The 72,089-nt window shown below is 35.4% G+C and overlaps 6 protein-coding genes and 1 long non-coding RNA gene across 17 annotated transcripts in view; 4 read left to right on the top strand and 3 right to left on the bottom strand.

Annotated features, from left to right (window-relative positions):
* The window catches only part of LOC139777266 (venom allergen 3-like), a 10,975-nt gene extending 10,536 nt beyond the window's left edge, over positions 1 to 439 (bottom strand). Inside the window, exon 1 of one of the 2 annotated variants that reach the window (XM_071714584.1) lies at positions 299 to 439. The gene's annotated coding sequence lies outside the window, so the exon portion shown is untranslated. The remainder of the gene's footprint in view (positions 1 to 298) is intronic. The other variant, XM_071714585.1, reaches the window with a different exon arrangement.
* Positions 440 to 2,147: 1,708 nt separating this feature from the next.
* LOC139777276 (uncharacterized) lies at positions 2,148 to 3,169 on the top strand. The gene is made up of 2 exons (XR_011719303.1): positions 2,148 to 2,548; positions 3,023 to 3,169. It is a non-coding gene; the product is annotated as an uncharacterized lncRNA (long non-coding RNA).
* An 11,110-nt stretch (positions 3,170 to 14,279) lies between these two features.
* LOC139777287 (uncharacterized) lies at positions 14,280 to 15,651 on the bottom strand. The gene has a single exon (XM_071714618.1). The coding sequence runs from the start codon at positions 15,483 to 15,485 to the stop codon at positions 14,280 to 14,282; it is 1,206 nt and encodes a 401-aa protein (XP_071570719.1). The 5' UTR covers positions 15,486 to 15,651.
* Positions 15,652 to 24,398: 8,747 nt separating this feature from the next.
* Positions 24,399 to 25,325, top strand: LOC139777274 (uncharacterized). Its single transcript, XM_071714607.1, has 3 exons — positions 24,399 to 24,478; positions 24,632 to 24,886; positions 24,995 to 25,325. The coding sequence occupies exons 1-3, from the start codon at positions 24,399 to 24,401 to the stop codon at positions 25,260 to 25,262; spliced, it is 603 nt and encodes a 200-aa protein (XP_071570708.1). The 3' UTR covers positions 25,263 to 25,325.
* Positions 25,326 to 28,346: 3,021 nt separating this feature from the next.
* On the top strand, positions 28,347 to 36,308 carry LOC139777271 (alpha-tocopherol transfer protein-like). 2 transcript variants are annotated; one of them, XM_071714602.1, is made up of 7 exons: positions 28,347 to 28,494; positions 32,405 to 32,644; positions 33,886 to 34,045; positions 34,182 to 34,362; positions 34,884 to 35,069; positions 35,150 to 35,255; positions 35,477 to 36,308. In XM_071714602.1, the coding sequence occupies exons 2-7, from the start codon at positions 32,506 to 32,508 to the stop codon at positions 35,638 to 35,640; spliced, it is 936 nt and encodes a 311-aa protein (XP_071570703.1). In that variant the 5' UTR covers positions 28,347 to 28,494; positions 32,405 to 32,505; the 3' UTR covers positions 35,641 to 36,308. The 2 variants fall into 2 exon arrangements, with proteins under 2 accessions (XP_071570703.1, XP_071570705.1); XM_071714604.1 differs by lacking the exon at positions 28,347 to 28,494 and adding an exon at positions 29,447 to 30,567.
* A 3,801-nt stretch (positions 36,309 to 40,109) lies between these two features.
* Rhobtb (Rho-related BTB domain containing) lies at positions 40,110 to 66,665 on the top strand. 9 transcript variants are annotated; one of them, XM_071714595.1, is made up of 16 exons: positions 43,843 to 44,764; positions 50,341 to 50,357; positions 52,502 to 52,873; positions 53,245 to 53,348; positions 53,408 to 53,605; positions 54,509 to 54,716; positions 55,323 to 55,565; positions 55,645 to 55,730; positions 56,143 to 56,269; positions 56,361 to 56,495; positions 56,974 to 56,997; positions 57,777 to 57,930; positions 58,010 to 58,140; positions 58,594 to 58,836; positions 58,925 to 59,073; positions 59,314 to 66,665. In XM_071714595.1, the coding sequence occupies exons 3-16, from the start codon at positions 52,694 to 52,696 to the stop codon at positions 59,555 to 59,557; spliced, it is 2,226 nt and encodes a 741-aa protein (XP_071570696.1). In that variant the 5' UTR covers positions 43,843 to 44,764; positions 50,341 to 50,357; positions 52,502 to 52,693; the 3' UTR covers positions 59,558 to 66,665. The 9 variants fall into 9 exon arrangements, with proteins under 9 accessions (XP_071570695.1, XP_071570697.1, XP_071570702.1 ...); XM_071714594.1 differs by lacking the exons at positions 43,843 to 44,764; positions 50,341 to 50,357 and adding an exon at positions 40,110 to 40,328; XM_071714596.1 differs by lacking the exons at positions 43,843 to 44,764; positions 50,341 to 50,357 and adding an exon at positions 43,551 to 43,802.
* A 564-nt stretch (positions 66,666 to 67,229) lies between these two features.
* Positions 67,230 to 68,667, bottom strand: Nhp2 (NHP2 ribonucleoprotein). The gene is made up of 3 exons (XM_071714605.1): positions 68,347 to 68,667; positions 68,063 to 68,135; positions 67,230 to 67,990 (listed from the first exon to the last, which is right to left on the bottom strand). The coding sequence occupies exons 1-3, from the start codon at positions 68,510 to 68,512 to the stop codon at positions 67,759 to 67,761; spliced, it is 471 nt and encodes a 156-aa protein (XP_071570706.1). The 5' UTR covers positions 68,513 to 68,667; the 3' UTR covers positions 67,230 to 67,758.
* Positions 68,668 to 72,089: the final 3,422 nt, after the last annotated feature.

Raw genomic sequence — 72,089 nt, 5'->3', positions numbered from 1 at the left:
AGAGATATTGTCGATTGGCCTAGTGTACATCGATCACTTGATACGCGTATTAAATAGTAAATAACTAGTAAATGACCCAGGTAGTACATATTAGTTTCAATAATCTTTCATTGATTGTTTTGCGACAGATAGTTTTATATTGCAATGATCGTATACAAATTTAGGCGTGAAACATCTCAAGCAAAAAAAATGACAAAAGAAAAATTAAGTTTTGATTTTTATAAAATTGATTATTAATATATCATTATTATATAATTATAATAAAATTATGATAAAATTACTTAAATTAACAACTTACACAGTAAAATCTGGATCAAATTTATCCGGTGTGGATTTTGTGATCGTCATATACTAACAGCCAAATAGTTGTGACAAATTTAAATAAGTTGCTGAGTTTCATAATAAGATTCTTGCGCCAATTGTTCTGTCGTTCTCAGTTGGAAAAACTGATATACGTGCTGCACGAATTTTTATGTACAGCATACGTTTTTTGCGTAAATATTATTCATACGACGTGATAACTTGTGACTCATTTTATTATTACCGATATACCGCTTGAAATATAAAATTGCATGAGCAAGCGTAAAATTAATAAAACGTTAAAGAACGAACAAATAAATAAATATGTATGTACATAATAAAACTTATCTCTGATATGATATTTTAAATAAAATATAACATGAAAAAATGCGGATAAGTAAAGAGGGTTATAAATGACTAATGCAAAATATGCAAATTTTGCATTCATAAATATTTAATTTACTTACTTATCGTTTATCTCTACGGTTTTCTGTTCAGAAAATTCGCAAAAGTCTCGACATTTGCAACTCAACGATAACGGCATACAAACAAAATTCCTTTTTTATAACAATACATTACTGCAGCTAAGTAGTACACCGGAAGTGGAAGAATTATTGTATTTTATTTGTCACATTGGAAGAATTGTATTTTATTTGTCAAATGGAAGAATTGTATTTGTATTTGTTATATTACGGTGCGCTTTTGATTTTATAATTTGATTTTATAAGTCTTCGCTTTTATTCTTGTTTATTTTATTTGATTTATCTACTATCTGAATATATATAATAAAATGTTATACGATGTGTTTTACTTTTCACTGAAATACGTGCGCCTAATTTTGCTTAGAGCTTATCTTCCTTTCCTTTTTGCTCTTAGAGCTAAAAGAAAATAAGAAAAATTTTAATTCTGAGATAATTTTAAGAAAAGCACATAGAAAAATCACAATTTTAGAATTTTCAACGTAACTGAAATAATTAAAAAAAAATTAAAAACAAACATTTTAATTGAAAGTATAAGCGTGCCAGATTCTTTTATTTTTATAAAATTGATAAAAATTGTTAACAAAGTAATTAATAATTTGTTAGTAGATAACATCGGAATAACTTCAGTACTCTGAATTTAATCATGTAAGACGTAGTTTCTTTTACATTATTATGTTTATCATTTGGGCAACAACAATTGTAAAAAGATGGACAATAAAAACTTTAGTAGAAAATACCGACAGTATTTCTAATAATTCTGTCGATGCGAGTAATATTTTTCGTGCTGTTTCATTTTATTAGGTCACGATTTCTATATCGCTATATTTTGTCAACAAAATAATGATATTAAATCATGAAACGTGCTGCACGACATGTATATAAAATTTTTTAAACATTTTTCTTCTGACGCAACAAAATTAGAATCGCTATAAAATAATCTTGCATACTTCCATATCAATGCGCATATAAAGCGTAAAAATCCATATAATCGATATTTTTATATCAATATTTAGCAGTAGAAATGAAACTTTGATAGATTCTCTCTACAACATAGTTAAGAACATATTTTTTAATTATTTAAATGATTTTTTTGTAATATTCATTCATAAATTATATGAAATTTTTATGTAATTCTCTTTCTAAAATACATTAATATTTTTAATGTTTCTAAACACATTCATCTATAAAAATAATTGTTTGAAGATATTGACATCATGAGGATATTACGAAGCGCGATTTTAAGAAAAATACTGACAATGAGTCATTAAAGCACATTACCATTTTATATTTTCGATATATTTTATTATGTCGATAGCAGAGCATTTTTTGTATAAATTGTTAGTCAGCTATGGGAAGACACTAAACGTTATGTAATATAACGCAGTAATTTCAAGCGAAGAAATGAAGACTGTAATTTTCTTATTCGGACTTGCGCTCCTTGTCACAATTATCATCCCGACTAATGGAAGACCTATGGCCGATCCAGCTGCGGAAGCTTCTCCAGACCCTAGTGCTTTTGCTGATGCTAAGGCTGAACCTAAGGCTGAACCTTTTGCCGAAGCTTTTGCTAAGGCTTTTGCCGAGCCTTTGGCCAAGGCTTTTGCCGAGGCTTTCGCCAACCCTAGTGCTGTAGCCGAAGCTTTTGCCGAGGCTTTTGCTGATCCTTTTGCCGAAGCTTTTGCCGAGGCTTTTGCTGAGCCTTTTGCCGAAGCTTTTGCCAAAGCTGCGGCCGCAGCTAGTGAAGCTTTTGCTAAATAAGATTTAAGGTACAGTATTCTAATCTCTTTAACTTGAACTGATTTGACTACATATCTTAAAAATATTGTTTATTACTCATTTATATAGTTGTCTATATTTCACAGTGTAAAGATAAGCAAACAAATTTTTTTATACTTTGTATGACTTAATCAATATTCATCGTTTATTGCCCATTGTTGGGAAAAATAAATAATTAAAATAATTTACAAATTTAATATATAATTGCCAAGATTTGTTTATATTTTTACACAAAAATATAATACTTAATGTGTTTTTAACGCAACTTTATCATCGAGTCATGTTTAATCTTGTAAATTTCTTATTTTGTAATATATTTGAAAAATTATAACAAAAGAAAGTCAGATTTGTAACATGACGATAATTCTTTAAAACTCTTTTGATATTATTTTTATATTAATCTACAATTTACATATCAATAAGTCAATTAATAAATTTATTAAGAAATTATGTTTATATTGTAGGAAAAACTCAAGGTGAATAACGAAAAACTTGGTCTTATCACCAGTAGATTATGTTAAGCACAAAGTGGAAAAACATTTGTTTAATAAAAAATCTAAAAAACAATAAGATTTCACTAATGTCATTGTAATAAATCCAAAAATCCTAAATGGTAGTAGCTTTATTTCTCCCTAACAAAATAATTCACAAAATTGCGTTACCTAACTCAACCCAAGTAATATGTATTTTAAAAAAAGATGTGAAATCTTCAAATTGCGCCAATTGCAAAGAGAATATATATATTGCTTTGAAAAATAATTGTTGCGCAACTACTTTTAAAAAATAAAACTCAAGTGGTACGTATTTTTGTATTCCCATTCAAGGGTCTTCTCATTCCAACCCAAGCTAATTCTTTTTAACAAAATTATAATATTACAAAGAATCATTTTAATCACAAAGAATTAAAGAGATAACAGTACAAAATAAAAATATTTAATTAAAATAAAATAAATAAATTTTTCTGGTAAAAAAACTTGGCGCTGATAAGATACATATCTATAGGAATAAGAAATTATGATAAGAAAATGACATATAAAAAAACCAAATGGTATTGTTCTACAGCCAAAAAATAAGAAGCTTTAAAAGTTAAACAAATACTTTATTATTTATTCTCTTTTATTCTCTTATTAAAATTTTCTTTTGATTAATTATTGCAAATCTTTCTTATTTCTAAATTTATTATAACAAAAGTTATATATGTCGTTATATATATGTTCTATTTTATATTACAATAAGACATTTAACACAATTATAGAAAAATTATTATTAAATAAAAGAGATTAACTTCGATACATTTGAACATAAAACATAAGATATTTTATAAAATGTCATTTTTTATTGTCTTATTTTGAAATTTTGAAGCATGGAATAGTATATAGACTATAGTGTTATAAGATATTTGCTTTAAAGAAATGTGTATAATTGCACGTTGAAACTTATCTAAAGAATTTTAAAAATTTAAATTATTTTATTTATCGCGCGCGCACATTTGTATTTTTAAATACATTCATATTATTTTAATATTACAAATTCATATATTATCTTATTCATTGAGCATTTTTATTTCTAGAACAACAGAAATTGTATTGATTGTTATTTTTTGTCTTGTATTAGAAAGTCATATTGAACAATTACAGGAAAACTTGTTAAACGATATTAATGTGAGAGAGGGGGAAAGGAAGGGAGAAAAATATTCTCTTTCTTTCTATTAATACTATTATAACAATTGAAATTATTTCTAGTAATAAAATCAAGAGACACGGTAGTGTCTCGCGCCAAGTACGCGCTGAGCGAGACGCACCGTGACTCTTTTACGCGAACGCACAAGTTGCGAGTACCCGAGATTTTGAGATCTCAATAACGAGTGAACGGATCAAGTTCTAAGTAGGCTTGATCGATAGCTTGGGTCGATTTACAAATAAGAGTGTTTTTATTTTTACACTTAACAATAAGTATCATATATATTCTTTTACTCAGCCATGTTGTTATGTTTTATATATTACATTTGTAACCTATCGATCGAATTTATTTCTTTTCATATACTTTTGCATCTAAGAAATTTCCCTTTGGACCATAATTGCAAACTAACTAAGTAGTACACATTCCAGTCTTTTGAGTCCTTGTCCTTATACCTTATTCGTCCGCAACCGATTTTCGTTGTATCAGACCAAATTATTTGAGTGTAATGGCCTGTTTTCGAAATACCTCTATAAATAATGTCGCAGATTTATTAGAAAATATGTCATAGATGTATCTTGAGTCAATTTAATTATTTCAATTAATACTGGGATAGACCGAAGCGAATCGGATCAGTATAAGCTTTAAGACAGTTCGTTAGTGTTTTGTTTCAAACGAACTGTTTTATTGTGCCAGTTACCTCCGTGCGTTTTCCCCGCACCGGGAACAATAGACAACAGCTCTGCATTGCGTGTGCACGAAAAAAAGATAAATTGAAACTTATGCAAATTAATGATTTTTACAGTGTATAGTTTGTTAAATCAGTATAATAAGTAGTTTAAATAATATTATTAAGATAGTTTGGAGAAAACGAATGTACTTTATGAAGTCGACATACGGGGCTAATCGGATTTTTTTTTTTTTCGGAGTAATTTGGATCATGAAATTTTTCGATATTTTATAGCTATTACAGCAAATGTGTGTTCTTTTATGATTCCTACATATGGTTTGCCGCGTACAATCGTAAATCAACTAATGAGTCGTAATCTTAAGAAACAATGAACGAGGCTATGCAGAAGGTAGAGTCTAGAAAAATGACTTTGCGTCACGCTGTTGATTGTTATAAGACTTCAAGGACTGGCATTGCATCTATTGCAATGCAATGAAAAATTCGTCCATTCACCTGTCAAAGGCTCGTATTTATGGAGTTATAAAACTTTGAAAGAAAATATGTAAAACAACCTGAATAATTTTCTTGTATTATTTTTAAATATTGATATGTTATTTATAAGTATAAATGATTTAAAAACAGTAACAGATGTTGTCGATATTACATATACCAAATCTTATATATCTTAACCATGACGTGTTTAATAAAACTCGAGAAATAGTTTGTCTTTATTAATATCGTCATATAATTATTATTAAAATCTTTTTTATTACAATCAAACAGGGAAAAACGCCGTAATCGGTCAGGACTGGATCTTGCTTGTCCGAATAATATATTATACTTCTTGGAGTGACTTTTTACGTACAATTCTTTTGCTCTGGCAGACCACGCGCCGTTACTTTCGGACATAACGCAGTCTCAACCAAAGCCAGAACGATACAATCACACAATTAAATTGATATCAATTTAATTATATTAAAATATACACAAGAAATTCAGAAAATTACGGGATATGTATATATATACATTATATATATATATATATAGGATAGGATACGTCAGTTGGGACATTTGTTTATATTGTATATATAGATAATGACATAGTACAACAAATTTAAAAAATTCGGTAATTTCTCAAGTTTTTTGACTGAGGGTGATTCAGCTCAGTCTCCTGAATAACCTGATATACGTGATTTACTTAGGTCATTCTAACTTTTTAAAATTATTCTTGATTAAAGCTTGAAATTTTATGAAGTTAAAAAAAACAAACGAAAAAAAGGAAAATTCTGCTAAAAATATGTTTTATATATTGTTTGAAAGATATTTAAAAGTAGAATTTGAAAAAAATATAAACGCAATTTTTTCAAGGCGATTTTTTAAATTGAATAAAAGGTCTAAATGTTCTCTATAACATATTCAAAATTCTAGACTTAATATTTTGCTTGCCGTTTATATTTATCTTCTTCAGTTTCTCTGAGCAGATTCCAGCAATAATCAGCCAACATACTTGTTACTGACTTCCCCATGAAACGGTTCTCTATGTTTTAGATAACTTTTTGAAAACATTCACCATGTTCATCATTCACAGCTTTATATTCGCATATAATTTAAACAAATTTGAATCGCATATATTTACGTTTATTTATTATTTACATACATATTCAATTCTTAAGAAAAAATACATACTCTCTAAATCTGAATCAGTGAAAAGTCACTGGAGTGGCATACTTTAGACTGATATCGGTGAAAAGTCACTCAGTTAACCTTCCCAATTTCACGCGGTTTAGTGCGGGGTCCTTTAAAGAAAGTATTTAATTATATTGATATATGTAATATAATTTTATTAATAAAAAGTTAAATAACAAAAAATATGTAAATTACCATAATTTCTTTAATCAAGTGTAACTAAAAAAATGAGGGTAATCTAAGTGATTCACGCATTTCAGGCTGCATTCCGATATTCACTGCCAGTACTAAAAATCTATAGTTTACGTCGCATACACTATGGATTTTTAGTACTGGCAGTGAATATCGGAACGCAGCTTTAGACAGAGCTGAATCACCCCCTGCAGTCAAAATACTTTAGAAATTATGGAGTTGGTTAAAGTTTGGAACGTTCCTCTGGAGCGATTTTTTTTTAAATAATTTATTTTATTTCTCCTTTGACACAGAGGAATTTTTGAGTGCAACACAAGAAATAGGAAGAGACCGATCCGATACACCTTGCGGAAGACACCTTTATACTCGAAAAACCTACCCTTGATTTTTTTAGTATAAGGGTGTCTTTCGCAGGGTGTATTGGATCGGTCTCTTATATATTTCTTGTGTTGCTCAAACGTTCCTCTGTGTCAAAGGAAAAACGAAATAAATTACCTATTTTAAAAAAATCACTCCATGGAACGTTTCAAATTTCAACCAGCTAAATATACGCTCTTGATCTTTGCAGGTGCTATATAGTGATACTGATGCTTTATTCGTTATTCTTAAGATTATTATTGTATATATAGCATCAATCTAATTTATTTTAATTTATTTTACAATTTTTCATAAAAATATTCTATGCTTTCGACCGTCCTGATTTATGACTATATCCGACTTAAATCTAAACTCACGTAGTCACATCAAAGCAGCAACTTTACAAACGATATGCGTATAAAGAATCATAAATTTAATTAAGATATTTATTATATATAATATTAGTATTACAGAAATTCAAGATGTAAAACACTCTCCTATCTCTTTCTCTCTCTTCCTCCTTCCATCCCATTCACACAAATCTTTACTTTATTACGGATTATCGTCTATAAGTACACAGTAGCATCAAGTAATGCGTAAAATTGTATATAATAATATTTTGAATAATTACTTTCTGTCCACTATTTTTAATCACACCACATTTCAATACAGACCATGCTTTAAGTAAACTTCAAGTTCAACCGATTATATTATGGATCCCTCTGCAGAAAGTCAAACTCAAGAAGTACCTGATGGTTTGCCCAGTCAACCATTTGAACAAACGACGGAGTCGACGGATGAAACTGGCACACTTGATTCTTTTCCACTCATATTATACAATGTAATGATATTCACAACTAGTTAAATATCGACTTATCTGCACAAATATACTTTAAAACTGTGACATTTTTGGTAATTACTTTTCTATTTCTATTTCTAATCACACCACATTTCAGTGCAGACCAAGCACTTCCAGCTCAATGGGAAATATTACGCATCCCTCTGCAGAACGTCAAAGTCAAGAAGCATCTGATTTGTTCTTTCAATCATTTGGACAAGTGACGGAGGAAACAGGCACACTTGAATCATTTTACTCATGTTATACAATGTAATTATATCCACAACTAGTTAAAATATTGACTTTCTGCAGAAGTATAACTTACAACTGTAACATTTTAAATAATTACTCTTTTATTTCTATTTTTAATTACACTATAATTTAATGCAGACCAAGCACTTCAACGGATTATGAAATGGACCACTTTGCAGAACGTCAAAGTCAAGAATCACCTGATGTACCTGCTCTGTCATCTGAAGAAATGAGAAAAATATTAGACATACTTGATGAGTAATTATTCGTTTCATTTATATCATTTAACGTAATAACATCCCATTTGTTAAATTTTGATTTTTCTGCATGAAAATAATATACAACTGTAATATTTTAAAAAATTATTTCTTTGTTTCTATTTTTAATACATTTTAATACATTTTTTACATTTTAATACAGATCTGTGCATTATTTGTAACAACCATTTTAAAGTCAGTGGATGATGAAATTGTCTCCCTCTGAAAAATGTCGAAGTCAAGAACAACCTGGGTCCATCATTTAAACAAATGAAAAAAAACAGGGCCACTTAATAAGTAATTATTCGTTTTGTTTATATTATAAAATATAATGACTTATTATTTACTATTACTATTTAAATTTTTCTATTTAAATAACTTTTCTGTACACGAATAATTTACAACGGTAATATTTTATATAATTCTGTTTCTAATTATACCACATTTTAATACAGACCAAGCACTTCAAATTCAATGGGTTATGATATGGATCTTTCTGCAGAACTGTCAAAGTAAAAAACGATCTGACTTGTCCAATCAATCATCTGAGAAAAATGAGACAAATGAGAAAAAAGAAAGAGATGCATTTGATGAGTAATTATTTGTTTTGTTTATAGTTTATATTATACAATATTTTATAACTAGAATATTTTCAATAATTACTCTATCTTTTTTGCTTTTTAATGACACCATAAAAATATAATATTCTTGCTCAATAGTTTAGTAATGTACAGTAGTAAAACTATCCTAATTTAAACGTTTATCGCATGTTCTGTTTTTAATTATGCCGCATACAGGAATGTTTCGAGTATCTCAGAATCAACGGTCTCTTATATCCAAACCACAGAGTTGGACATTACCTCCATACGAAGAACTGCAGGTATCACCTAAACAAGCAAAAAGACCAAAAAAAACGTCGTTGATGAGTAATTATTCGATTTGTTTTTAATATTATGCAATTTATTGTGCACAGCATTATGTTTCTTCTCCTCACAATAATAATAAATTTGAGAACTTATCTCGATATATAAAAACCTTAAACAAATTACTCTGATATAAAAATATGATTATGTATTGATCAAAGAGGTCCAGAAAACAGGCTAATTTTGGCCAATTTTTAGGGTTGCTCTTTGATGACCATTTAAATCTAACAATTGTAAGAATGATAATTTGTCTTCATAGTCTTATAGTATACATAACTGCAACCTTTCAAACACCGACTAATCTTTTCTTAATCAACTTCAGTACCCTTCAGTAGGTGCGTGAAAATTTAAGACGTAGGATGTAAATTACACCCCACATTATTTATGTTGTAAATATTAAACTAATTCATATTTTTTGTTTTCTGTTTAATATTGTTCATTATTGCACATATCTTAAAGTATATTAAGGGTGTAGACAACTTAGACAATTAAAAAAATGTATCTTTTTTTAAATTAAATATTTAAGAAATAGAAAACTCTGAGCATTTTTCAGAGGGTCCCGTTTGTTTACATTCCCGATTGCCGGCAGCTTCGTTTGCCGACATTCCCGATTGCCTACAGGCATTATTGCGCACATGTAATAATTAAAAATACGAAAGTGCGTTTGCGTACATGGTCTTATTACGCATAAACACATTTCACACATGACTTTATTACACATGCAGATTGCACACGTGACATTATTGCGCACATACACATATTCTGAGTTTTTTATTTCTTAAATATTTAATTTTAAAAAAGGTCTATTTTTTCGCTTATCAAGATGGTCTACCCCCATAACAGGTTAAAACTTTAATTTTAATTTTTTTTTGAAAATAATCGGTTTTATCTTGAAATATGTCCAGAATACTCATTCAGAAAAAGAAAGCCTACTAGCGCGTAAAATACATCCCACGCGCCCACTGGAAGGTTAACTATTTTATATATGAGTACATTATAACGACTACTTTAATTCCGATAGAATCTTGTCAACGAGCAATCCCAACTCACTTTTTAAAAACGAAAGATGGACGAAACAGACGCTAATGACGAGTAATTATTCATCTTGCATATGTGACACAACACAAAATTTTGACTTTTTATACAAAATTTCCCGTTTATTTTGTGTAAAATTTATGTAACGTTAGTTTATATATTATAAATTTTTTTGGTAAAGGTATATTTCTGCTGTCTTTCTTCATATTTCAAATGTTTATTAAGCAAATTTTTATAATTCTGTGTATATTTTTAGCAAAGAAATAATAATGATTGCTATGTCCAATTTTCTTGTAACATTATATCTTTTCTTACATCTTAGGACAATGAATTTTTTAAAGATTATTATTAATTTTATAGATTATTATCATATTTATATATACCAAGCATAACTAAGCTATAGATATAAAAAATGTTAATAAATCTATTTCATTATTTAAATTTGTGCAGTGTTTATTTATACTTTGTATATAAAGAATATAAAAGAATTCTATAAAATTAATTTATAAATTATTTATATAAATTTATATAAATATTTTTATATTAATATATAATTATTTAAATAATATAAATTTAATAATTTAAATAATATATATTTAAATTTACATTAATGTTAATTAATATTGATTTATTAAAATTTGCTTTTTAATTATGTATAAGATAGCGGAGAATTATACTATGTTAATATTTTTTACACAAGAGAAAGGATTCTCTTTGACAAACACATTAACGACTATTAACGAGACAGCTCGTTGCTGACAGTATGATAATAATTACATAATATAAAAATGTGTGATAAATACAGAATGTTTAAAGGAACTTACCGGTTTGTGATTCGCATAGATGTAGATATTTATACGTATCTGTACATATATATATAAATATCGGTGTATGTACATGTAACATATCTGTAAAGTTTTGTATAATTAATTAAATTTATTTAAAAATAAATGAAACTGGTTATCATATATCGACTTTTTATTTATTATATATTCGATGTGTCTTATAAATTAAATCAGCAAGATAAAAATTTATAATAAACTAAATTATTGTGATTTTTAGTTAGAAGATTGTGACTTTTTATTTCAAACAATAAATCTTTAATACTGCTAATAGGCCTAACAGAAAGCGACTATGATTTATATACTACGCGTTATCGCCGTTATCAGATAATGCAATTAGAATGACATATTAACATTTTAGTATAATATATTAACATTTATTCGCCGCTTTCATGAGTATTGTCTTCTTTCTCTCTCTTGTTCTCGGCTATCGTCATTAAGAAAACATTACCTCATCGTTTTTAAGTTGTACAAATAGTAGAAATATTATCGATGTTGTTTGCTTCATTTAGTATCTAGCAAAAAATAGAAATAACGTTAATGTGCCTCCTGTAATTTGTTTTAGTTATTTTATAGTTATTACGTGTTTTTACATAAAAGAACTCAAAATATAATAGATAATAACAGTATTAATCATATTTATACATATAATATTCTAGAATCATTTTTATCTTTATTCTAAGATTTTATTCTACCTTTCTCGTATAAAATTCGTCTCGAGTATGAGCACAACTGTATTCTCCCACAATGGAGCATACGTAACAATAAAAGGTCTGACTTGCAGTCTTATTTGCACAATTGTGCACGAACCATATTTGACATTGAATTTTATAATTAAAATTATGTAACACGCAGAAAAGAATGCATATATTAATAAAGGACTTTGATATGCAATATGTATATTGTTACACTAGCAATTACATATTAGTAATATGCAATTGCATATTACTATAAAAGTTGTTCAACAAGCGATATAACTCGCGAAAACGATAAACTTTTGTGATAAAGCACTTAAAAGATGTTGAATAAATTATTTCATAGCTTGCATAGTTAAAAAAAAAAGATTTTAAGTTTGAAAAATTTATGTCAGATAAAATAAGTAGGTAATTAAACTCAATATATTGTATGTAATTAATTTATTCTAATGGGTATCTTCTTACTTCGGAATTTGTGATAGTTAAATTAAAAGTGAACTGAAGATTGATAAAAATAACTAAAAATATTTATTGAATTGTAACATGGACAATTTAATTATGATATATTAATTGCTGAAGCTATATATTATTTTTCTGAAAACTGTTTAAATTAAAAAGATTATTTTAATTGAAAAATTTAGTATTTTTCACTTTCTGTTTTTATAGGCAGTTCAGTACTATTATTTTGCCACATCAGGTGATTCGTTGCACTATTAAATCACACAGTGCGTCATGGAAATCCGAGCATTAATAAATCCAGGACCATGAAAAGCTATCAGGTGAATTGAAAAATCACAGTCTGCTCAAATAAGCTTCAGCTTATCATTATACGCGTCAATAGAACTGGACGCTGGAAAACGGCTCGATTTCGGGCCACGCACTTTACTGGTAAATCATCGTTTTTTTTTTCTTTACCCTCCTTTCTATTCTTCCGAGACTGTTGGACGTCAAAAAATGGGGGCCTAGGTGGGCGGGTGGCTATTCGAATCTCCAAGAAAAGATGAATGAAAGCCAGAAGTCCATTCACGCGCGCACCTGACTCCAAGCTTCAAGTCGTGAGAATCGAACCGGAGATTTTTCAAGATCTCTTTCTTTCACCGCGCTCTCTCGCTGTCGTAGATACTATGCCTGAACATCTTCGGGAATACAGAGTGTGATACACGGCAATTTTCTCAGTAGTGACGTTTCTTAGGATGCCCCACGATTACGTCTGCATTGCTCTGTGTTATTAGATTTCACGTGTATAGCACGTATAAAAATATGTAAAAAGATTCGAGAAAACGCAGTAATTGTAGATTCATTATCATCGGATTCAATAATATATATTTCTATTAAATTTTATAGTTATCAATAATTAAATATGAAGAGATGCGGATTGCTTTATAGCAATATAACAATAATTATAAATGCAATTAATCTATTTTAAAATTTCCTTTTTTTTAATGTTATGTTTTGTACATTATTGAGGTAAAATAGATTATAACAATATTATGCACAATGTATATTATTTAAATTTAAAGATAAAAATAAATTTAGTATTAGAAAATTAAATCCAATAATAGATTATATTAATGAATTTAAATATTAGTTGTCCAATAAATATATAAATATATCATTAATAATAAAGAGAAATTGTATTTATTTATAAGAATAATCTGAGAAGCAATGAATAAATTTCTTCAAAAAGAGTAACATTCGGCACCTGTCGCGTCTCTATTATTTTGAAACGATATACCTGATCCGATACAAATTAAGCGCATACAAAGAACTCAGTAGAAGCGCTGACTACCGAATTCTCAGTTTCTCATACGTTCCGGAAATTCAATTCGTTACGCATTAATAATTATCCGCATCAGGCTGATATAGGTTAAGATTGATCTTATGAGAAAATAGTAGATCTTATTGTACTCTTTTTCTTCAAATCCACTATAGAACCCATATAGAAAATAATTATCCAATTGTCAATCTGTTGTTGCATCTTCTAGATATAATAGCAAATTATTTAATACTAATTTAAGAAAGAAAAAAAGGAAAAAAGTTACATTTAAACTTTTGTTTCCTTTTATAATATTTATTTTGCAATATCAATCTCTTTTTTAACGTTTTTTACGTTTGTTTTTGTTTTTTAAAATAAAATTGAAAAAACTTCTTGTTATATGACATTTCAAACAATATTACTTTATACAAAAATATCAGTGATATTTTTACATATATTATTATTGAGATGATGGAAAAAATTAAATCAAGTTAAGAGCAAAAGACATACTTAAAAATATTTTGACATTTTATTGCGAAATTTATATTTTCCATTCGTCATTCTTCTCGTGAGCGTCGATCTTTTCGTCAGTGTCATCTCGCCATGTTTCTTCATGTTTCTCGTCATCTGTATGTTCCTTATCAATCTCATCTTCATGTTCCTTATCAGTGTCACCTTCATGTTCCTTGTGTTCCTTGTCAGCATCTTCATGTTCCTCTAATACCTCAGGTTTAAGGAGATCCTTCTTCTTCTTGGGTAGCCATGGACGCGGTGCCCGGAACTCAAGATCGATTGTTTGTCTCTTATCGCCACTATCGCAGTGCTTCCTAATCCTCAATAAGAATATATTAGGATTTTCCTCAAGATCGATTGGTTTTACCATTTTCGACCTTTTAACTTCTCTGCCTTCCATACGATAAGCTGTAGAAGCGCCCCTGGCATCGTCTTTTACGCTTGGATACAACGTGACCGTGCGACATCCCGCCTCCTCGCAGGTTTTCTTCATCGATGGCGCGGGCGTATCCTCACGAGAAGTACGACAGAGTTCTAGATTTCCGTGAGCCATATCGAACACAACGCCGTCGTCGCACTTTCTTTGGTTCAATGCCGACTCTTTTGAAACTACTTGACCGATGCATTCGCACGGTGGATCGTACTCCTCTTTCACCGGCTCCTTTTGCATCCTGATGATGACGCGATTGTCATTGATGATAGCTTCGATCTCCTTGTACGGCTGTTCCTTTCCAACGATCTTAGATACGACTTTGTCAGTTGGGGCTCGCTCCATGTTGGACATCTCGAGATTCCTCGACTTCGATTCGGTTCTGCTCCTTGAAAACTGCTTGTTCATGCTGTCTTTCGTTGCAGAAATCACCGCAGCGCTTACCGGCCTGCGCGAAGGGGTCGAATACATCCTAAATGCATCCACATCGCAACAATGAGAATATTGTGGAGGAACTGATGATAAGTGTACGGAAGAAATATACTCTGAACATGATGGAACATGAAGAAAACTTTTACGATTGATGCAGCAACAAGCCTTGTCTTCGGATATTGGATAGATGTGCTTTGGTTTCTTTATAGTTATGAACTGTGTACAACGCTGTGCTGTTTGTATTTGCGAATGACGTAGAGTGCTATATGATTGAAAGCAGCAAGGTGAACAAGGTGCTTGCAATCCGAGTGGTTCAGGGATCGGGGAAGACGGTTTCGCTGGACAGCCACAGTTGTAAGTTGCCGCAATCATTCTTGCTGTTCCGTTTTTGTTATGTATGTGAATTATGAGACTTATCGAGTAACATGATGGCAAATTGTTACATAAATTTTGGGTTATCCGAATGGTAACATGATCTGAGTGACGTTATTGATTTATGGGAAATCCATGAATGGGCAAATCTGCGATATGTATTTGTTTCTTAACGCGAAGTGAATTATGCCGGATTGAAAGGTCGATTTTAGCAAATCCCAATATCCCAATCATATCTTTACAGTTTACAAAAATGGGACGTTAAATAAGCATACAATAACCTTACTTTCAATGAACATTATATCACAAACTTTAAATTATCCATAAAAATGCAGTTTTCTAAAGGTAAATATTAAGAAATGCCTGTTTTACTTCAATATTTTATACATAGATCTAAATCAAAATTATTTACTTGAAATTTAATTCAACAGCCAATTCTTATTTTTAAGAATGATTATTTCTTACTATATTTAATTATAAAATAGATTAATAAAAAATAAAATAAGATACTCTTTTACAATATTAAATTAAGAATAAAATAATTATATAACATTTCTTTAACAGACCATAAATATTCATATATATGTTAAGATAACTTATAAATAATCTTATATATATGTATATATATGTATATAGATTGAAATATAATATTTCATACTTTCCGATAAGGTTATATCTCCACGCGGAGGTTGCACGGTCGAATACCTTTCTTGTGTGCGAGTGTAGGTACGTGTGTGATGTGTGCGCGCGAACGAATGTGTGTGTGGATGAATATGTGGATGGATATGTACGTGTATGTGCGTGGGTACGTAAGGTAACAGGACTGTTGGTTATTTTACTGTACAATTATGAGCACACAATTTAATTGTAATACAGTATATAATAAAGTTTAATCGTCCAAAAGTGATACAGAATAAATGTGATACAAAATAAATGAGGTATAAAAGTGTTTCTCAAGAATGAGCTCAAAAGACAAATCAAATTCTTAACGTTCTCGGTCTGACCGCTTGCGCACGTCCGATACAGAAAAATCAGTTCAATTTTGCTTTATAGTCATTGGATGTTTGTTTTCATGTATCTACCTGCTCGCGACCTAGACAACAGATGAGGTAACACTCTTTAGCGCTCGATTTAAATTGAGATTACCTCATCCAACATTAACATACGCGTATAGATCTCGCGGTTCGTCACTTTGGTGGTATTTTAAGATTCCAAACTACCATATACCTTGCTGCGCAAGTAGATAAATGGAAAAATCCAACTTCCGCGTGAAGATAACCATCTTGTGTAATTTAATGCCTGCGGCGGAGCCTCTCCTCCGCATAAAAAAATAATCTAACTCCCAGCTTATCCCTAGAAACTGCTTTAATCAAATAGGGAATAGTGAGAGAGGCAATCGGAGCCACGCGCGGTAATTATTGCGCAATCAAAATATAGTCGATAAGATAAAATATATTAGTCAATACATATTCGGACGTTCCGACATTTTCTTTGTGTCATCTTCAGCGTGTAAACAAAATTAATATACATGAAAATTACAAACGATATAAAATTAAATGTCAAAAGCGATAAAATGATATAGTCGATCGGTCGACAAGCGCAGTCAAATCAATAAAATAATAAAATTTTTATTATTTTAACCTTCCGATTTTCTACCAACTCTTCACTGACTCACGACACGTCAGAGTGACAGGTACATTTTAACACTGCGACTTTCTGTTCTGTAATGCTCCGTAAGTAAGAAATTGGAATTGTAATCCTGTAGATTTTAATATTGATACATTACGTTATTTAATAATATATTGCGACTCCGATTTACGCTTTAGAAAGGACAATCGAATTTGAATCTCTCCTTTCTTCCTGGTCTTCCAACCTGGGAGTTAAAGCGTCGAAGATGCGGAAGATCGATTCGGAGCAATTGCATACTGGCATATCAACAGCCTGACAGTCTACTGAACATTCGTATATTTTTATTATTTCATTGATTTGACTGCGCTTGTCGACCGATCGACTATATCATTTTATCGCTTTTGACATTTAATTTTATATCGTTTGTAATTTTCATGTATATTAATTTTGTTTAAACGCTGAAAATGACACAAAGAAAGTGTCGAAACGTCCGAATATGTATTGACTATTATATTTTATCTTATCGACTATATTTTGATTGCGCAATAATTACCGCGCGTGGCTCCGATTGCCTCTCTCACTATTCCCTATTTGATTTATTCAGGAGAGCCTATACTTACAATTAGTTTATTATGCTTTTATCAAGACGCTTGGACATTCCGCAGGATTGACTAGTCATTCCGCAAAATTGACCAGTCAATCTTAGGAATTAATAAATGGCCAGTTGGGTCGTATTAAACCATCTCCTTTGTTAATTATTATTACTGGCGAAGAAAAAGATTACCACAGGTTTATATACATAGAGGAAAGTGCCCTATTATGAGATAGGATCCTAATATGAGATGGCGGGGTTTTTTCATGGTGGGATCAACAGATAAGGCCTATATAGGGCCTTTTAGCTTAACATATCTCATATTAGGATCCTGTCTCATAATAGGGCACTTTCCTCTATATATATATATATATATATATATATATATATATAAACATATATAAACATATAAATATGTATATATGTATATAAACCTGTGGTAATCTTTTTCTTTGCCAGTAATAATTAACAAAGGAGATGGTTTAATACGACCCAACTGGCCATTTATTAATTCCTAAGATAGTCACTGGTCAATTTTGCGGAATGACTAGTCAATCCTGCGGAATGTCCAAGCGTCTTGATAAAAGCATACATACACATATATATATATATATATATATATATATATATATATATATATATGGGACGATCCACGTCACTTTTACCCCCATCTGTCCAAAATTGGTATGGACGGATTTTAATGACCAAGGTCGGAAAATGTTTGTCTTGAAAAGAGCTTTCGAAAGGCGTGTGGCATATATGCGCAATTCAACATGGCGTCATAGTTATGGCTGCTTAAAGGGATAAATTCAAAATTTCAGATCCAACATGGGCAGATAAAACGGTGAAAAGTAACTAAATTCATGTGAAACTCAGTATTTGGGAAATTTTGGGGTCGCTGATTACAAATCTGAACGTAAAATTGTGAAATTCAAAATGGCGGATCCAATATTGCGGATGCAAATATGAGAAACGGACGAAAATTCCAGTAAATGATCTAAAACTCTTACTGGAAGGTTTTTTGGGTCGCTGATCACGAATTTGTAGCTAATTTGTTAAAAAACAACAGACAAACCGTGTTAATTGAAACTTCTACTTTTAGCGTTACCCAGAGATGACGGCGTGGACGTGGTAGAAATTCATCTCCTTTGGAGTGCTTTATTTTCGTGAGTTCCCTTGGCCTCTCACGCTTCGGGGTGCTTTATTTTCGTGAGTTCACCTGTACTGTAGAATGTTCAGTGGTTGCTCACTAGCAGAGTACTGATAAGAGATTACAGTACATGAAATACTCTGCTAGTGAGCAACCACTGAACATTCTACAGTACAGGTGAACTCACAAAAATAAAGCACCCCGAAGCGTGAGAGGCCAGGGGAACTCACGAAAATAAAGCACCCCGAAGCGTGAGAGGCCAGGGGAACTCACGAAAATAAAGCACTCCAAAGGAGATGAATTTCTACCACGTCCACGCCGTCATCTCTGGGTAACGCTAAAAGTAGAATTTCAATTAACACGGTTTGTCTGTTGTTTTTTAACAAATTAGCTACAAATTCGTGATCAGCGACCCAAAAAACCTTCCAGTAAGAGTTTTCAGATCATTTACTGGAATTTTCGTCCGTTTCTCATATTTGCATCCGCAATATTGGATCCGCCATTTTGAATTTCACAATTTTACGTTCAGATTCGTAATCAGCGACCCCAAAATTTCCCAAATACTGAGATTCACATGAATTTAGTTACTTTTCACCGTTTTATCTGCCCATGTTGGATCTGAAATTTTGAATTTATCCCTTTAAGCAGCCATAACTATGACGCCATGTTGAATTGCGCATATATGCCACACGCCTTTCGAAAGCTCTTTTCAAGACAAACATTTTCCGCCCTTGGTCATTAAAATCCGTCCATACCAATTTTGGACAGATGGGGGGTAAAAGTGACGTGGATCGTCCCATATATATGTATATACAGAGGATAATGTCAAAGTTGTGAAAAAAAATAAAAATTTCGAAAATCTAGACAGCGTTTAAAGATATCTTATTCAAATTCGATATGCATCCATGTAATATTAAAAACCCATTTTCCAGTGCCAATAAAACATTTTTTAATCCACCACGGGCGTGCGTATGGGTAATTCTGTATTTTGAAAACAAAACAGTTTAGGGCATATATTTATACGACTTTTTCTTCCTAAAATAAACCTGCACAGAATATTTCCTTCAATTTTTGTACTTACTAAGGAAACACCCTGTATATATAATGTAAAATCTATATATTAAGGTAATTTAATAATAAAACTGTTAACTATTAACTGTCAATAAACTGTTTTAACAAGATACATGCCTCTGTCCTTCAATATCTCATCCGTCTTGTCCATCATCATCCTCGTCACATTCACTCGTCAAGGATGTCTGTTCAAAATATTACCAAGAGATCGGAGCAGAGATGATTAGCAACCAGCTGATTATCAGATTGGAGAAAGATAAAAACAAGTCAAAAAAAAAACGGGAAGAGTGGGATCCACCTTGCGACTGCATAGAAATTCAAAGGCCGACGAGCAAAACAGGCCCGAAAATAATCAACGCAGATTATGACGATCGCATTGTATTTCGCGTTCACTCGGCATTCCGTCTCCACGGAAAGGAAGATCCTTATAAATCGCAAACTATCGCCTATAAAGTTTGTTCAACCTTATATTTTGAGAAATTGTTGGTTTTTGACTCGCGCCATAATAGTAATAAAATAGATTAATTATTATAAATAAAACAAGATTATATTGCGAGTCAGGAATTGCCATTTCTAATTTTGTAAATATTTTATATATTTTAATAATTTCGTAATTGAGATAAACGTAATTTCATTATAGAGGTTTTTAATCTGTACAATAAAGAGACTTTATTCAGAAGAAAATTATGTATTAGAAATAAATCGGAATAAACAAAAATTTTAAGAAAATGTACAACTTTAACTTTAACTTTGCCGGAAAAAAATAAACTGTTTTAACAAGATTTGTACCTCTGTTCCTTAATATTTTATTTAAAATTTTACTTAATGCCTACAGATCGGATCATGCAAAGATGGACAGGATATTCACCAATGCAAAACCATCACTGTCTATCCTCAATTTAGCTCCGGAACGCAAGAAGTATATAGCGATCATATAACAGAGAGCACTCAGGATATCTTTTTACTTAGAATTAAAAAGAAAGCGGAATACTCTGAGCAGAAAGATAGGAACGTCGAACTTGAACTCAGAACACCTAAACCACCTTCAATACCGCCACCTGCACCTGCACCTGCGTCTGCATTTGCAATTGCACCACCTCAAACCGTCACCGATGTAGATGTAGAAGATGAAAAGAAATCGGACGTGAAAGAGGAAATTCCAAAGCAGCCAACAAGCGCAAAAGAAAGAAAACACAAACGAAAGAAGAAAGGAAAATAATTGTCAGCTTAAAAGTAACATATATATTGGCTTATCATATTTTTATTCAAAATTATATTAAATAATTCAAAATAAAAATTAAGTGTAACTCTGTCAATTACATAAAAAATTTTAAAAATATGCTTTTCTTTATATTTTATATTTTACAAAGTGATAATTTTGTATATACATGTCTCTTTAGTTTGCCTAATTTTTTCATAAAGAATGAATTTATCTTATATAAATGACTGGAGTTTAAAGTAAAAAAAGGATATACTTCCGAATGACTCCTGCTCCCGATCGACATAAAGCTTACATAAGTTGTTTTCGATGTGAAAAATGCGCACTTTATTCCTCACATCTAAAACAGCTTATGTATAAAACTTTAGGCCGATCGGGACAGGGGTCATTCGGAAGTACACCCTAAAAAAAGAAAATATTTGTGACATTAGTAAACAATTAGCGTAAATAGAGGTAATCGGAAACGTTTTTTCGGGCATTCAAGGAACATAAATATCATGAATTTGGATCGGTAGCCATCGATGACAGTCGGAAGAAAAGATTGGTCTCCGTTTACTACTATGCAGATGGAATCTTCAATGAAATACACGTTGTATGCTGAATACGAAACTCAGCTTGCGTCCAGCTTATTCATCGGTTTCAACCGAGTAGCCGTGCAAAATTGCTTCGTTATGGTTGACCAGATGAGCCTCTCGGTCTTGACTCGTTTCCTTTCCTCTTTTCCTTGACTGTCCATACAAAGGGCCTCACACAACAGTCAATAACACAGCATGCCATTGGAGACCGTATTATTAAAGCTTATATTATCATAATTGCTTACTAACTTCTTTATCTTCTTCGCTGACTTGTAAGTGAACGAGCTATATAACTAACGAAGAACAGACAAGGATTATTTATCGTTACATCTCAGATGTCGAAATTTATAACTTTGCAATCTCCGTGTATGTTACTAAATCAATCAAAAATATACGAAAATGACTGAGAATTATTTTCGCGCATTTTTCACACCGATGCGTAAAATCATATGTATATTTTATTTATCCTTACGAGACAAGATATTTGGAGTTCTCTACTTAATTTAACAACTTTCCTTTTTTAAGTGAAAAAAAAGTTCATCTGTCATTGTGCTATTAAATAACAATACAATACGGATATGTCTTTATTGGAGTTTAGTCGTTCTTCTTCTCCTAAAACCAGTTTAGGAGACACTCGAAACATTTTAGACTGTCCTCATATTTTCTCGGCATTGTCACCGATTCTCTCTCCGAGGTCGTCACAGTCGGCGAATCACGAATATCCCCGCGAGCGTCGGCGTCGTCCGCGACCGTGGTGTCTATCCGACATGTAAAAGTTAAACGTACAAAAGAGGAGAATGGATGTCGCGATTATCGGTGTGTAGGGGGAGAGCGAGGGGGTCACAATATACCGCGGTAGACGCGGGGATAAGAAGATGCCGAGGGCGGTTTCGTAATATCGTGAATGGCGTGGGAGTTCATAAAGGTGTCGTTCGCATTCTGTGTGGTCGCGTTTAAGGGCGGTGACAATGGCGCTGGCCAATAAATTAGGACGCCACGGAGGTAAGAGCGCGCATCTCTCGATGCACACATGCACGGGAGGGGGGGGGGGAGAGAGAATCGGAGAAACGGCGTGACGAGCATGGTCGCGGCGGTGGTGAGTGAAAAGCTACTCGTTTTTCCTAAGCCGTGACGGGCTAAAGAGGAGTCTGCGGTCGCTGTTGAATGGAGCGACAAGTGACCGCGATATTGTACGTGGGACGGCTGTCTACGAGCCGGAACGAGCTAAGGAGAGGATCTCGACACGCGAGATCGGACATTTTTCGGGATGAAAGAACGACGATAATTCATGGGCCACTCGTGAAAACGCGTAAAATCGAGATATTTTTTTCGCACGCTTGGACAGAAGCAGAATTGAAGATGACATAGCGTCTCGATAAAAGAAAACTCTCGTACCGCAAACGTTTATATCACACAAATAAAATGTTTGTTGAGGAAATAATAAAATAATTCCGATTGACAGAATAATCTTGTTGAAATTTCTTCTCTTAAGTAATTTACTTATCTTTTAATTAAATTCTTAAGTTTAAACGTAGATATATTTCCTCATTTCTAATAAACTTTTGTAATTAGTGACTAATTACATATTGCAATTAAAAGTACTTCAGATATATTATGAGAATAATTGTATACGAATGTACAAATAAAAGGATGGTACAAATATGACAGAGGAGTTAATATTTTATCATAAAACAATAACGTCAGAAAACAATAACGTTAAGTTAAAAGTACTTTGCTTCCCTCCTTGCGAATTAGCAAATTATTTTTAGCCTGGTATAATTCGTTCGTTTTCCGTTAATATTACTAATTGTCGCGAACAGCAAGGGAATAAATAAATCAGCGGGCACGTTCGCCGCGGGCGGTAACGAGCATGATCATTCAGGGTGGTCCGCCGATTGTGGCATCGGAAATTGTAACCGAAGCTGCTTGATCTGCGAACGAAAGATATAGGGGGAAAAGCCGTAATATCATCATTATATTACGTCACACAGATGCGCGGATCGGGGGATCTCGAGACCGCCGTTTTTATATTGCGGTTACCGCGCCATTGTCGCGCGCCGATGTCCACAAAGGGTCTCAGCAGGACTCCCGCGGAGAGAAGGTTTACCGCATAGCGGGGTTGCTGATTGGTCGGTTTCCCTGTCAACAGTTATGGTAATAATCTGTACACACTTCCTGTATATCTTCCCTTTCCGATCACCTGCCAATTCTGCGAAGGCATTCCCGCCGAAATTGAAAAATATGTCACACGAGTATATCATTACTCTTTACTTTTCTCTACAACGCATTATAAAACATCAGATAATGTGTAAATGTGTTGCTTTATAAGAAAAGAATTTCTGATAAAGAGTAAAGAGTAATTTCTGTTAAAATCCTAATTATTTTCAAACGTGTTTCCGAGTATGTTACAGATAAAATATCATTTATATAAAGTGAATATCGCGCAAAGTTGGAAGTTGTAGATATTTGACGTTTTAGCTCACTCTGAACGTTGTTATGCTTTATTGCGAAAATTTGCACAAATGGTCGTCGTTACTGAAGATGAACATGTATCGGCCATGCATCGGCTATATCTGCATTTTGTAAAAAGAATATAAAAAATTAGCAGTGCATGGTGATTGCCTTGAAATAATCGCGAGCGATAAATCGTTCCTGCCAGGGAAAATGTTGGCGAATCATGCTGGAACCACTAATAGTTTTGACAGTGCTGAATTGCATTTTCATGTTCAGTTCCACAGTCACGACCTGCGCATTGTGGTAGTTATCTGTCGTAAACTATTCCACATTTTGTTGCAATTTTCTGTGACTAGGGTGTAAATAGTTATAGAGTGTGAATTATTAAATCCCTCGGCGTTATTTAAATAAGTGTTATAATTATATGTGCCACTAACAATTTCGTTGTATACCCAGGTGGCAATATCAGGGCCACCGTTGTTGTCCTAGAAAAACTGATGCTCAACAAAAATTTGACTCGAAAAGATCGAAGAGCTATACTTTACAAACTGCTAAAAAGCGAGGAAAATCAAATTTTGACGGCTACGCTAATTTCGTTAGCAAGTCTGGCACGAATGGTAGTCGCGAGTACAGAAGTAAAAGATGCCAGAAAAAAAGATCTAAGAAAGGTTTGGAATATCGAAAGAAAGGCGGAGAGAAAATATCATTCCCGTAAATTGCGTTTTATTTCATCTCTTTTCTTATTTTTCTATTTTTGCGTTGTAAATAATGTATTTTTTAATAATATAATTTATTGTACGTACTGAATGTTCATTTCAGAGATGAACTGGAAATAATGAAGCTCGATGAAAAAGCCAAAATGTCGGAGGCTTCTCAAACGATAAATGATACAAAGTCGACGGTCATAATGGAGTTTTCAACTGTCCAAAAAGTTATGCAGATTGTCGATGCAGATTCCGATATTAATTCAACGCGAGCTCCTTTCAAGGAAATTATCATCCAGAAAAATACGGCGGACAAAAAGCGTGATCATAACGTCGGCGTCGAGCAGAATTTCGAGGCTACCGTAGCCGCTACTAATTCTTAACATATTGTCATAACAGATTAATAAATTAACGACATAAATTTATTACGTAGATATCGTAAATTCTAAAATAATGATCAAAAAGAGATATAACTTTTATAAATATAAATTAAGATTGTACAGCTAATAAGATGCCTAACATTTGAGATTTCGTCTTATTTGTTGTGTTTAAGTTTATTTAAAAAAAACTTGTATACGAATAAATGTAAACAAATAACTTTTTTAACTTTTAGGTTGCCAGCATTTTTTTTATTAAAATAGCGTCCTTTTTTCCTAAAAATGTATCTATATAAATAACATACACATGGTGCAGACTGTCGAGATTTGTTCAGAGCCATAAATAAAGTAACTTCCGCGGCAGTCTAAAGGTTAATGAATACAGGATATTATAAAAATATACATTTTTTTTAAATTTGAAGTATAGGTTCCAATGAATCCAAATCCGCATGAATATAGAAACCGGGCTAACTAAGAACCAGCGTCGTAAATGATGCGCGAAAGTTTTATTTATATTTTTATTTAACATATTTTCCAACCGATTTTCGAATCGATTTAATTACGTGTAGGGGGGGATTTTACTACTCCAACCGGAGCTGTGTTTCAAGTCTGACAAATCTAGTCGGCACGCAGTCAAAAGGTAAATAAAACTTTCGCGCATCATTTACCGCGCTGGTTCTTAGTTAGCCCGGTTTCTATATTCATACATTTTTTTAATTAATCAATATCATTATTAATTTGATTATGCTGGAAGAAATAATCAGCGCATTCTTTATTATCATTTGACACTTTTATTTGATTTTCATATTCCACATATTCCACTTATTTTTAATTCTTGATATCGCTAATTTTTACCTCAAAATCTTTTACAAGCACGATATTAGTTTTTGTCTGCTTTCACGTCTGTGTTTGTGCTATCCGACTTGTTGTAACTATTTGAATGTTCAATCTGTCTGTTACATATCTGCGATGTTTCCCTACTCTTTTCCGTGCACCGACGACGTGCGTTTCGACGTCCTCCTGATCGAGCGCACATTTTTTCCCTAACGCACGATCGACATTCTCGTTGATCTTCACGATTGCGTTCAAAGCAAGGCAAATCCTTGAGTCTCCGTTGCGAATGAATTGTGCCAGCTCTCACGCATCTCGGGGAATCACGCGAACGTGCTCTCCGGTGTTTCTGCATCGGCTTTCTACGCACGCAACACTCGCTCGAATCCGCTTTTCGAAGATTCTTTGAGAATCTTGGGAAACTAAGAAAAAAAAAAGGAGTAAATTAATCGAAGAAACATACAGCGACAAATATGTTTCAGCACACTCTTATCGCTCTTATCGTTTCGACTCACAACCATTAGGAGCTCGTACCATACCGAAAAGAGGATACACCAGATGCATGTTATGCAAGCGCTGTTGCATATAGTAATACAGTCCACCATCTCGCAAGAAACTTCGCATTTTGTGACTTAGGATGACGTTTACAAGTTCATATCCCAAGAGATAAATTTAACTTTTCAAGATATAATAATAAAGTTTCCGATTATGTATACTAATAGTATCAACGTCGCAAATTGTATAATAACTTAATAACAACGTAACGGTGACACATGAAGTACAAAACGACCAATAGTTATTGCTTCTAGCTGTCAATTGCAACACTATTTCGCGGTTGGAAAAATAGAGCCAAAATTTTCGTCGGTTTTGTGTCACGTCGTGCAAAATATCGTTATGTCTCTCACGTGCAATCATTGATTTCCAAATGCATCTGGGATGTTAAAGATTATTGCATTATGCAGTTGCGCTTGTCCGTGATAAGCTCTTGTGCTTCAAGTGTGAGTTTAACCTGCCTATTCTTGCCTATTTCATGTATTCTTTCAATTTCGAACTATGTAATTGGCTAATTTTTAATGTTTAACCAGAAAGCTGTGGTTTAGAGCATTTTGAGTACAATACTAAATTAATCGAAGGGAAATACACGTTTTATACCCAATTTGCTGAACGTTACACAATTGATTGTTGATTTTGCTGTGCGTTTGCCATAATAATGTCGCATTATAACGTTACGCTCCGCGTCGCGTCGAGCAGGATAATCTATGACTTTTATAATATTCTTGCGGAAGTTTGTAATTCCATATAGATATTTTCACAATTGGATGCATGGTGCATCGATTACGTTAATTACAAGCTATATTGAATTGAAAAGTTTAGAAACACGATACAAATAAACAACTATGAGTCCGGTTCATCTTATTAGCTAGTTATAAAGCGGGAAGTTATAATAATTGCATTTAAACAACTCCTCTCAAACTCATTCTTTCTCATTGTCAGTCAATAATTTGCTTTTACGATCTAGATTCTACGACCTCTGTTCTGTTAGACTAATGATATTGGTTATTTAATGTTAGGCATGTGGACAAAGAGTTAGAAGCTAAAACTGACAGACAAGGCTAAGAACAGACTTCGAAAAATTTGATTAATTACTCATTGTCAGCTAGCTAATTTAATTAATTAGAAAATTATATTAATTAGATTTATCATATTATTATATTTATTAATTACAAAATTAAAGAAATGATATGAATCTTTAAAATCAAGTCCTATTGCATAAACAAAGTTTGAACTTCAAGTAAAAAAATATTTGAATAATATTTCAATGTTTGCTAAAAATACGGTTCAGTATCACGAGTTATCTTGTTAAATAGATTGTTTATATGTATTAAATTCTGTATATTAAACTTAATATACAGAACACGTAATAAAATTAAAGTTTTATCTGGCAAAGAAAAAAATTCTTCCGCAGATCACTCATTTGTTGCAGTGAATGTTTTCCAAGTGTTTCTCAAAACTTATTACCTTCACGCGAGATCAATGATCGTAACCGACACTCATCCTCGTAAACCAGTCACGTTGGCGAAGTTTCGTTACGAAAACGTCGAGACGGACAATTCTGTATTCTCTACTTAAGTTCACGCACGTGTTGGGCGACACGGGCCTATGTACGTGAACATTCTTCCTATGCGGCGCGTTACATACGTGTATAATGGCCGAATGGTGGGGAACTCGATGTACTACCGGCGCGAGGAAGAGAGGAATCGTTTTGCTTCGAGCAGATAGAAATCCTGAGCGACAGGGACCGCGGAAGGTACTCCTTCACTCATCGAGCTGGGCTCCATAGTGCAACGTGCGCGATTTTCACGTCAAGCCTGATGTGTGATCTTTCGTCACTATTGTGAGGGAACAAGTAAGTGTCGCAATATCCGAGATCAATCATCGGAACGTGCTTTCTTTCAATTTTTAAATAATTACATATCGCAAAACACAAATTGCTTTAAATTAAAACTGCATATTTATGAAATTCGCGAAATTGCTTCTTTATTTGTAAAATTTTTGACAAGATCGGAATCTATTTTTTAAGAAACAATTTTTTATGATAAAAGTGGATATATTTACTTATTAGTTTTGACAAATTATATATACAGATAATAAGTAAGTGAAAATATGACGTACATGATACTATACAATCAAACTAAGGAAAAACGCTGTTAAGGAAAAAAAGGCCAGGACTAGATCTTGGTTGGCAAACCACGCGCTGTTACTTACAAACTTAAAACGCAGTCTCAATCAAAACAAGAACAGAACAATTACAAAATTAAATTGATAATCAATTTAATTATACTAACACATATCTTTATAAAAAATTAGAAATACATAATATAAGAAATACAGGAGATATAGTGTAGGATACGGAATATATAGAATATGTTGTGAAAAATATTGACATCGAGATGATATATATTTATCGCAGTATGTCCTACCGGCTTGCCTTAAAACGCGGTTCCTATACCGGTCTAACCGGTTAATAAATGGGGACCGAATTTTAAGTCAGTAAGTAAGTCAGTGCGTGGTTTGTTAAGGCAAAGAATTGTACGTAAAGATTCACTGGAATAATATTATTATCAACCGAGATCCAGTCCCTGACGGTTTAACGGCGTTTTTCCTTAGTTTGATTGTATATTTACAGAGTTTAAAATTTTTTATTTTCCATATTATTTTTATAAAATTTTTATAAAATTTAATTTTTGTTAAACAGACTTTAAATTAAAGACGTTTAATATTTAAAATGTAATTTTATTAGCTTTTTAATTAGGGAAGTTTGATTTCAGATTCATTAATGGAAGGAAAATGCACGAGCATTTTTCTTTTATTTTCATTTTCGTAGTTTTATTTTTGTAATTATCTCTTGTCTCTGACACAGTTATTTTTATATCAACCCACATTACTTATTAATCTTTTCGGGACCATCTCTGATCACTCTATCTTCTCCAACATAAAATTCCTCTCACGTATATTATCCACTCCATGATTTTCACGAGTTTATCAGCAGTATTACTTACAGTTGCACGTAATACGATTATATGGAAATTAGATTATATGAAGTTGCAACTCGGAGTTGCAAATAATTTAGAGTTTCAATTAGAAGTATTTTACAAGTTTTATATAATATTTTTATTTCAGCATCTTATAATTGTTACTATAATTTCCGTAAAGAAGATCATTTCTCAAGGCTAATTAATCGATCATATTATCCTATCTTTTTGTCAGCAAAATTTGTAAAATAATAAAAAGTTGTTGGTTGTAACAGTTACAAATAAAGACATTTGCATTATCGTCTCTGTTGCTCTTATAACATGCAAAGTGTAACAAATATTTAAATCAAAATTGCATTGAAAATTAAAAACTTAACTTAGTGTCAATTCAATTTTTTAATTTCATTTTTCTCTTTATTGAAAGCGTAGGGTAAATATAGGTATATAAATTTGCATAAACAACGAAATTTCTGTCTTATAAAGGTTATTCACTTTTGCAACTTTGCGATAACAACGGAGAACTGTCGTGAGCTTATCGGTATTCAACGAACTGATCGGCTTTAAAAAACGGGTGCTAGAAATTTGGAAATAATTTGGAACGAGGTTGTCCGCGAGATCAAATTCGTGTCACGTATAGGCATTCTCTTTCTTTATGTTTCTCTGACTCGCCCGTGCGCGCGCGCGTGTGTGTGTGTGTGTGTGTGTGTGTGTGTGTGTGTGCGTGTGTTCATTTTGATTACATCCTCACCTTTGTTCCTTAAGTAGGGGAGACCGGGGCTAGAAGTCACACGGGTAAGTTGTCACAAAGCTTATATCTCACTTAATAGATTGAGTGGAATATTCTTCTTTATAGTATAGGTTGCTCCTATCGTGTTAGTCGGGTGTACGAATAGCTTTCAAAAACATCGCATGTGATATTTACGAGCATTTTTTAAAAATTGGAGGTCGTGAGTAAATTTTTCTTGCCTCTATTTTTATTGTTCCGTTGGTTTTTGGAATTACTAGTTGTAATTTCTTTTTGGTCATAAAAAATATTATAGTTTTAGATAATTTTTCCCGTATTTAGTTAACCGTCATTGCAACACAGTTTATAAATATAATCTTCTTTGTTCAAAATGACCGTTCAGGGTAAGTTGTCTCAAATGAGATGGGATTCAAAGTTTATGAGAATTATTATTCTTTTATTTACTCAAAGTTTATGAAAGTATTACAAAGTTTATGAGAATTATTATTCTTTCATTTACTCTAAGTTTATGAGAATTATATTACAAAGTTTATGAAAATTATTAATTTTTCGTTTAATTCATGCTGCAATATATTATTAAGTTAAATTTACCAAAAACTGGCACTAATTTTAATAAAATATTAAAACAGGAACTATTTGTCGTATGTTTCCTCTACATGAAAGATACATGATAATCAATCCAGAGTCATGTGACAACCAACCCTGGGTATGGGGTAAGTTGTCACATTTGCGCGGTTTTGCTTAGAAATAAATAACTTTTTTGTGTATAAATATATATACAAGTCTAATATTTTTTTTTACACCTAAAGGATGTAGCTACATTATAATGTAGTATACGATATTATAAAATATTGCTAACATTTTTTTTAAAATCAGTATTTGAAAAGTGTGACAACTAGCCCCGGTCTCCCCTACATATTTTAAAGACGTAAACATCCTTTGTAGCATCGAGACCAGATGGAAAATTTTTCAAGTAGCAAGTAAATTGATCTATGATATACGATATAAAGGTCGCACGTTGTCTAATGAGCTTGGGTATGATTAATCATGTAAACTATGAAGACGCGAGGGAATACCTGAATATTAACTAGCAATATTAGCATAAAAATGATAGAGAAACTGCAAATAAAGTTTAAATTACACGCTTTCTGTGTGTGTGTTCTGTTTAACATACTTCAAAGTTCTTTGAAGTATATGTTATAAACTCCGTTCATCAGATGGTATTCGGAATTTGTGGCCAAATATTTGTTCGCTAAAATGAGAAAATTAAACTGCGAAGACGTATGACCTAGTGCCATCTTTACCTGTCCTGATAGGAAAAAGTACGAAAGTAAACGACAGATGCAATCTCGCAAATATATTGATGACGAAAGACATTATGTGTGTGTGTATGTGTGTGTGTGTGTGTGTGTGTGTGTGTGTTTTGTAAGTAAAACTTAAGTAAAAAGTTGCAACACTGCGGCAAATCCATTATTTTAGTGTTTTATATCTGCAAATTCTGCTAAAGTGTTTAAAAAATTACGCTAACTCAGTTCCTAATTATAAAATAATGAATAATATAACAAATAGGGAATAGTGAGAGAGGCAATCGGAACCACGCGCGGTAATTATTGCGCAATCAAAATATAGTCAATAAGATAAAATATATTTGTCAATACATATTCTGACGTTTCGACACTTTCTTTGTGTCATCTTCAGCGCGTAAACAAAATTAATATACATAGTAATATATATTAATATATATTATACATACTATATATATAATACATAGTAATATATATATTAATTTTGTTTACGCGCTGAAGATGACACAAAGAAAGTGTCGAAACGTCAGAATATGTATTGACAAATATATTTTATCTTATTGACTATATTTTGATTGCGCAATAATTACCGCGCGTGGCTCCAGTTGCCTCTCTCACTATTCCCTATTTGATTCCCTATTATTCAGGAGAGAGCCTATACTTAGTTTATTATGAATAATATAATACAATAATATAATAATAATATAAAAATAAAATATATTTATTTCATTACAGTAACATACAATTGGAATTATTTTTCTCTTGCATCAAATCTTGCAATCCTCACATCGTGTGACTAGACAACAATATCGATTTTGTGGCTGTCTCAGAAAATCATGACGTTGTTACCGCCAACGCCGGCGCAACAGAAACGTATAGACAAGGAACTTCCACCTGACCCGGAAATGAGAAAACAAGATATCAAAACGCTTCGAGAATGGCTCTCGAAACAGCCGCATTTGCCGAATCACATAGGTTCGTTTGCAAATTGTTCTAATCACATCGAGGACAATAACATGCGATTTTATTACTATACAAGTATAGCTTATAATAATAAGTATAGCTTGCAATAATTATAAGAAAAACGTATGTTTTTATAAATGCTTTTATGCACCTTAAGAAGGTAAAACATACTTTTGAAAAATTAATTTATGCTTCTAAACATATAATATCGAAATAATAGGAGAGATATGTAATATAAAAGACATGTTCAAAAATAATTGAGACAATATCTAATCAAAATTTAAACAAAACTTTTATGGTATCAAAAATACTTTATAATGATTTATTCATATTTTTCAAAATATCCTACTATCATTATAACTTTTGAAAATTTTGACATGTTTTTGTAATTAAATTAAAGCTTATTTGAAGACAAATTTAACCAAATTTAAGACAATATAACAAAATTATTTTCCAAAAATGCATTTTTGAGAAATAAATTATAAAAGTTTCTAATACATATGGTATTTGTAACCGTTTTATCCATTTATTAAATGCACGCAACAGCTTTTTTTTTTGTTTTTATAACCAAACTTAATTTAGTCAAGGTTTATTCAAAAGAACAAAAAAGTTGATTAGAATAATGTAGCATTACTCATAGCATTTGTAACATTAATCAATGCATTGACGCAAAAGCATAATCTTATACTTAATCTGGTCTTTCCACGTCATAAGATGAGCATTGTTATGAAATTGTTTGCGTTAAAAATTCAGTGTAGAGCTTTCCAACAATTATTGTTTATTACGAATTAATATAAAGTATATGTATATCTTAAAAATTTGTCTATTATTGCTTTATATTATTTGTACTTTGTACATATTTTTACTTTTACTTTGTCTTTTTATGTCAATGAAATTCTTGTATATGTATATAAATTTTACTTTTTTATTACAAAACCTATAAAAAACAAATTTTGATATTTTACATATCCAAAGCTTACAAATCAAATAACAAACGGAAAGAATCCTTGGATCCATTTTCTTGTAAACTAAACTTTTCTCTAATAACAGATTTTGCAAGATTTTAACTAAAAAATTATGATAAGAATTGAAGATATTTATTAAAAAGTGAGAAAAATAAAATACCTCAAAGCAGTATCAAAGTTAAGTAAAATTAAATCAAGTTATGTAAAGAAAACATATATCCAACGAAAAACGTGTGAAATTTTGCATAAAGGAATGTGATCTTTACACACATCTTTTGTTCATTGCAGACGACGCCAAACTGGAGAGATTTCTTTTCAATTGCAAGAACAGTATCGAGAGATGTAAATTAATCTTGGAAAGATACTACACTGTCCGAACGTCCTTGCCGGAATTTTTCGCCGCTCGAGACCCACTGTCTCAAGACATTCAAGAGTGCTTCAATACCATGTAAATAAATCTTTGTTCGCAATCTTAAATAGACAAAAAAAAAAGAAAATTAAAGTAGCTAATAATTTTAGGACAAATCGGAAAGTCCCGATTAAATTTACTATTGCATGTGTTACTAAACAAATATTTTCGTTAGTGACCACTTCGTTTTGCCATCATTAACCGAGGAAGGATACCGTGTCACCATCTTCCGATTACGTGATCCCGACATGGAGAAGTTCTCGGTACAAGCGATAGTCAGACGCGTTTTAATGCTACTTGATATTCGTTTGCTGGAGGAAGTCTGCTTGTCCAATATTTTTGTTGTAGATTTCGAGGTATGACACTGACATTATTGCCTTCATTTCGATGTTTTTTATTGTACTTTAATGTTTTATCATTGTCCTTATATTAGAATCATAATTATTAATACCTACATTTACATGGGACAACATCTTGAGAACTTTTTGGCATTACTCTAGATTCTAACGTTTAAATTTCGTAAACAAATATAAAACACCCATTGCTTTAATACGGTAATTGCATTTTTTTACGATATGACAAACTTATATGCTGATACTTTAAGGAAGATATACATGAGTGAGTCGAGTATAAAGTTAAGCATTGAGTGCACTCTTATCTAGTTACGCTGCTGTTACTTCGAAAATAGATGAGATTGTGCGTAGCTTTATTAATAAAGTCTAGTAAGTGAAAATTAAAAAGAAAGTGTAAAGGTACTGTAAAATCATGAAAAAAATCTTTTATTTTATTTTATACTTCCTCTTGCTTTTAAATTGTTTACCAATAATCATTATTGAAATCTTGCGTCGTTTATTTAAAAAGAAATTTATTCTTTTAGAACTTTAGTATGGCGCACATTGCAAAATTCATTCCAACGCAATCTATCGTGAGGCGCGCAATGTTGGCAATACAAGGTAGTATGCCTTACCGATTGGCTGGCGTTTACTTTCTTCACGCACCATCGTTCATCTCTAATTCAATTAACATATTTTATCCACTTTTGAAAGAAAAGTTGACTCAGAAGGTAAGGCCAAAGATTTAAATAAAATAACCACTAAATAAGTCGGAAATGCACACAGAAATATATTTCTTATCTTTTTGCAGTTTTATATTTTTAATGGTGGCGGGGAAGAATTACATGCTCACCTAAACAAGGATATACTTCCTAACGAATGGGGTGGTAAAGCAGGCACTTTTCGAGAATTAAATGGTAAATATATAATTTTTTATCTTATATTTTAGATAACATTGATATATTTGTCACGCTTATAAAAGCGTTTCTACTTTATAAATATTTATAAATAGAATATTTATTAATTGATCTTTTGTGATATATAATTATGTACAATTATATATATAGATAAAATTACGAGAATGATTTTAATAGATTTATTTGATCTCTATAATATTACGTATCTCTCTTTTACACAGCTGCGTGGCAGGAAAAAATTGAAAAGGCTAGAGATTGGTTTTTACGGGATGAAAAGCTGAGTCGCACGAACGAGAAGGCACGTTTACTGGAATCGAAAGCATCCTGTCTTATGATGGAATTCGAAGGAATTCAAGGTTCATTTCGAAAATTGAATATAGATTAATGATAATCTCTATTATTATTCCTTCACTAGTAAACGAAAATGTTTCTTAATCCTTAACTTCTTAATTCGATTAAATTTACAAATTATGATTATCATATAACGAAACAAAGATGTAAAATTGCATATAATTATACGATAATGGATTTATTCTTAAGCGGTAATGGATTTATATTTTAAAAAATAAAATTTGATACATCGTAGAACTAAGTGCTTCTTGGAAAATAATAGAATAAAAACATAATTTGTTTATTTCAGAACATAAAGAACTAATCTCTTATTTAAGAACAATATATATATGTATTTAGAAAGAAGATTTATAAAGTTTTATTAAATTATCAGGTTTTGTGTTCTGAGTTAATTGTTTTTACATTAATTCATTATCCGATGAACGAAGAAGCTTCTATTCTCTTTATTTCATGATATTAGTCTCAAGATAGCGCCACTTCTATGATTATCGTTTTTAGACACGTATTTCACAGTAGATTTCAGATGAATATTAAATATTTTTCTAAACTTTAATAAAAATTTATATTTATTAAGTAATGTAAAATACATAGGAATATGTGTCTTTACTTTATACTTTATATATATGTTTTTTATTGTCCGTTTAAAAATATATTTAATGTAATACTGAAATAAAATTGATTAAATTTTAAATAAATATTTTACGTCGTTAGAAGATTATTTATTAAAAAGAATGCGTATAAAACGTCAATAAATTACTATATTTTAAAGCAATTTTAGTTTGTCACATACATTGTGTTACGAGAAAAAATAGTAAACGGGAAAAAGGAGATTATGTAATTATATGTAAAGACTATAATTGTTGCATATTATTGAGTAGAACATATAAAAAAGTTGCGCCATAATTTGCATGACCCAGATATGGTTATCGATGTAATAGTGGGCGTCTAATCGCCTTGTACTAGGTTAAATCAATTTATTCCTTGCCAATTTATTTAATGCAACTTAACAAAGATTATAAAATGCATTTATGTCTTTCATAACCGACTGTGAATTATCTTACTTTCATGTATATTCAACGGTATATTAACATAAAATGATATAAACATGTTGTGCGTATTTCGACACAACAGATTTATTTCGAGTTATTGCATCAGTAGGGGAGACCGGGGCAAAGTCGTCACTATTTTTTCGGTGCCGATTTTTAACAACAAAACAAATAATTTCAGTAAAATGTGGTATACCGTTGTAAAGAGTGAACCCTTGGCTACAAAATTTATACGGACATTTTTGGTCTACGTCGCTTTGTTCAACTGGCATAGAGTAAAAACGACAAAGGTGCAAAAATTGAAATGTCAAAATTGCCGGGGCGGAGTCGCCACTTCATTCTTAGACTTTTTAAATAAAAATTCATAATTCCGATCATGAAAAATAATAGGATACATTTTATTAATTATTTTTTAATAGAAAAATGGAAACATTAATTAAAAACACGATGGCGGAAAATAATTACAAGAAAAGCGCACACACTTATGTGGCCTACGTTCGCACGTTTCTCGTCAGCTCTATTCTGTCATCTCTGAACACACGCAGCACATATTATCCAAATCCTTGCCGGAATCCGACCACTGCTGTTTCTTTGACTTTGATTTTCGCCGGAAGCCTCCATGATATGGCTTGGTGACGACTTCGCCCCAAACACAAGTTTCAAGTTTGGACACTCATAAAATATTAGAAATCAATGAAAATAAAAAAACTTCACTGGATTCGTGTTCAGCATGCATTACTCTTTAGAATCACTTACTTTGAGATTCGGAGACACAATAATATTTAAGATATTACAAATTTTCGACGCGCAAAAAATTTTACTTTCGACCTCCGAAAAGACGTTTGCCTCGATGAGAATCACAACATGGTACATAATCTCATTAACTCCGTTGGTCACGTGGGCACCATAAGCCGCGTTTACAGTATTAATGGCGAGTTCACATAATATACAGATTTCGAGATAATTGCAATGACGACTCCGCCCCGGTGACAACTTCGCCCCGGTCTCCCCTATATGTATAATTTAGAAGAGACAAAAAATGCATTTATTATATCATATTTATCACTAAGAGGACTCCATCCATAATATCAATTTACTATTTATGATCCGATACTATTTATAACTTTTCAGCTGCAATCAGGAAATAATGAAAAAAAATTTATATATATTCCAATATACGTTACATTTTTAAAAGAGTTGTTTTAATCAGTGAACAATTAAACTTACAAGCTGTTGCATTTTGGCATCACTTTGTTCGTTTAACTTTTATTTCTTTAATCTTGTTTATTAATCCAAATGCAAATAAACAGTTTCAAAAAAGTGATCTTTTCTCCCTCATTTGCGTTTGCTGGATGATAAAATTTCTCGAATGGACATTAAACAAATAAAAAGAGAGTGCAATAATTTCATTTTAATCAGATTAAAATGTAAATTTATTTTAATCTTGATTATGAAATTTTATGAGAAATTTAGCTGATTAGATACTTGTAACAAAGGCAAAAAAATACATAGATTCAAAGTTAAAAAATAATACAGACGTTTTAAATATCACTTGCTTCAATATACTCAATGTCACTTAATTAATCTTCTAGACTTATACTCTTGTCAGTTATCGACTTTGTGTCTGTGACACCTACTTGTTAAAGAAAATATAAAAACGGCATTTTCATGTGTTGTAAAAATATTCCCCGAAAGATGACTATTATTAATGTTTCTTCAGATGGTATCAAATAGAAATGCAAATTTTTCAAGTAGCGGAAAAAGAAATCTCCGTACAAATTACAGGGCGAAATATCGCCGCGAGTCTAAAACGTCTGAAAGTAACTTACGACCGCCGCAATGCACAACGTTGTCTTCTTTCGTCCTCGCTTAACTAACTTAATAAGCTAATGATGCTGGCGGCCTGATGCATCGAATAATGCCTCTGTTGAATCTACTTTGATTCATGCCGAATGAGGCGTTAGAAACATTTGTTTGTCGCTATTGTTAAGGAGCATAAATCGCGAGGCGTGTCTGACGTACATCCAACTTTTTCCACACTGCTCGTCATTCCGAACAGTTTTGTTTTCTTCATTTCGTTCGCGTGCCTCAGGAATGTAATATTCGAGGTCAGTTCTGAGCACAATGGAGATAGTCCGAGGAATGCGCGAGGTGCACGTACCTGCATCGTTTTCGCGCTCCATTGTTGATTTTGTCTTTTGTTTAACCACTTGGCGCCTGTTGCGAGCCTCTTCCCGTCTATCCTTTATCTCTCGATCTCACCACAAAGCGCGCAAAGTGCGCATTAAAGTGTGTTATCAGATATAATTCTCAAGGCGATTTTGCAAAAGTCTTATTTATGCTTTATTAGCCGCTTTATTCCGCCGCATCGTTACGTCACGGAATGATGCATCATTCATTGTTCGTAATGGGACTGATAACGGCGCGCAATGACAAATAATTATTCCGTGTACAGCTCAAGTTTTGATTCGCCTCGCGCGTGCTCTGCATATCTGAAGAATCTTAAACAACGCAATAAAGGCTGCTCAAGTTGCCTCGCACATAAATAAAACACACACACACAGGCGAGTGTTTATTGCGCGTGGAAGCTGCTTTCGCAGAGATGAAATATACGTGTATACGATACGGGCGATTCCGATTTCGCTTCGCGCAACCGCATCAATTATGAAGAACGCGCGGCAGATAAACAAGTCAATTTTTTCATATTACGAACTACGCAATACCCGTGTCACTTTTTTTTTTTAAATTAATTATACGCATTAATAGCCGCGCGTCACCATATTGGATACCAATGAAGCGCGCTGCCTGGTCATAAATCGTTGTCGCTCAGATCGGAAAATTGTTTAGCTTGCATCGTATAAATATCCACGTGTTGTTTACATTGCATTATATAAGCATCTGAGTGGTCAATCGATACTATATATGTATACACATATTTACTATTCGTAGCAGAATATTAAATATGCTTATCACGAGCGATAAGAGAAGAATTCCTCTCCCCCTCCTCCACCACCCTTCAATTTATTCCTAATTTCAACAATTTTCGCGAAAATAGAAAACGTAAACAATACAGTTATTTCGCTGTATAAATGAAGGATTCAAAATATGTGTCAAAAACATGCACACAATTTTAAGATGTTAATGTATTCATCGAACGGGGTAATATATTCATAGAAAACGCAATTTTACACCGGATGAAATAATTTTATCAGCTATACTTTGACAAATAGATAGACGATATTATTTGCTGATTCCAGTGGAGGATCGAAAATAGCGCTCGTAACAATCTCCCAAGGTCCCCTTCCATTGACTTCAAGGTAAGCTGCGTGGCAGAATTGTTAGTTCCGTGAACGAATACATCGGTTATCGTCAGGTATCATCGTCGTGTACATATAACGCCGCGACGCGACGTGCGTCGCACACGTCCGTGGATTACTTATCAATGGGGGCCGCATGTTTGTCTTGTTTGGTCGCAAGTCAACGCATTAATGCGCTCTGCGTATAAGACGGCGCCTTCCCGTGTCGCGATTTCAGTTGCGGCCGAACAGAGCCGGCCGAAGGAATTTCACGTGGCCGACTTGGCGCGAGGAGCTGACCACATACGCGCTGACTACGTGGGAGGACGCACGTTGCTGCATTTGATTGCCCCGAAGCGTGTTTTTCTCGCTGCTTATTGGTACGTGCTAGCAAGAGACACGCGATCGCCATTACGCGTGTTTGAGTAATTTCGCGTATTAGACTTCCTGCCGGTATTCGAGGCCTCCGCGTCGCGTTACGTAAGTATCGTTGCCACGTACACGTCGAAAGTCGGTTCAATTAATTAATCTGCAAAATACTGTCGGTAGAATGCACCGTGCGTTCGCGATGCGCTGTCGCGGAACCATCAATTTCGCGAGCGATGATCGTCTTTGCCGCGGTTTTCATGGGAAACGCGTATGAAATTTGTTCGGTACAGTAAGATTCAGTTTTCTTCAAAGATAAATCGAAATTTGATGATGTCGCAGACGATCTCAGGATGTTATATAAAGAATAGATATCATATGTAGTTGAAAATAAATGAAGAAGACTTGTCATTAGCTGTCTTCAGTTACCATGTGTTTGGTTTTCTTTCAAGTATAATTTATCATTCTACTTAGAGATAACAGATAATAGACTTAAATGACAGTTCATAAATTAAAAGAACAGCAATTTGACTTAAAAAAACATATATCTTAATTTATATTGGAGAAATGAAGAAAATATGTATCTATGATTATATAAGATCGATGAAAACATAATTTATATTAGAGGCATTTAGTTTAAAATAATTTTAGATCTCGAACGAACACCGCTTGAAAACACGGTAACTGATTTTTATTACGGCAATCGAAGATATGATAAATTTACGACCGTTAAATTGCAACCGTTGATTCGCATCGATATAGCCTGATGATTATTCAACGCGATTCGCCTTTATTCGAGCGCGATCGAACGTGTGTCAACGGTGATGCACGTGATCACAATTGCAGTTGATCTCGTCCGCGTCGAATAAACATTGGTTTCCTCGCAATCAGTCGGAGTTTGCGGATTGCGAAGTTTAACGCGGCGCGGCGGCGCGCTTTTGCGTGTCTCCGTTGTATTGCTGAAACCCCATAAAAGCCTTCCATTGTCTCGCTATTACATTCGCGAACGTGACCGTTGTAACAATTAACAGACGGTGGATGGTGGTGGGTCGCGCACACAGTCACATCCCTGCCGCAAAGCGCGGCGCGGCAGGGTGGATTGATTTTTCGCCCCCTGACGTCACGACGGATCCAGCATGCGCGTGGTAGTCAAATACGGTGCCGATATCGGTACCGATGCACAATGTCTATCAAATGAGGGATAAAGTTTGTTATTCCACTAGTTACGACGCATTTGATTGCTCATTAGCAGCAAATTATCTTTATTATTGAAAGGAATTTTGCTGGTCTTATAATACAATATATTAATTTATCATTATCATAATAATATATTATCAATATTTAAAATTCATTATTTAAAAAAATTAATGAGATAATTTTTGTTTATTTAATATATGTATATATAATGATATGTATATGTTTGTGTAAGGTATATATATTTAAAACTCAATTTTATATATATATATATATATATATGTATATATATATATTTAAATAAAATTCAGTATTGTATAACTAAATTTATATCAATCAGAATTAATTTAATCTTTTAATATTGTACCGATCATATTCCTAATTAATAACCGGATACCCGTTTAATTTTAGCTTATTAAAGTTTAAGACCGCAGAAGAAAAAATTGGGTGATTATATGGTGGAGAATAAGTCAGCTTATTGCTCTATTCGGGCTTGATGAGGCTGTTCGGAGTTCCATTCAGCAAATTCCATTGACGATGATCAAACCCTTTAAGTGTTGCTAACAGCTATTGACACTGACAAGTAATAGATATAGGATGGCTATACCAGGGGTGGGAGGGTAAGGTCTGACGTACGTAGAATACATAGCGGAACAAATAGTGTTTCAATATGAGCGCGCTCGTAATTACCCCTCTTTTTCGCATCAAAAAGAAATAAGTAATAATAAGTCTGTCATTACGCAGCACCATCAAAATCTAGAGTCCTATATAGATAATCAGAGAGGCAACGTTGACGATTATAGCGATCTATCGCAACCTATCGCGATTATCCGCCATGTTGCTTCTATTATGAGTAAAAAAAGTTGAAGGAAGAAGGGGAGAAAAGTAAGTGTTTCCTAAATAAAATTACTATAGATATTTTCCTATTGTTGTTTTCATCGATAAATTACCATTAACGTTATGTACAAATGCGCATTATACATATTGCGCCACTGATTGCTAATACAATGTAGTAGGGAAACAAATAAATGGCGTTATGACCATGTGATTTAGGCAGCTGATCAGACTATACCCCTAAATGTCGCCTCTCTGATTATCTAGGACTCTATCAAAATCGAACATCCAATTATTGTATAACTTCCCCTAAACGGGGAATTGCGACCACTTTCTAGAAGAATTTGCTAGACAAACTAATATTGATCTTTTTCATTTCTCTTACTTCTTCACTTGTCTAAAGCCTTCAGAGAAGTAAAACGATAGATATCTTCACTACTCAAATGAACGACGGTTTCTTGATGTATTCATACTCTTCGGCAATTCTTGTTGTTGCAATTATGAAGAAAGTTTTGATTAAATAAGATGATAATCTCGAAGAAGGAGAAGCGACAACTGTGTGTGGAAAATTAGAGTCCAAATACTTTCTTCCAATTATCGCAAACGCAATCGTAAACTAAGCTTCGTAGGTCGTTCGAGAAATACCGTGGAGAAATATCGCGTCGTTGTGCTAGGTGATTTCAGGCGAGAATCTCTTTAAAGACGGTATTTCCCCGAGGAGAGACTCACCTACGGAAGAGGGATCGGTGTGTGAGCGTATCGTTGTGTCTCACAAGGGAGAGGCATCGTCGAAGGGACGAGTGTCGGGTGGCGAGACGCGTTTATATATAAAATAACATCAAGATCACGTCGGTCGTCGGTGGGCGGATAGGAATAGGGAGGTGAAGGCGAACGAGGGAGAAGGTGGATATCACGGGGTGGCTGTGGTTCGGATGTGCGGGGGAACGTCGGGGTCACGGTGGGTTCATTCAGCGATGTGCAGTTGGCCGGGTGCTGTCTGACTCGTCTCATCAGCCGCCGTCGCGTTCTCTCTCTCCCTCTGTCACTCTCTCTCCTCTCATCTTTCTCTTCATGGTCGTTCGTCGTTCCCTCTCTAGGCTTCATCCGCCGGCGCGTTAGAACCGTTCTCCCTACCCTTATTCTACCCCCAACCCGTTGTACATACGGATTTCACCGTCGTCGACGGCCACCGGGGCAGCACCGAGCGAACGTCCGTCGACGACGGCGATCGCGATTTTTCCTTTGTCTCTCCTCCGCCGCCGGTTTCGCGGCTGCTCGCGACGGCCGCGGCGGCGTATACCGCACACGGTACACGTGCGTCGACATGACGGCAGCAGCGCGACGTCCGATCGTCCACGTCGTCCACCTGGCCACCGAGCCTCGGCTGCAACGCGCGGTGGCGGCAGTGTCAGCCTCGGCGGCGGTGACTTCGATCGGCCGACGGCTCTCGTAAAGCGGAGGTGGGTCAATTCGAGCTCCCGCGCGCTCGAGCGATCAGTCGTTGACAGGTGGTGCGCAGTTCTACTTGGTACACACGCTCGAACGCGCGGATTCTCCAATGTCTACGTGTCTCCTCCGCGTGCAGGAGAGATCCGTGCGCGTGGATTCGCGAAACGTTAATCGGCGCCCTCGTGATATATCCGCCCGAGGGCAAGGCGGGGAGAGAGAGAAACGAATTGACCGAGAGAGACCCGAGGGAGAGGGTAGAGAATCGTAGAGGGGTGGTGGATGCGCGAGGAGGCGCGTTTGCGAGTAAAGAAACGTCAGATCTTAGAAAACGGGGGGATCTCCGATCGCGTGTCGGCGCGACCGTTCTCTCGGAGAAGCTCCACATCGTGAACGATTAATAATAACTTGCCGTCGCGATCGTACGGAGAACGTTGGAGAACGCGTCCTCCGCGACCGTCGCCGCCAAGAAAGGTAGAGCCGTTTGTGAGATCGAATTTCTTCGCACGATCGAGGTACACGATCGTTAATCCGGGCGGGCAGGTATCAGGTCGGAGCGAAGGTATATCCGATGCGGAGCGCGGTTTCGGCCCGAGGAGAGAGCGCACGGGACGTATTCCTTCCTTCCTCGCCTCGGTGGAATGCCCCTCCTCGAACGCCCGCCCTGTCAGGACGTCAGCTGGAACTTGCGTGGAACGTCCTGGTTGCGCGATGTGCCGCCGCTGCAGCTTCTAGAGTTCTAGTCCGTCGCCGCGCTCCGACCGACGACGGCGGCCGCAGACGGGAGGCACGGTGGAGCGGCGATCGTTAGACTTTTACTCCGTCACACCGCTTACACCGCGATTCGCGACGTGGTGCAATCCGCGCTCGCCTACTCTACGCGGAGGGAACCCCGGCCCTTGCACCGCCGGCACGGATAAGGGAGACATCCGTTCGAGTACGCCTCATCGTCAACAGGCGGGAGAGCTGCACGCGGGTAATTTCTCGAGCGTCGACTGAACTCGGTCTCCTCGCTCTTTCTCTCTCTCTCTCTCTCTCTCTCTCTCTCTCTCTCTCTCTCTCTCTCTCTCTCTCTCTCTCTCTCTCTCTCTCTCTCTCTCTCTCTCTCTCTCTCTCTCTCTCTCTCTCTCTCTCTCTCTCTCTCTCTCTCTCTCTCTCTCTCTCTCTCTCTCTCTCTCTCTCTCTCTCTCACACTCTCTCTCTCTCTCTCTCTCACTCTCTCTCCGCACTTCTCTCTCCTCGCGGCTACGCAGTCAATTATATATACATATGTGTGTATATATATTCCACATATATATTCTATGCTCTCTATTCGCGCGAGAGAACGTGCCTCCTCGCCAAACACGTCGCGCGTATTCGCGTAGCATCCATCAGCCAAAATGTAGCTATCATCGAAAGAAAAAAGAGAGCAAGAGAAAGAGAGAGAGCTTATAAACTAGCTTGCATTACGCGATTCTTGCAATTTTCTCGATGTCATCTCGCAGAGGATTATAAGTGTGTTACGTTGCGGGAGAAACATCGAGAAGACGCTTGCAAATTTATCACGCTTAGATCCATCGTGCTCCGGTAGAACGACCAAGTCGCGATCAACGTCGTTGTATATCCGTTCCAGCAATTCGCGCGGCACTTGCAACTCGCAACGTCGAAAATTTGCGAAAAATACTCGTTCTCTCGAATCTCCCTCTCTCTCTCGCGATGCTCGCATCCAGCACTTCTCTCAGCGATCGAGACGCTGCCCAGATAGCACGCGTGTCTAAAAGATGTCGTAAAGATGTCTTTTAGACACGTGTGTCTAAAAGATGTCTAAAAGATGTCTTTACGACGTCTTTTAGACATACGTGCTGTCTGGGTGATATTCGGGACGAAAAACGATCGCGACGGAGTGGCCGATCGACGCGTCGCCGTGCTTGGCGTCGGTGCGCGTTACACGCGTCGCGCGTGGTCGTTGACTATTATTCCACCTATTTATCTCTGACTCGTCTCTTTCTCTCTCTTCGGCTATCTGTCCATCTCGCTTTTAACTTATATAAGAGAGCACTGTCTGCAATGCGAGAGTGCGAACGCGTCCCCGGTCCCCGGCCGCGATGCAGAGGCGAGCCTCGAACTCGCGGCACCCCCGGCAATCTCGCGATCGTTAACGTTGCCAGGAATGTTAGAGGATCGTTACAATGTTGCGGCTGCAATTAACATTTAGCGCGTGCACATTACGGGCGCACCCGCAACACGTGCCACGCGCAACGTAACGTGTTATCGTTACATACATTATGTACGTTCAAATCATCCGATCGGATGATTCACTGCTCCTAATTTGTTATTGCGAGCAGCTAATATATATATATATTTCCTTCTCGTCGTAATAATTTTGTTATTACTCCAACAACCTTATTGTACCTGCCTTCCCTCGTTGCCGCGATCATTTCCCCAAACGGCGCAATCTCCTCGTAATCGGCCTCGCCGTTCGCGGCGATGCGTGATAAAAACGATTACGCCTCTCGAGTGACCCGTCCGCGTGGACGCGCGGCGTACCAATGGAGATCGGAACTCGACCGTCGACCTACAGCCGCGGGCCGCGGCATAGTTAAAAATTGATTTATGCCCTCTCTCTATATAACATTGTACGAGACGCTCCGTATCGCTCGGCGCGTTGCCACATAGTCGCGATCATTTGCCGTAACGACCGCCGCCGATTGTTGCGTGCATCGCGATTTAAGCGGCGCGTGCCAACGCCGTTTCGCGAAACTTTGCGAGCCTAGGTATGTGTCTGTTTTTTTTTATTGCTGAACTGGCTGCGCTAGTTCAGAGTTTATCTTTTTCCTTCCAATGTGGAGTGATGCAGCCAGTTCAGCAATAGATAACAGACCCTATATCGCCTGCGTCTCGGAAGGAACACAGAGACAATTCCTCCCGATATCGACGATGCGATATCTGTGTGACGTAGCATGGATAAGGACGTCGGAAACGTGATACAAGCGTCGCCACGCGACATGCCCATAAAGCGCGATCGACAGGTATACACGTGACACGCGACACGCGACGGCACGATTTCCGGAGTAACGCGACACCGTCGCGACGCGCCGAGCAGAGGAGCCGCGCGCGGGTCCACTGTCGCAGTTCCGCGATTAGCCGCTGAAAGAGGTCGGCAATAAGAACACCGTTTACCTAATTAACACGGCCGACGGACGGACGCGGGCTCGGCCGTTGCGCGGCTCGTTGACCCCGCGTGCAATTCTTGGACTTGGACCGTCCTTCGGGCGGATTGATTTACGCGCCGCTCGATGGAGCGGCGCGGCGCGGCGCGACGCGCGGCACAGCGACGCGACAGTTCGGCAAACGAAGAAGGCGAGTAAAGTAGCGAGATGTGAGGCGCGAACGAGGGAGAATGGAAGAAAGCGGAGGATATAGGATATAGTGCGCCGACCCGAGCTACCCGCCTACTCGATTTTTCCCATTATACTTGGCCGACGCGACGGCGGTGACCCGGGTCCTCTTCTACTCGCCCGCCGCGGCTGACCTCCCCGCGACCCGTTCTGCAATGCGTCAGCAACGGCTTCTACCGCCGCCGCTGGCGCGCGGTATCTACAGTATATACGCTCCCGCACGTTCTACATCCGTTCTCCGCTCCTCTCCTCTCGCGGCTAGCTGACTACAATGCGGGTACATTGAGCGTCATATATGCCGTCGACGTTCACCGAATCGCGTTTTCTATAAAGCCATTTCCGGAAGGAACGCGCACCTAGTTACCGCAAATCGTAAAAGCGTCTGCGGCGAAAAAAGGTAGGAGGCAAACGTGGGTGCTGGGCAATAATTAACGCGGCGATTAAAATTTTACACATTTTACCACAAGCTAATTAACGGCTATTGATAAACGTTGACATGTTCGGTATTTAACATTAAGCGACGAAAGCAACGGTAATTGTACTGGAAATTATATTAATGAATTAAATGAAGGAAATTATTAACACGATTAGGGGATATTCGGAAGCGGCTTGGAAATCACGAACCCGTGGAATTTGCTATTCGTTGCGAATCTACGAAAATATACTCGCCGAAGCTATTAGGATTTGACTATTTAAAGCGGACTAATAGTCGTTTCTGCTATGTATATTGATGACGTCAGGACGATATTTCTCTGAATACTAAATACGTTCTTGTAAATGCACATATATAGGACAGTGAAACAGAAACTAAAATCAATTTAAAACCTTGGAAATAGCTTGTCTGGCGCGTCATTGATTAAAGTTTCAGAATGTGTAAAAACAGTTTAATCATATTGAGTAATCAGCCATATGTTATATGTCGCACTGATTGCGCTGCATTAATTTTTCTGTGTTCTACAACGAAAGGCAACGAATAAATATCGCGAAATATTTTTTTGCAAAACTTTATCTTTAACTGTTAAATTATTTTACCTAACTCTGCATATTTTTAAAAGCGGAAAATTTCCTTAAGTTTTCTCACTTCTGAAAAATAATTGGTATAATTATACCAACTATCTCATCACTTTAATAGCACAATAGTAATTTCCGCATGGAAAACAATCATTAGGCTTCTTTCGATTAATAAAGTACAGCAGCAAATTTACGACTAAATTACGACGATAAAAATCATGAAATTCTAATGTTTTTAATTCTTTCAAACTAGTTCAGAAAGATGCAGCAAAATGGGAAACTTGCTCGAATATCATGTAGCTTTTAAGTATCACATATCGATTGCATATTTTCTTAGTAAATTGATGGGATGGGATTTTACGATATCAACCAATTGCGAATGAAATATTATTAGCTATTACCGAATCCATAATACAATACTATTGATTTTAGTAACAACGGGTGCGATATTTGATTGGAAATAAAACTTATTATAATTTACGTTCTTGAAAATACAAACAGAGGGAGATATACGATTTATAATAAATTTTAAGAAGAATGTAGCATTTGTGATCCCTTAGATGTTTAAATTCGTTACTAAATCTTTATTTTTTTTTATTACATTTCAGTTTGCTTTAATTTGTTTTTGCTTCAAACGAATCGTTTTAGTCGGAGCCTTTTGATTTGGACAAAACGTTCATTATAATGTCCGTTTATTTAATGTCCGTCGCAATTGGTGCGTATCCTAACAGAAAGTATGAAAACAACTTAACGTCATATTAGTAAAGATCGATAGGCCTTGCTAAAGTTGATAAGGACTTTTTTTTGTTGCCTATTCTAACTGATGAAAATTGTCCGCTTTATTAGCTTATGCTTTATCATACACGTCAGAACTATATTATACGCGTGGTTTACTGCTTATTGCTTGAAACACGCTTGTACTAATTTGAATTCATGTGTACATAATACTATGCTTACAAGCGTTAAGAAGCTGTAAAATATTTGCGAGATGACGGAAAGGATTGCGTTTAAAAAGTTCAAAAGGAGTCAGCGTGGCATATGTCACTCTTAGCATACATACATGCAAACTGTTCTCGATACAACGTTTAGCAATTTAAAAAAATTAAAGTCGGTTTTAACTTGAAGATTGGCTATTTACGACTCATAATGGATCAAAAGAACTGCGCTATCTATAGCACATGGGCGATGATTGCCGCATAATATCTTAGCCTCGCTAGCAATTTGAACCGAGATACAGTTCTCGGATTACGGCGGATTACACGAAATTACAGTAATAATAATCCCGATGAAAAAAAACTCCGTTTGAGGCGGGAATCCGAAAATATCGCTCGCCGCGCAAGCGATATTACGCGATCGTCATCTATTTACCGATTCAGCGCCGTTAACGTTCAATAGGACACACGATAAGAGAAATGATTACATTTGTAGATTATATGATATCTAAAAATACGAGGTCAGATTGACACGCGAAGAGCCAGATTGCAACTAATTATCCACCACCCTAGCCGAATCAATAATTTTATATATACGAAGCGTTTTATCGATGCGATCACTCGGACGCGCGGAACGGGGCGGATATACATATTCCATTTCCAATTCATTTTTAATCACGATGATGCACGATTTGCTGAATGAACGGAGAGAGCGGACACTTGCCATAAATTCCATTTCATGAAAGTAGGTCTCGTCCAAAGGCACTTCCCGGAAAACGTCAGCGAAACAGGCGGGACTATTGAGCGACACGAGGCTTTCGAGTTTCGCATCGTAACTCAGTGAATATTACGTTTTGCGTATCTCGAGTATAGTTGTCACCTGGTATTATCGACATGTTTCCTCTAGGCGTACAATATATTATCGTAACAAGCGGATATTATAACATTATACCCGTCGCATGCAGCGAGAGCGTCGCCTTGGGGATGTATTTGACATGAAAGTCGCGGGTAAACTAATTCTCTCTCTCTCTCTCTCTCTCTCTCTCTCTCTCTCTCTCTCTCTCTCTCTCTCTCTCTCTCTCTCTCTCTCTCTCTCTCTCTCTCTCTCTCTCTCTCTCTCTCTCTCTCTCTCTCTCTCTCTCTCTCTCTTTCTCTAGTTTTCTCACTACATAGCTTTTACTCATTCCGCTTAAGATTAAATCTACAGCTGTGGCTAATCGAACGGATTACAGATTGTCGGCGACGACAGGTAAAATAAAATTTACCTTCAATTATTTACAGTTAAGCGTGGATTATATTTGCTATAGCTATGATTATAGCTTTACGATATTTGCAATTTTAGAAAATAGCAATATATTTTTATAGACTATAAAAACTCGGGTTTTTACTCCTTTTCGGAGATAAATATTGTGACAGAGTTTGAATTTACTTTACTTAGAGAGTTATGCTCTCTAAATTTGAGTTTTAACAGCAAAAGAATGTATATAAAATCTAATTGCGAATTTAGTATAGATTTATCGAACATATTTATATGATATAGAATTTACTGAAGAATAAAGATAAAATTAAATTTATTGATAATCGAGTTGACACATTCTTTAATATCGGGGAAATCGAACGAGATTTAATATTAAGTTCAGACATGGCTTAACCTAAAATGAATAATTAAGTTAATAAATATTTAAGTGATATACTATATATAACACTGTCTGTGGGACCTTCCGAGCATCTTTAGATATGCTGCAGCGTGTTTTTCGAGTTGGGTTCATCCATACCCAGACAGCACGCATGTCTAGAAGACATCTTAAAGGCATCTTTACGACGATAAGATCTATAAAATCGAATGTAACGGTGAACAGACAATTTCTTTTGTACGGAAACTAGAGCTGCGAAGGAAAAGCCGACGAGATGTTGAATGGAAATTCATAGAAGGAGGTTTTAATATAGCGTGCGGCCGGCGAAAATGAAGTTCACCGAGCGGCGAGGATTTTGAGAATGAATTAGTCAGAGGGGTGATATATATATATATATATATATATATATATATCTACGCGTTCGTTCAGGGTTAAGGCAATATGGAAATCGAAGCTGAGATCTCGCGAAGCTTCGGTTCTAAATATAGAAGAAAACCCTTTTTCTAGAATCAAATCATACTCGCTTGTAATATATACACACGCACACACACACAATGGACACAAGTACGTATTTGGAGTGACTAAACGTTTCAGATTCTTATTCTCTCTCGTGCCTAATATACACCTACCGTTCAACTATACGTATATCAATACGTATATCAATACGTTCAACTATGAATATGCTTTTTTGCGAATACTCATCTTCGTAATTTGTCAAATTATCGTTTTAGTTTGATGTGATGGATGATGGTATCTACGGTCATAGATTATTTTCGGCACGAATATAATTTTTCTCCCCACTTTCCGCATCTTCGAGTGTTCCGAAGATGTGATCGAAGAGGTCAAGCTTGAGGAGAATTAGCTTTCGGTCACGAGTTTTGTGTGCTCCGATTAATCGAATGTTGAGATAATTTACTTACATAACTACTTGCCATGCAAATTGATTTAAATTAAATTCTACTGATAGTAATTATGTCAATGCAAGTAGTTTATATGTATCGCCAAAAATTAAATACCTTGCGCCAAGGCTACACTGCTTACACTGTTAAATTCGTAGTTAAATTATAGGTACTCAATTTGTGTCATTTTTAACCATTCCTAGGTCGCCACTGCTTCTACTCAATTTAACTAAACCAATGAAGTTAAAATAATACTGTTTTGTGTTAAAATAATGAATTTTGACACACATGGTAGTTAAAAATAACAAAATGTTATCTAACTCAAGGTATTGGTTTAAATTTCATCCTTTAATATTTAACAGTGTAAATTACTGAATAATTCACACAAAAAACGCAGTAGAATATATCTCAATATAATATGTACATTCGTGTACTTAAAGCCACTACATTATCGAGAAAAAAAGCAACGGATTATAATCGAAAGCACAACACAATATCTACGTATTCTTGTGCTAAGGCTAAAGCAGGGAATACGGACTTTTGCATAACGCATAATGCGTAAGCATAAGAAAATTGATTGGTCTATTTCCTTATGCACATGCATGTATATGGACCAATCAATTTTCTTATGCTTACGCATTATGCGTTATACAAAAGTCTGTGCTCCCCGCTCAAGTGACCACCTAAAAGCTTTATTGTCATGATTTCGCTTTCGAGGAACAAGCAATGGTTCTCGATACGATTATGTTATAGGATTCTGACATTATCGAGAGTTGCATTCTCGAAAGTGGAAGAAAGCTGTCAAGCTGGATAAGCATCGCGTCCGTCGCGCACTGACGCATATCGTTTCCGTGTTTCAGTTTTAGCGCATATCTTATCAACGGCAAGGTCGAGGACGTCGCGTTCCGGTCCAGTTATCGGATGTGGTGCACGCATTTGGCCGCTACGGAAACGACAGCGGTAGCATTATCTGTGTCGGAGACAGCGTTCGAGAACTCGAGCGATCTGGCAGGTGAGAGGGTATATTGCATGAGCAGGGGAGACTGCCGGTGATGGACAATGAGCAGCCGCACCAGGAACTGGTCAAGTGCGTGGTCGTGGGTGACACGGCAGTCGGAAAGACCAGACTGATCTGCGCCAGGGCTTGCAACAAGCACGTGTCACTGTCACAGCTCCTGACTACTCATGTGCCCACGGTCTGGGCTATCGATCAATATCGGATCTACAAGGATGTGAGTCCGCCTACGTCTAATTACGGTTCTTTCTGCGCTCGTTGCTCCTTCCACTTAAAGACATGTTTCATGTAATCATTGATCAAATTTAATTCGAAATATGAGTAATGATCAGTAATAAATAATAAGAGAAATTCGATTGAGTAATAAATAATACTATATTACATAATTTATGTAATATTAAATAAAGCCGCAATTACGAAGTGATTTAACGACGAAAATTTAAAAGTGATTCTAATTCTTTCTACTCAGACTTTCGTAAAAATAAGAGCACCTGTGTGTTCATCATTATCAAGTTAAAGGCCATCTCTATTATTAATTTTCCTAGAAATATGTAACGGTATTAAATAACATAGTGTCATACGTGTCAGGTGTTGGAGCGATCTTGGGAGGTAGTAGACAATGTAAACGTGTCGCTACGTCTCTGGGACACATTTGGCGATCACGAGAAGGATCGACGTTTCGCATACGGCAGGTAAGATTGTCGCCGAGTGGAATTTTTATTCACGATATTAATTGAAAGGGTTTTGTTAGGTCTGACGTCGTGTTACTATGTTTCTCCATAACCAACCCCGTTTCCTTGCGAAACTGCAAGGTGATGTGGTACCCCGAGATAAGGAGGTTCTGCCCGCAGACACCGGTCCTATTGGTCGGTTGCAAAAACGATCTGCGATACATGTATCGGGACGAAACTTATCTCAGTTACTTCCGCGATCGCAGTCCCTTTGTAAGGTAAATTACTTAATTCCTTTAAGAAATTAACTAGAAGAAAAATTGGAGAATTTGAAATAATTTAACGACAATCATTTTTGTGAAATCGAATTTAGAAAACTCAGAAAGAGTTAATTTTTTTAACAACTCAAAATTTTAGAATTCTCGCGTCTTGAAATTTCTTTTAAAAATTTTTAAATTTTGACATTTTATAATTTCTATCTATTTTTCTGAACACAATATAGATTTAGTCCTTTAATAAGAGAGAGAACGCAACTAGATTTATCTTTAGTTTTTATCGTGGATTAGTTAATTTTCATATTTGACAATTTTACACAAAACAAATTTTGATAAAGTTGATTGTTCTAAGACGTATAAAAAGTGTTTTTCCAAAAACGAGCGCATTTAGTTATTTCAATCGATCGCCTTCTTTTTTTGGCTACAAATGAAATTCGCGCGCGGCTCTCCGATTTTTTTTTAGCCTCGTGTGAAACTCATTCACTCGCATCGATGCTCCTTCAACGGTGGTCAGTTTACCGAAGTGTGTCGAAGTATTGATTTTTCAGTGAGTCTCCATAAGCTTCCTCGAAATCTTTTACCGGCAAAAAATATTCATTACATGAGCTCATGCGACATTATGGCGTATGAATTTTATAACGGCGCTGGGTGATTGATTGAAAAACTTAAGATTCTCGATAGTTGAGTAATCAGGGCGAGTCAAAATTAACCGAACCTTGACACACGGCTATTACTCCCGCGGGAGAAAGTCTGAAAGTCTTGTCGTGACTTTTAGCGATCCCTTCTTTTTACGGCTACGGTCGGAATGACTTCATCGTCATTTCAGTTTCACCTTTTTCATCAATAACATAGTGCGAAATACGTTTCAACGAAAGCATAATCAATCTCGTTTGCAATTATTTACAGGGCTACGAGGAAGAGCGATCTGGTGATGCCGGATCAGGCGCGGGCGGTAGCGCGAGAACTCGGTGTGTGCTATTACGAGACGAGCGTTTTCACTTATTACGGCGTGAACGAGGTGTTCGAGAATTCAATACGCGCCGCTTTAATCGCACGTCGTCAGCAGCGTTTCTGGATGACGAACCTGAAAAGGGTGCAAAGACCTTTGTTACAGGTAACAGACAATGCATGCAAACAATTTTGCGACAGATTTATCTTTCAAAGATAAAAGGAGGCCTTTGCTCATCCTCATAATTTTTTAGATATAAAATTAAGATTGTGTTCTTGAAAAGAGGACCCAGATAGCAAAATGTCTGTCATATCTACGAAATATGTCCGTAAACTTGTGAGCGTTTTGTGCAAATAATATGTAAAGCTGCGTCCGCAAATGTTCAACAATAGTATTGAATTTGTTTCAAGCAACGGTTTATTCAATATTCGTTACATTTTTCCAGCAACAGTTTACGCCCGGAGATTCCATTAGTGCGTACAGTTTATATATTATTGATGGAAATAATTTACCTAGTGTTGCTCAAGCAGTTTGCAGCAACAATTTACATATCTTTGCTGCAAAAGCACCATAAATACGAATCTTCGACGAGCTACGATTTATGTTTACGCAATGTTTGTGGCAGCAATACATAAATTGTTTTCAGTAACGCGTTTGCATGATTTTGCACACGTTTTGTTATCGGTGGAGGGGTTCCCTTTTGTTCGATTGATGCTCGACTTATCTTCTTCGCAAGCGTTGATATAAGCTATGATGATTTTGACTTGACAGGCGCCATTCTGCCCACCAAAACCAGTACCGCCAAAGGTATGCCTGGCTGCGAGTACCTACGAGGAAAACATGAAGAGCCTGTGGACGAGGCCGATTCACACAGACGTCACCCTGATAGCGAGTAACTGCACGTTCTCGGTTCATCGTTGCTTGCTCGCCGCTGCCTCACCGGCGTTCCACCGGCTCTTCTCGATGGAACTCGCCCAGGAACTGACGCCGCGCAGCTCCAGCGAGTCCAGCATGGTATATGCCAGCTCTATCAGGTTCGGAGGTAGTAACAGGATAACACAATAACACATGTTTCCCTTATTGTCTCGTCAAGGTGAGCACTTTCGGCGAGGCCACCGTCGGTGACTTCAACGACGATACCGAGTGCCTAATTCGTATCGATCAAAGCAAACCCGCAAAGTGAGTAATCATTCCTCGTATGTTTACTCCTGCGTCGATTAACCCTTTATTTGGCAAGCCGCAGTTAACGCGTGACGGAACATGTCTAATTTTGCGGCAGACGTTATACTAACGCGCTAATATGTACGTTAAGTGTTGCTTGGGCTTGGACACTAACAGAAGGGCATGCAATTGAAACGCTTCGATCATACCATAAATCCAACACACTGACATCGCTTGAAGGTATTATTGCCAAATAAAGAGTTAGATGCAGTTAGATGCTCCCCCTTAGCCTTTGCACGGTCTTTAAATGTCGGCACATTCGACTTACGTAGCGACAGAACAGAGTTTGCAATATTTCGTAATGAAGAGTTTGTATACCACTATCGCTTGACGAGACAAGCCCCGCACAAACGAGTCGTGTACGTTACAGAGTCTGGGAGCAACTTAAACGACGCTCGAGTTTTCAAGTACTGCCGACGATGGATAATCAGAGGAAGAGCAACGGCGCGACGAAGGAACTGAATCATCCTGCCTTCCAAAATATTCGTATATGTATGGTGAGAGTGGTTTTTGACATTTTGTCTCGCGAAAACCCGCGAAACGCTTTGTCACCTCGTCGTTATAATCGTCGTCGAAATCGCTTTACAGACTGAGAATGCGAACGGAGTGCAGCAGCCCATGACTGTGATTACGCTGTCGAAGCTGATCACGCCGCAGGCGATGCAACAGTGCTTGCAATTCATTTATACAGGCAGCTTGGACAAACGGTACCACGATCTACAAGTACGTTGGGTCGGTAGAAATTATCATAAGAGAAAAGGTACATTCGAGAATGTAAGAAGACACCCTTTGTTTATCTGTCGCGGAAGTAAACGCACGTAAATAGGCGCGATATAATCTCCGTGCGAAAAGGAATAAACGACGAGGAGCGTCAATTTATCTCGTAGGCTTACGAGAAGGTAGAAACTAGAAACTCAACTGAATAAGTGTGCTCTTCAGTTTGACTGCCTTCGCGGCTGCGCAACCTCTGTTGTCTTTTTATTATATAGGTATAATTTTGCAGCAATGTTCACATTATATGAATTATATACAATATGAGAAAGCACGACTGAGAAACCGCGGCCAGGTCGCGAATGCTCCCGACGTATCGCGTTCGATAAGAGAGACACGCTGTGTACATTGTAATGATCTCTTAAGAGCGTGAGCTAAAATCGCAACTGTTGCAGATAATACAGTAACTAACGCGGCTCTATTCTTTCAGACAGCTCCTATCGGGCTTCTACTGGTTAGTACAAAAGCGAAATGCGTTTGGAAATTTGGCAGTCGCATTAATATATACGTTACACGTTTTACATGCGCACGCACGCACGCACATAGTAGCCTCATCTAGCTAATCTGTTTCGTTGAAGACTTAATTGCGTGATCATATCATCACACGAGCATGCGCCTTTCTAATTATGACTAATTACAAGGCTCGTTGCATTTCTAAAAATTAATCTTTCAATTCACAATGAAGAGCTACTAAAATATGCAAAAATTAACCAAATATTAAAAATAATTATTATAATGAGACAAATGAATATCAGAGAGGCTGTTAAAAACCCGCCAAAATTGTTTACGTATTTTTGAAGACGCATTTAATTGTCTTCTGTAGAAATCTATATTTAACATCGTGCAATTTTACGACTAATTACATCGATCTTCGGCGTTTAGCTAATAGGCCATGTTCATTAAGCTTATAGTTCGGGAATCATTGCTTCCGTTGTATCGTGCGACCATCGTCCTCGACATCATCGAGCGAGTGGGGGGAGGGGAGAGCCTCGAGGAATCGACGCACGGTCGACCTCGGTCGAAGGGGATGCCGTGCATGGATACTGATACGCTTCCAATTGTTCTCACCGACATTCTAGAATCATTGCCTAGTAGGATAGGTCCTCTAGCGATCCGGAAGCGATCAGCTGATCTCGTGTCTTTCTTTCTTTCTTTTTTTTAAATCGCTCATTCTACGTCGACGAAAGTCGCGACGGCGCATCCGTATGATGTCTCGATCGCTCTTGCCCGCAGGAAATCAGACAGGCGGCCGAATTTCTCGAGCTACCGCAATTACTCATGGTGCTCGGTAGCATACAGACGCGGGAGCAGTTCGTTAATAGCGATCTCAATAACCGGTACAAGCAGGTGGTTAGACAACGATTGGAAGATATCTGCCTGGAGCAAGGTGGGCATCGATCGCGCACCGATCGAAAAGATGAATCTTTTGATTGTGAGTTTTTAACTAAGAAATGTAATACACTCAGGTCTCTTCGCCGATGTGATATTCGAGTTGGATGATGGCAGCGTACCGGCTCACAAAGCGATTCTCACTGCCCGATGCGACGTGATGAAAGCCATGTTCTCTGGCGATTTTCGCGAAAGCAGCGCAAAAGTCGTAAGTGCACTCTATGAAATATGATAATTTCAACTATCGTAACTGATGGTAATTTTACGCGCGATTAATATATTATGAAATTATTCTAGTAAAAAAAAATTGTATATCTCATATTTTTAAGAATTTTTCATATTTTAAAATTATAAATATTTCTAAAAAAATATGTCAAATTTCTTCAGATTTTATGTTTTCTTCAGAAATTGTAGAATTAAAAATCTTGGAATATTTCAGAATTTGTATAAAGAAATCTAGAAAAGATGTAGATTTTTTGAAAAAGGTTTTCAATTCGTATAAAAAAATTTTTTTAATTTATTTAAATTTTTTCACATCTGCTATGTGAAGAATTTGAAGAAAATTTTTCACCAGAATAACCTTAAAGAACTCGAATAAATTAATTGTAATAGCCGGTCACGAGAAATTAATACGAATCGTATCTCATGATCGCAATGACAGATAGTCTTTCCTGGGGTTCGGGAGTACACATTCCACAAGTTACTCTGCTATCTCTACACGGACGAGGTACCGGCGATCTCCTCGGCCAGGTGCCTGAATCTATTGGAGCTAGCTAATAGACTCTGCCTTCAACGATTGGTGAACTTAGTCGAGAGCAGAGTGATCGAAGATCTTGAGCGACTTTCGCAAAACGAGGGGAACGACGCCGTGGAAAACTGCCTGAGGCTGTTGGAGCCGTGCAAGGTCAGTTTCTTTTACGCGTTTTACATCAATTAAGACACGATAATGCAGCGGTAGCGGTACCCGTTTAACGCTTAGTTACGATTATCAGCTGCATAATGCCGATCAGCTGGCCGACTGGTGCATGAATCATCTCTGCGTTAACTATAATAAGCTGTGCAAAATGTCGCCTCGCAGCGTGCGGCTGCTTCATCCGGAGAACCAGGAGTATTTGAATGAGCACCGATGGCCGCCGGTCTGGTACGTATCACGATGGCCTCATTATTCTTTCTATTATTTGATTTTGAAGAGAAGAAACCTTTTTTTTCCTTATAACTTTTTCCTTGCGATACATGTCATGCTATTAACGTCGTTCTTCTGTTCTTATGTAAGTAAATGTCTACCGTTCGGAGTCAATTAAATTGATGTAATCGATTCAATTAAGATTGTTATCGTTCAGTTCCCAATTTTGATATCATCGCAATTATTTGTCTCTGATAGGTACTTGAAGGACTACGATTACTATCAGAAGTGTTTAGCGGAGCAGGTCCGCGAGAACAAGCCGACGTTGAAGCGGAATCGCAATCAGTCCGGCTGCCTGTGCTTCTCGGGCTCGAGTAAAACCAGGCGGGAAGGTAATACCGGGAATGGCGGCGGCGGCACAAAGTCGACGACGTCGAGCGAGACGCCGGCGGATCGGCCACTCTTCGACGCCTCGACCGAGTCCGGCGAGCAAGCCGTATGACAGGAACCAAGCGGCCCCAGCCGCTCCGTCAGATTCATCCTGGTTTTACCTGTGCTCATGGTCTTCATATGCACTATTTTTACCATTTTGATACTGCTACAGATTTATACTTAAGCGGACTGCAAGACACCAAAGAGACTACGCGTAAACGCACGAAAAACACAAACACAAAAATAAAAAAAATATATATATATAAATATATGTATTTTATATAAATAAAAATATTATACATGTATGTAATATACATTATGATATTTTTATTCCTCTAGAATTATATATAAAATACATATATATGTATACATATGGGTAAATATGAGACACACACATACACACACATATACACGCAAAACACGCAATACCAATAATCACGCGACGAAAGCCGATTTAGGGCTGACTAGGGGATACATTCGATTTTAACTCGTCGAGGTCGAGTCTTGAGTCCTACTCCCTATCTCGTATATGTGATTTCTCTTTTTTCTAACGGAGCCATTCTCCGCGCCGTGCATTTTTAAAGCTCGTCGATGCCGACCACCGGATCATCGCAAGCGTCCGCGAATTTTTTCATACGTGGACCTGCGGATTTTTGCGATGCAGCTCACATACCTTTATCTTCCGCAAATAAAACGTGAATTGTATGTTTCGAGGGGAGACTTTGTACTTTCTCTACGCGCGTTGATATTCCGGAGTGTATACATTCAGAGACAAAATTGTGTGGATGCTGGATACGAATAAAGATCAAACTCACTTTCGTTTAATTCGTATTTTTCCTTATCAAAATAACGATTGGTGCGAATAAACATATCCATAAACAATCGTTTCACGTATGTACAAACATCTCAAAGAAATGGCAATCTGTAAGTAGGAAAGCGAAACTGTGAGTCGCGAGAAAATATATTATTTTTTTGTCATATATATAAAAAATACATATAACGATTAAAGTCGTCAACTATTCCTATTCTATTTTAGTCGTAGAATTGTAAGAGTACTTCCATGTGAAAAGTATGAAGTCATATCAAGACGTTAGATGAAGGACGTGAAGAATAATGGATAAAGAGAGACTAGTTAAAGTAATAGCTATATATATATATAGGATTGCTTAGAGTTAATGAAATCACGTTGTATATGATAAACGCGTATATGCGTACGAAATTTAATGTCTTTCCATCTCCGTAAAGCAAGATTGTCGGTTAAGCGAGGAAATCGATAATAGGTTCGAGTGTCCACTCATCATTGTCCCTGATTGTATGTCGCGACTTTCGTGAATGCAACGCAACGCACTTGCATCATGCGAACACATCGCCGCCTTCGCCGATGCAGAGTTTCAGTTTCATTGTTTCGAAGAACGCGGCGCCGCGCCGCGCCGCGCCGGTCGTGTATTTAGCATCGATCACGGTATGATTGTCGTTTCGGTATGACTCTCGTGCGTTCCCTCCACGGACCAGCGATTATTGCGACAATCATCCGCGATCCATCAATGATTGTGGTAATTATTACCTGTACGTATATTTCAAAAGCGAGAGTAGAAGATGTAGAAAGGGAAATCCTGAAGTACTAGGCTTCGAAAACGCGCGATGTGTTTAAAGTAAAAGAAACGGGACGCATGGTATATACATAACGTAATCGTCCTGTCATCGATGCGTAATTAGACTGAAGAAACGAGCAATAGCTTTAGTTAGTAGCGCAGCTAATAAGCGGTACCGTGCAAAACGCAGCGAATCAGTCAAAGCCGATCATCATCCTCGTTTCAGCCTATATTACTGCTGTCAGCAGGGTAGGGAGTTGTCGGACAGGCTGACGCTTCAAGTCAGTGGCAATTAGCCAAATTGCTGTCTCGTGCTGCCAAAATAGGCAGGACGCGATAGACTTCGGAAAGATCGATTGATTCTTCGCTATTTTACGGTATAACAGTGTTGGGCATTTACGGATATACTTAGGTAAAACGACACTTTGAGGTGCATTGGCCACTTGAAGAATATTTATTTTCGGCTACAGAAACACACTCGATATGAGTTTCTCGATTCAGTAATATTATAACGCTTAATTTAGGCGTTACGCGATTTTGTTTATAACGATTTTCGCGCGGGCGACTCAAGATGCGAGCAAAACTCGTAAATTGAGCTTTACGTTAAAGGCAAACAAAAGTATGAAGCTATGGGCCACTTTTATCGCGTGAGAAAATTCGTGGCGCTTTTTTTTAGGAAGACACATGTCGCGGAGAAAGTAAATGAAGACTTACCTTTGCTAAGTAGGAACTCACGAACACAAATGGTCAATAATCACATAGTGGTCAGTAAGTGTAAGTGGTGTACTTACACTATCTATATGTAGAATATTAAAACTGTCATCTTATAGGTAGCGCGACTAAATTAAATGTAAAGAGAGACAGAGACGTGGATTATTTCTTACACCTAAACGTAGTCTGAAAGTCATTGTAAAGTTGTCTGGAGGACATCTTTAAAATCCACCGCGCGACGTCCTTTAGATACCTTTTAAACGTCTCTCGGACACCCGTGCTGTCCGAGCGATAGCTTAATTACACGTAAAGTGATAGTTTAGATATTCTACGCCGTGATTACTCACTGATGTTTACTCGGAGACGCCCAAGACTGGTACGTAGCCGTTTAAGAGACACGCGACACAGGTATACCGCGCCGTAAGTTTGTGCAAATTTATACTCTTTACGAAGAAAGTGCGGCGATAAGTTCTGCTTCTCTCTTCGTCCCATCCATGCGATCCGCAATAAACGACATCGTCGATATCGCTATCTCTTTTTTTTTTAATTATTATTATTTCAAAGAACTTCGCCGCTTGCAATGACGACTCGCAGTTGCACGCATTAGATCGCTATAATTTCATTTGTTTTCGCGAAGAGAGGGAACTGATCAACGCTAAATATCGCGGCAACCGCATCAACATATCGATTATGATAAAGAGTTACTGCTGCGACGACGCTATCATTATGTCACCGCGGCAGCGACGAGATCTATCATATAGATAGCAAGAGAGAGAGAGAAAGAGAGAGAGAGAGTGAGAACGAGAACGAGAGCGAGAGAGAGAAAGAGGGGGGGGAAGAAAGAGAGATAATGATGTTTGTAAAGGATGTAATGTGTCTAGTTTTTTAGGGACCTAGATAAGGCAAAGCTTCCTATTTTTTCGCCCACGAAAGACATCCGCGTTTCGGCCGGAATGTTTTACCTGAGATTTATTTTACTATCTTTTACGATTGTTACATTATTCATTATTGTAATACATAAAATCTCTCATTGAAGTATCGTATAAAGTTTAAACTTCGCTTGAGAAACACTTTCTAATTTTGTTGTGCCAGCCGCGTATTTGAAACGGCAAGTCGAAAGAGAGATAAAGAGAGAGACAGAGAAAGGGAGAGAAAGAGAGAGAAATTTAGATATTTCTTCGCATACTTTTCAGGGAGTATTTTATATAATTGATTCTTGCGCACACTCGAAGGAAATCTAATCCTGCCCGGCCGTAACGAACGGATTAGCGTAATAGTGATACTAATATTGACAACAATATTCGTAACAATAGTCGTAACATATAATCGTTAAGCTATAATCGGTGTTAAGGTATTATCGTTAATAATTTGATACTCGTTAGCTCCGATCGTTCGCATAATCATCCTCCTACTTTCCGATCGACTCGCTACCGTAGAACGCGGTAGTAAAAGAATAGATAGAGTAAGTTTGCGTCGCGAAAGAACTTTGCGTCGCCCTCGTAAAACAAAGGGTGAGGTAGATATTGTAAGTGCGAATGTGAGATGTGAAGAACGAATGGAGATAGGACGAGAGCTTGGGAACGTATAATAGACACGGATGAATTAAGAACGATTAATTAAGATAATCCCTCTTTGAAAATTCTTAAGGTATACAGCAAAGCGAATTATTCTTTTTCCGATTTATTTTAATTTACTGTAATCTTTTACGTGGAGGCCGCGATAGGCGTTTCGTCGCTGATCGATACACGCATTCGCAACAATTATGTCGCGCTACTGCCCGATCTATAATGGAATTATGTTGATGCGAGAAGAGACGTGGAAGAGAAGGAAACATCTCCGGCATAACCGGAGGCGAGACGCGATGCACATGTCATGTCTGTTCCAGCAAGGGTGAAAATAACGTCCCACTTGTACGCTACGTCAATTTTTGATGTCAATGTTGTCCTCTTCGTCGCTCATGTATATATTATACATATATACACAGTAAAAAATTTTGTGTCAATGGAAGTCCACTCTCAATTTTGTGTTAAAATAACTCATTTATCGTGTTATTTTTGACATTTAGAAATGTTATAAATGTCGATATAACATTTCTAAATGTCAAAAATAACACAATGAATGAGTTATTTTAACACAAAATTGAGAGTGGACTTCCATTGACACAAAATTTTTTACTGTGTATCTAACCGTAAGTGTGTATATTTTATACTGAAGTTGGTAATGGAGGAGAATAGGATTATAATAAGGTCATATTGATAGTTGAAAAACCAAAGGGTTTGTGCGCGATTTCCTCGCGTTTGCGGGCGAGAGATTGAAAGAATAAAACGAGAAGGAGAGAAGCGCATTTCTTCGCGGAACAATTATTTTCTCGACGTTATCGAAGCAATATGAGACGAGAATATAATCAGTCACATTTAATACACATAATGTTTTACTTTAATTATTTTTCATTTGCTCGTTCCCCTCCAACGTCGCTTCAATGACGTCATGAACATGAAAATGTATGAGGTAAATTACCGGACGTTGTTACATGCTAAATGCATAAGTTACGAAAGCTGTCAATGCTGTCATGTAGTTTTATGTTTGTGCATAATGCGGCTAAGCTTTCACTTTTTTTAAGGGACTGGCGCACATAAAATCTTTCAAAAATCATATTCAAGCAAGAATCAACTTACGCCGTGTTTAAATTATTTATCTTTTTATAACGTAAAAGCAATTTCAAAATAAATGACCCAAATTATGTTACGTTATTTCGTGCGAGAAGTCAGCAAGCGCGAATTTTGTGGATTTTTAGGAATGTTAAAATACTGGTAGTAAAATCGCGGCTATAAAAACAATGTTACATCGTTAAAATGGGATTCTCGGTTAGAGAAAAATTGATGAGTCTAATCTCACATATATCATACACCTATGAGATTTATCTATTTTTGTTAAACTCATTTAACACTAGAATTATCAAACACGAACTGTCAATGGCTAACGTATACCTATTTCTATTATTTAAATATTCTAATATCTTTTTAAGAAAGGGAGTGAGGAGAGAAAGTAAATTGATCGATTTAGCCATTTACATACTGCAACAAAAATTATAAATTAGTCATTTTGACTACCTTGGTACTTCTAGTATTCATCCGTGTCTACTTTTTGATTCGTTGTCTTTTGCATCCATTTCTTTCTTACACGTTCTTATGCCGAACAATATTTTCAATATCTTTTAATTCCAATTTATAGATTTATGAATTATGGACTTTACAGTTATTTGTGCACTTTTTCTTAATTCTTGCCTACGAGAAACACATTTTAGCACTGAATAGCGATAAATAAAATTCTATCATGTATAATATCACTGTAATATCTGGTACCAGTTATCAAACGCTTCATTTCCATAAACTCGCGTGCTCCTACATAATGATTGTTAATCACATAGCGAAATATATTTATCTGTGATATTTTCCTTTTATATTATTAGAAAAAAAGAGTTTGACTCATTCCAATTTAATTGAGAACGAATTGAAATAGGACTTCTCGATCTCATAACAGATGAACCTTTTATAAGCCGGGTCCAGACTTGTATCGTATCACCGTATCGTATCATGATATTTTCTTGTCAAAATGCGGATATGTTGGTTATAACGATATGCCAAGGCCTTGTTTTCAATCTGTAAGATACGGGACACGAATATGGATTGAAAACAAGGCCTTGGCGTATCATTATAACCAACATATCCGTATTTTGATAAGAAAATATTATGATACGATACGGTGATACGATACAAGTCTTGACGCGGCTTTATATGCTATTGAGACTGTTCTAGATTAGAATTACAAATACACATATTTACTTTTATCTAAAAGAAGTTATATAACATTTTCTTTCTTTATTTTTATTTCTCATATTAGTAGTTTGAGTATTTTGCGTATATAACTTCGGTTCTGTTCTCGTAGCGTTTTTATAGCTTTCTTTTCTTATAAAGTACAAAGTATCAAGTGAAGAAAATTTAACAGGAAAAATATGTATAGTTGTCTGAAAAAGTGAACTTAATATAAAGATAAAAATAATATAATTAATCTATTTTAATATTATTAAAAATAAATTCTCGAAATTATGATTTAAAAAACATACGTGAACACCAAAATTTATCCATTTCTCGCTCGAAATCGTTTATAAAAGTATTGCTTGAAACTTAAGCGGTCTAGGAATGCAAAATAGATAAACGCTTTCTGGCATACACAACATATCTATGTATTTCGATTTCAGTTTAGAGTCCTTTTTTCCACAATTAGTATATTTCGTCTACTCAGTTTTTCTATCGCTCTAATTGTAATTAGCCTGTGATTTGCAGATCGTATATTATGCACGCTACTTCGTATCGACGATCGAACGGCATATACAAGTCCAAGGAAGGAACATAGGTTTTTATAGCTGTCGATGTAACGAGGATAAGTAATATTAGTTACTAAACTACGACTTATATTCCGTAATTGTAAGGGCAAATTTAGTTCAGCGGTATCTTAAGGTATATAAGAACGCGAGACGAAGACGCAGAGAACGTAGTTCGAAAAGGATCGGCCGACAATCCACGATTAATTTCGCACTTCCCAATCGAGATCGAACCGACCACGACGACTCCTGCGTTTCGGTTCAATCAGTGCGCGCGAATGCGAATCGTCGTTCTACGCTCATCTACCTTGAGGGGTGATAATAGTCTTTTCACGATATGTAACATAATATATTTATACACAATACCACGCACTATTTTTGCGTACGGGCGTGATAAATATCTAGCGGATACGACTGTGTTATTTGTACGAATAATCTCATTCGAGGCACGGGATGTCAGCATCATTCATGAATAAATAGATTTCTTTACAATACGTCGCAACTAGTTAAAAATACTTTACCAGACACGCTTTTAAATAGTTTTAATTACACATCTCACATCTGTGAAATTTTACGTTTTCTCATTCAAATATCAATTCCTTTTTGTTGTATAATTATTGCGAAGCTGAATATATATTTTTGAACGTAAAGATAATGTTTTTCTTAAATGTATTTTTTAGATATCTTCTTTTAATTTGCAGAATTTTGCGAATTTTATATTGAAGATATAAAGAAGATATGCTGAAAATATAAGAAGATACGCTAAAAAATTATAACGTCAATTTAAAATTTGAATTAGAAAAATATAATAATTCAATAATTAATTATTTTATTTTATTGTTAGTAAAATATTCCGAAGTATTAATATACTTAAAATTGCATATAGATTTATGCAAGAAAATACATTTTTGCTAATCTTAAATAGTAAAAGAAACTCTTTTTACAATCTTATACAAAAAAAGTTATCACTAATTTTAAAATTAAAATTTTAATTACAAAAAATCCTTTATTTTATTTATACTGTATAGTTATATACTGTATAGTAAATAAAATTAAAATTTAATAAGATTTGAAGCCATTTATTTTATATGTACAATATGTCGACAATAAAAGATCGTAAGTGTTCATTATAAATCTATATTTGCTATATCTTTTGTTACAGATTTATACTCGTAAATAGAAAATCAAGACAAGACACTGTATAATGAAAAATATAATGACACGTTTTTGAAATGATGTGTTAAGATTAATAATAAAATAGTTTGTAATAGTATATACAAAATGGCTTAATAAAGTCAGTTCATTCCGTAAAATGTTTACTTTAAGTGATTTCCACAATTTATTTTATATACTATTAATTAAAAAATTCGCATTTAATATTACAAACTAGTTTATTTTGTATATTGTATATTGTAGTTTATTTTGTATATTGTATATTGTAGTTTATTTTGTATATTGTATTGTATATTTACAGAGAACATAGTTCGAAAAAGATCGGTCGATAATCCCCGATTAATTTCAGAAAATCAGAATACAATATACAAATTTACAAGTATGTAATATACAAGTTTAGCCTAAACGTAAAGACTATAAAGATGCAGAAAGTCGCTTCATCGTAGTTTTAATTTCGTCATAAAGATCTTTATAGTCGGGATGTTCCTTTATAAGTACCATAAGACTGCCACGCTTCATGCCCATCGCTGTACCAATATCCATTCTCGATGGAGTGAAACAATAGGGGATATCATTATCTTCGCACACAATTGGTAAGTGGCACATAATATCTATAGGATATACATCTCCGGCGAAGACAACCAAACTAAAAATGAAAAACATCTGTGTAATATCTCAACGTACAATCCAATACTCAATGAAGAAAAATAAAGCTTACCCTGTTTCGCCTTTACGAAGATGTTTTTGTACATCCTTTAAACCGTTGCGCAGGTACGTTTTATGTTTGGATGCTGTAATAAATAAAAATTATTCGCACATATAATTACTGTCTGCTTAAATGATATTTTAATAGATATACTTTATGCAATCTAGAAAAAAATAATTAATTGAAAAAATGATTATTAAATTACAAATTATTTTATACATAATAAGATAGACTGTATATATTGAGCTACTATTGCAAAGTACTATTATTAAATAATGGCGATTGAAGTAGCTCACCTTTCTTTATACACTTGTAAATCTTTTTGGTTAGTTTCTTCGGTGCCATGGGTTCGGAAATAGAATTCACAAATCGTAGCTTTTCCTCGTAACTGCTTCCTGTAGCCTCGATATTTTCATCTTTCACTATACTGTCATCAACCTCCATTTTAATAGGTTCCTGCATTTTCTGTGAATATTTTCAACCTTACGAGAAAATGGTACACTTGCCCAACAGAGATAAGCCTGAATGGACGCGGTGCACGGCGTGGATGCGCTCAGATGCGCTGACGCTGAGGCTGACGCTGACAGGCTGACGCCGCCACGTCACGTCAATGTTTAGAGGTTAGACTTCCGATTCGAATCGATATGCGATATTTCGAAATATCGATACATCGGCCATTTGATATTCGATATTTCGAATCAATACTTTAGAGAGAAGCCTGCAGGCTCCCGCACAATGAAAAATATATAAGGAACAAGGAACAGATATTAGCGATTAGAAATAAGAAATCAGGAATAAAGCTGGTGTAGCATTAATACACGGCTTCCGATAGGTTCAAAATCTATTGCCTGTGTTAGTCCCTGTTTCTGTTGCCTGTATTTTTTTTTTCATCGTGCATCCAACTTTATTCTTGATTCATTAGGGCTCATGCACAATGCCAGGAATAAGGAACAAGGAATTAAACTAGTAGTCGCATCTTTTTTCAAGACGCAGCTTCTCTCTTTTTTCAAGACACAGAATTCTCTCTATGTTTAATTCCTTGTTCCTTATTCCTCTCATTGTGCATGAGCCTTGTGTTATAGTCCTAATCGCTAATATCTGTTCCTTGTCCCTTATATTTTTCATTGTGCGGAGGCCTTGAGAGAGGCCATCCCGGCCTTTTTTGAGCATAGACTTCGGAAGAGATAGACGGAGCGTAAGCTTGCGGGGTGGGTGAAAACGCGGTGAGGGGAAATAGAGACCATTCCCGGCTATTTCCGTAACGGTTCGGATAGGTTCGGCGTTACCATATGTGTATATACGCGTATATATACGCGCATAGATAACACCTCGTAATATGGTCCGAATGTGTTTCCAAGTTATTATTTACATTATTTACTGTTAGAATGATGTGTGTGTGTGTGTGTGTGTGTGTGTGTGTGCGTGTGCGTGTATTGAGAGAGAGAGAGAGAGAGAGAGAGAGAGAGAGAGAGAGAGAGAGAGAGAGAGAGAGAGAGAGAGAGAGAGAGAGAGAACACAATATATTATATAAAATAAACTAAAAAATGTAACTTAATGTAAATATGTTAATGTGATGAAAAGGGTAAATGAAATATATATCGTTTTTTGCGTAAATTGCACAGTTTATTGCCCTCTAAATATTGTAAGCTTATAATTATATTTATGTCTTTCGCTTAATTCCTTAGTTTTTATATAATGACACACTTTTACCTTAGAATATAACGTGATAACACCACGTAATAAATTATTTCTATGGTTGTCAGAAAAACACTGGTCATTGATGTGTTCCTTTAATTTTTCAAATATATTAGTATCTGTAAACTCTTGCATTACTCTGGATGTAAAACTATGCACATTAAAGTGTTCTAAAGTTTCATTTGTGTTAATGTAATTACTTATTGCCACTTTCTGTTACTTTACAAACATATATAACATCTCGCGATGGATATATTAATGAACCTTTATTCTTTATATTTATTAAATTGACATGTGCATCTGTAGGTTGTCCTATTAAAGTGTCGAGACATACAGTGCAATGTAATTTTTTTGTAAGTTTTTTTAACACAAATCCTGCTATATAACTAATAGCTTCCATTTTATATTCTGTAATAGAATATGAATATATTTGTAATGAATAATCATGGTCATTATTATGTTCAATATGAGAAACATCAAGCCATTGTGTTTCTGAAGCTGTGTTTGTCGTTGCATTTATGACATTAATAGGCCGTTCAGATGACACCTGCAATATTGTAACATCTTATAATGGTATACAATTGCCACTATTTTTGTCTTGTAATTCCGTGTGTATAATTAATTTTTTGTACGCAGATTTGAATTGTTGAACCGTTGGATTATTATTATATCCTTGATGAGATCTTAAAGCACTAAAAATTAATTCAAGATGGTCCTGACTTACTTTATACGTAGGAATGTACTTAAGGAAATCGTTATCAATGCATACAAATTTGTACATATGCAACAAACTTTTAATATTTATTAAAAAACCAATGAATCCAGTTTTTACGTTTGTTTTAAGTATATTTCTACGTACTTTATTCCCGTTCTTATCGTATCTGTCAATTGACAATGATTTGATATAATTTGCACATTCTTGAAGTTTTTCTTCAATTTGAACATAATTATTGCTATTTATAGGCTTTTTGAAACCATGTTGTCTTAAATTTTTGGAGTTGAATATATCGAAAAGATCATTAAATAGAGTTATGAATTTTATAGTTGGCGAACAATCTTTAAACCCCGGTAATTGTATTTTATCTTTACATATTGTCAGAGCATTAGCCACGGAACAACTAAACAATTGCGTGGCTAACTTTACTTTCATTTTGTTGTTGTGAAATTGTACATGTTTAGTCGTTAATTTATTTGTCAAATGGAGGACTTCAGCTTCTTGTAGTCGATAGAGTATCATTCAAGGAAGGTTGGTATTGATTTTGGCGATGATCGGTAAAGGGGTTTTTTTTTTATTTTGAATTTTTTTAGAAATGTCCGTGGTTGCTCTAACTTCCGCAAATTTGGAGATATCGATCTATTTCTAATTTTATTATATTTTTCAGTCTTTTTTACCCCCATGTTATATATAATTTTTTAAGATTTGGTTGATTAGACCTAGCTTTATACGTGATCAAAAACAAAATTAATATAAACGAAAAAGTATAATTAAAGAAAGTTAAGGAAGGATAGAGGTAGATAGACTTTTAGGAAAAAAGTAAGAAGATGCAGCTTGTAAATTTTATAAAAAAATTTGAAAAAAAAATTGTGCAAATTAGAAATTTGCACTTGGCTTTCTCATCAAATTAAAATTGTGCAAATTAGAAATTTTCACTTGGCTTCCTCATCAAATTGAGATGTGGAAATTTGCACATAGCAAAGTCACAATTTTGAAGTGAGAGAGTAGGAAATTAGCAAATTAAATCCACAACGTATTGCTATTTTTAGTTTTTTTAGTTTTTTTAGTTTTTTTAGTGAATGTACATAATTATGTACACAGGCCCCTAAAGGGTTAAGTGTGCAAGTAGAAACCTTCGCTCACAAAGCTTCTTCTATGAGGAAGCCAATACAAATAAATACTAATAATTATACATTAAATAAAATAAAAGCTTCCTCATAGAGGAAGCTTTGTGAGCGAAGGTTTTTACTTGCACACTTAACCCTTTAGGGGCCTGTGTACATAATTATGTGCATTCACTAAAAAAACTAAAAAAACTAAAAAAACTAAAAATAGCAATATGTTGTGGATTTAATTTGCTAATTTCCTACTCTCTTACTTCAAAATTGTGACTTTGCTATGTGCAAATTTCCACATCTCAATTTGATGAGAAAGCCAAGTGCAAATTTCTAATTTGCACAATTTTTATACCCTTCTTTATTCCTTTCCATATACTTAGTCAAGATTAAATATTATAAAAATCGATGCATGGAAGCAATATATAGATATATAATAAAAAGGATAAGAAATATTTTGGTTTTATTATGCAATTTGTTTTATAGAAAACGCGATATAATGGTTATTAATTAC

The sequence above is a fragment of the Temnothorax nylanderi genome, unplaced genomic scaffold (assembly GCF_030848795.1).
Source record: "Temnothorax nylanderi isolate EJ_2023f unplaced genomic scaffold, tnyl_v1.0 TNYL_tig0143_pilon, whole genome shotgun sequence".
Lineage (NCBI taxonomy): Eukaryota > Metazoa > Arthropoda > Insecta > Hymenoptera > Formicidae > Temnothorax > Temnothorax nylanderi.
This window is presented reverse-complemented; position numbering and strand designations above follow the sequence as displayed.

Bases quoted from the DNA above. Each gene is read 5' to 3' on its own strand.
- LOC139777287 (XM_071714618.1), bottom strand. From the start codon at position 15,485: ATGATTGCGGCAACTTACAACTGTGGCTGTCCAGCGAAACCGTCTTCC.
- LOC139777274 (XM_071714607.1), top strand. From the start codon at position 24,399: ATGCTGGAACCACTAATAGTTTTGACAGTGCTGAATTGCATTTTCATG. The intron at 24,479-24,631 runs GTAGTTATCTGT...TTGTATACCCAG, and splicing joins GTCACGACCTGCGCATTGTG to GTGGCAATATCAGGGCCACC. The intron at 24,887-24,994 runs GTAAATTGCGTT...TGTTCATTTCAG, and splicing joins GGAGAGAAAATATCATTCCC to AGATGAACTGGAAATAATGA.
- LOC139777271 (XM_071714602.1), top strand. From the start codon at position 32,506: ATGACGTTGTTACCGCCAACGCCGGCGCAACAGAAACGTATAGACAAG. The intron at 34,046-34,181 runs GTAAATAAATCT...TATTTTCGTTAG, and splicing joins CAAGAGTGCTTCAATACCAT to TGACCACTTCGTTTTGCCAT. The intron at 35,070-35,149 runs GTAAGGCCAAAG...ATCTTTTTGCAG, and splicing joins AAGAAAAGTTGACTCAGAAG to TTTTATATTTTTAATGGTGG.
- Rhobtb (XM_071714594.1), top strand. From the start codon at position 52,694: ATGGACAATGAGCAGCCGCACCAGGAACTGGTCAAGTGCGTGGTCGTG. The intron at 54,717-55,322 runs GTAACAGACAAT...TTGACTTGACAG, and splicing joins TGCAAAGACCTTTGTTACAG to GCGCCATTCTGCCCACCAAA. The intron at 56,496-56,973 runs GTACGTTGGGTC...CTATTCTTTCAG, and splicing joins AACGGTACCACGATCTACAA to ACAGCTCCTATCGGGCTTCT.
- Nhp2 (XM_071714605.1), bottom strand. From the start codon at position 68,512: ATGCAGGAACCTATTAAAATGGAGGTTGATGACAGTATAGTGAAAGAT. The intron at 68,136-68,346 runs GTGAGCTACTTC...TATTTATTACAG, and splicing joins TTACAAGTGTATAAAGAAAG to CATCCAAACATAAAACGTAC. The intron at 67,991-68,062 runs GTAAGCTTTATT...TTTCATTTTTAG, and splicing joins CTTCGTAAAGGCGAAACAGG to TTTGGTTGTCTTCGCCGGAG.